Source organism: Triticum aestivum, chromosome 7D, assembly GCF_018294505.1.
Source record: "Triticum aestivum cultivar Chinese Spring chromosome 7D, IWGSC CS RefSeq v2.1, whole genome shotgun sequence".
Taxonomy (NCBI): Eukaryota; Viridiplantae; Streptophyta; class Magnoliopsida; order Poales; family Poaceae; genus Triticum; species Triticum aestivum.
The window spans coordinates 162,428,126-162,490,821 of NC_057814.1; the positions used below are offsets into that span (position 1 = coordinate 162,428,126).

Below are 62,696 nucleotides of genomic sequence, written 5' to 3' on the forward strand. Positions count from 1 at the left end.
CGGCCGCCCCCCTAGTTGGAAACCCTAAGGGGGCCGCTGCCGCCCCCCCTCTAGATGGATCTAGGGGGCCGGCCCCCTCTCCCCTTCCCCCTATAAATAGTGGGGGGTGGGAGGGCAACCGCACCCCTTCTCCTGACACAGCCCTCCCCCTTCCTATACCTTCTCCTCCTCCGTAGCGCTTAGCGAAGCTCTGCTGGAGAACCACGAGCTCCACCGCCACCACGTCGTCGTGCTGCCGGAGCTCTCCCTCAACTTCTCCTCCCCCCTTGCTGGATCAAGAAGGAGGATACGTCCCCGGGCTCTACGTGTGTTGAACGCGGAGGCGCCGTCATTCGGCGATTAGATCGGAATCAACCGCGATCTGAATCGCTACGAGTACGACTCCTTCATCCGCGTTCTTGTAACGCTTCCGCATCGCGATCTTCAAGGGTATGAAGATGCACTCCCCTCTCTCTCGTTGTAGTCTCTCCATAGATTGATCTTGGTGATGCGTCGAAAAAATTTAATTTCCTCAACGATCCCCAACAGTGGCATCATGAGCTAGGTCTATGCGTAGTTTCTATGCACGAGTAGGACACAAGTTGTTGTGGGCGTCGATTTTGTCAATTTACTTGCCGTTACTAGTCTTATCTTGATTCGGCGGCATCGTGGGATGAAGCGGCCCGGACCGACCTTACACGTACACTTACGTGACACAGGTTCCACCGACTGACATGCACTAGTTGCATAAGGTGGCTAGCGGGTGTCTGTCTCTCCCACTTTAGTCGGATCGGATTCGATGAAAAGGGTCCTTATGAAGGGTAAATAGAAACTGGCATATCACGTTGTGGTTTTGGCGTAGGTAAGAAACGTTCTTGCTAAGAAACCCATAGCAGCCACGTAAAAATTTGCAACAACAATTAGAGGACGTCTAACTTGTATTTGCAGCATATGCCTTGTGATGTGATATGGCCAAAAGGATGTGATGAATGATATATGTGATGTATGAGATTGATCATGTTCTTGTAATAGGAATCACGACTTGCATGTCGATCAGTATGACAACCGGCAGGAGCCATAGGAGTTGTCTTAATTTATTTATGACCTGCGTGTCAACATAAACGTCATGTAATTACTTTACTTTATTGCTAAACCGTTAGCCATAGTAGTAGAAGTAATAGTTGACGAGACAACTTCATGAAGACACGATGATGGAGATCATGATGATGGAGATCATGGTGTCATGCCGGTGACGATGATGATCATGGCGCCCCGAATATGGAGATCAAAAGGAGCAAAATGATATTGGCCATATCATGTCACTATTTGATTGCATGTGATGTTTATCATGTTTTTACATCTTATTTTCTTAGAACGACGGTAGCATAAATAAGATGGTCCCTCATTAAAATATCAAGAATTGTGTTCCCCCTAACTGTGCACCGTTGCTAAGGTCCGTTGTTCCGAAGCACCACGTGATGATCGGGTGTGATAGGTTCTAACGTTCGGATACAACGGGTGTAAGCCAGATTTACACACGCAATACACTTAGGTTGACTTGACGAGCCTAGCATGTACAGACATGGCCTCGGAACACGGAAGACCGAAAGGTCAAACATGAGTCGTATAGAAGATACGATCAACATGAAGATGTTCACCGATGATGACTAGTCTGTCTCACGTGATGATCGGACACGGCCTAGTTGACTCGGATCATGTATCACTTAGATGACTAGAGGGATGTCTATCTGAGCGGGAGTTCATTAAATAATTTGATTAGATGAACTTAATTATCATGAACATAGTCTAAAACTTTGCAATATGTCTTGTAGATCAAATGGCCCACGCTAATGTTGCCCTCAACTTCAACGCGTTCCTAGAGAAAACCAAGCTGAAAGATGATGGTAGCAACTACACGGACTGGGTCCGTAACCTGAGGATTATCCTCATAGCTGCCAAGAAAGCATATGTCCTTGAAGCACTGCTAGGTGATGCACCTGTTTTCCCAGCAACTCAAGACGTTATGAACGCCTGGCAATCGCGTAGTGATGATTACTCCCTGGTTCAGTGCGGCATGCTTTACAGCTTAGAACCGGGGCTCCAAAAGCGTTTTGAGCAGCACGGAGCATATGAGATGTTCTAAGAGCTGAAAATGGTTTTCCAAGCTCATGCCCGGGTCGAGAGATATGAAGTCTCCGACAAGTTCTACAGTTGTAAGATGGAGGAGAATAGTTCTGTCAGCGAGCACATACTCAAAATGTCTGGGTTGCACAACCGCTTATCTCAGCTGGGAGTTAATCTCCCGGATGATGCGGTCGTTGACAGAATCCTTCAGTCGCTCCCACCTAGCTACAAGAGCTTTGTGATGAACTTCAATATGCAGGGGATGGAAAAGACCATTCCTGAGGTACATTCAATGCTGAAATCAGCGAAGGTGGAGATCAAAAAGGAGCATCAAGTGTTGATGGTGAATAAAACCACTAAGTTAAAGAAAGGCAAGGGTAATAAGAACTTCAAGAAGGATGGCAAGGGAGTTGCCGCGCCCGGTAAGCCAGTTGCTGGGAAGAAGCCAAAGCATGGACCCAAGCCTGAGACTGAGTAATTTTATTGCAAGGGAAACGGTCACTGGATGCGGAACTGCCCCAAGTACTTAGCGGATAAGAAGGCCGGCAATACCAAAGGTATATGTGATATACATGTTATTGATGTGTACCTAACCAGCGCTCGTAGTAGCTCATGGGTATTTGATACCGGTGCGGTTGCTCATATTTGTAACTCAAAACAGGAGCTGCGGAATAAGCGAAGACTGGCAAAGGACGAGGTGACGATGCGCATCGGGAATGGTTCCAAGGTCGATGTGATCGCCGTCGGCACACTACCTCTACATTTACCTATGGGATTAGTTTTAAACCTCAATAATTGTTATTTAGTACCAGCTTTGAGCATGAACATTGTATCTGGATCTCGTTTAATGCGAGATGGCTACTCATTTAAATCTGAGAATAATGGTTGTTCTATTTATATGAGAGGCATGTTTTATGGTCATGCCCCGCTGGTCAATGGATTATTCTTATTTAATCTCGAATGTGATGTTACACATATTCATAGTGTGAATGCCAAAAGATGTAAGGTTGATAATTATAGTCCCACATACTTGTGGCACTGCCGCCTTGGTCATATTGGTGTCAAACGCATGAAGAAACTCCATGCAGATGGACTTTTGGAGTCTCTTGATTATGAATCATTTGACACGTGTGAACCATGCCTCATGGGCAAAATGACCAAGACTCCGTTCTCCGGAACAATGGAGCGAGCAACCAACTTATTGGAAATCATACATACTGATGTGTGTGGTCCAATGAGCGTTGAGGCTCGCGGTGGTTATTGCTATGTTCTCACCCTCACGGATGACTTAAGTAGATATGGGTATGTCTACTTAATGAAATACAAGTCTGAGACCTTTGAAAAGTTCAAGGAATTTCAGAGTGAGGTTGAGAATCAACGTGACAGGAAAATCAAGTTCTTACGATCAGATCGTGGGGGAGAATATTTGAGTCACGAATTTGGCACGCACTTAAGGAAATCTGGAATTGTTTCACAACTCGCGCCGCCTGGAACACCTCAGCGTAATGGTGTGTCCGAACGTCGTGATCGCACTCTATTGGATATGGTGCGATCTATGATGTCTCTTACTGATCTACCGCTATCATTTTGGGGTTATGCTATAGAGACTGCCGCATTCACTTTAAATACGGCTCCGTCGAAATCCGTTGAGACGACACCATATGAATTGTGGTTTGGGAAGAAACCTAAGCTATCGTTTCTGAAAGTTTGGGGATGCGATGCTTATGTCAAGAAACTTCAACCTGAAAAGCTCGAACCCAAATCGGAAAAATGTGTTTTCATAGGATACCCTAAGGAAACTATAGGGTATACCTTCTACCTCAGGTCCGAAGGCAAGATCTTTGTTGCCAAGAATGGATCCTTTCTAGAGAAAGAGTTTCTCTCGAAAGAAGTAAGTGGGAGGAAAGTAGAACTTGATGAAGTATTGCCTCTTGAACCGGAGAGTAGCGCAGCTCAAGAAAATGTTTCTGTGGTGCCTGCACCGACTAGAGAGGAAGTTAATGATGATGATCATGAAACTTCAGATCAAGTTGCTACTGAACTTCGTAGGTCCACAAGGACACGTTCCGCACCAGAGTGGCACGGCAACCCTGTCCTGGAAATCATGTTGTTAGACAATGGTGAACCTTCAAACTATGAAGAAGCGATGGCGGGCCCGGATTCCGACAAATGGCTTGAAGCCATGAAATCCGAGATAGGATCCATGTATGAAAACGAAGTATGGACTTTGACTGACTTGCCCGATGATCGGCGAGCCATAGAAAATAAATGGATCTTTAAGAAGAAGACAGACGTGGATGGTAATGTAACCATCTATAAGGCTCGGCTTGTCGCTAAGGGTTATCGACAAGTTCAAGGGGTTGACTACGATGAGACCTTCTCACCCGTAGCGAAGCTGAAGTCTGTCCGAATCATGTTAGCAATTGCCGCATTCTATGATTATGAGATATGGCAAATGGACGTCAAAACGGCATTCCTTAATGGTTTCTTTAAGGAAGAATTGTATATGATGCAGCCGGAAGGTTTTGTCGATCCTAAGAATGCTGACAAGGTATGCAAGCTCCAACGCTCGATCTATGGGCTGGTGCAAGCATCTCGGAGTTGGAACATTCGTTTTGATGAGATGATCAAAGCGTTTGGGTTTACGCAGATTTATGGAGAAGCCTGTGTTTACAAGAAAGTGAGTGGGAGCTCTGTAGCATTTCTCATATTATATGTGGATGACATACTATTGATGGGAAATGATATAGAACTCTTGGAAAGCATAAAGGCCTACTTGAATAAGTGTTTTTCAATGAAGGACCTTGGAGAAGCTGCTTACATATTAGGCATCAAGATCTATAGAGATAGATCGAGACGCCTCATTGGTCTTTCACAAAGCACGTACCTTGACAAGATATTGAAGAAGTTCAATGTGGATCAGTCCAAGAAGGGGTTCTTGCCTGTATTGCAAGGTGTGAGATTGAGCACGGCTCAATGCCCGACCACGACAGAATATAGAGAAAAGATGAGTGTCATCCCCTATGCCTCGGCCATAGGGTCTATTATGTATGCCATGCTGTGTACCAGGCCTGATGTAAGCCTTGCCGTAAGTTTGGTAGGAAGGTACCAAAGTAATCCCGGCATGGAACACTGGACAGCGATCAAGAATATCCTGAAGTACCTGAAAAGGACTAAGGATATGTTTCTCGTTTATGGAGGTGACGAAGAGCTCGTTGTAAAGGGTTATGTCGATGCTAGTTTCGACACAAATCTGGATGACTCCAAGTCACAAACCGGATACGTGTATATTTTGAATGGTGGGGCAGTCAGCTGGTGCAGTTGCAAGCAAAGCGTCGTGGCGGGATCTACATGTGAAACGGAGTACATGGCAGCCTCGGAGGCAGCACATGAAGCAATCTGGATGAAGGAGTTCATTACCGACCTAGGAGTTATTCCCAATGCGTCGGGCCCGATGACTCTCTTCTGTGACAACACTGGAGCTATTGCCCTTGCCAAGGAGCCCAGGTTTCACAAGAAGACCAGGCATATCAAGCGTCGCTTCAACTCCATTCGTGAAAATGTTCAAGATGGAGACATAGAGATTTGTAAAGTGCATACGGACCTGAATGTCGCAGATCCGTTGACTAAACCTCTTCCACATGCAAAGCATGATCAACACCAGAACTCTATGGGTGTTCGGTTCATCATAGTGTAACTAGGTTATTGACTCTAGTGCAAGTGGGAGACTGTTGGAAATATGCCCTAGAGGCAATAATAAAATGGTTATTATTATATTTCCTTGTTCATGATAATTGTCTATTGTTCATGCTATAATTGTGTTATCCGGAAATCGTAACACATGTGTGAATACATAGACCACAACATGTCCCTAGTGAGCCTCTAGTTGACTAGCTCGTTGATCAATAGATGGTTACGGTTTCCTGATGTCTACTACGCAACCTTCTTCTTGTAGACATTGTTGGGCCTCCAAGTGCAGAGGTTTGTAGGACAGTAGCAAATTTCCCTCAAGTGGATGACCTAAGGTTTACCAATCCATTGTAGGCGTAGGATGAAGATGGTCTCTCTCAAACAACCCTGCAACCAAATAACAAAGAGTCTCTTGTGTCCCCAACACACCCAATACAATGGTAAATTGTATAGGTGCACTAGTTCGGCGAATAGATGGTGATACAAGTGCAATATAGATGGTAGATATAGGTTTTTGTAATCTGAAAATATAAAAACAGCAAGGTAACTAATGATAAAAGTGAGCGTAAACGGTATTGCAATGCTTCGAAACAAGGCCTAGGGTTCATACTTTCACTAGTGCAAGTTCCCTCAACAATAATAACATAGTGGGATCATATAACTCTCCCTTAACATGCAACAAAGAGTCACTCCAAAGTCACTAATAGCGGAGAACAAACGAAGAGATTATGGTAGGGTACGAAACCACCTCAAAGTTATTCTTTCCAATCAATCCGTTGGGCTATTCCTATAAGTGTCACAAACAGCCCTAGAGTTCGTACTAGAATAACACCTTAAGACACAAATCAACCAAAACCCTAATGTCACCTAGATACTCCAATGTCACCTCAAGTATCCGTGGGTATGATTATACGATATGCATCACACAATCTCAGATTCATCTATTCAACCAACACAAAGAACCTGAAAGAGTGCCCCAAAGTTTCTACCGGAGAGTCACGACGAAAACGTGTGCCAACCCCTATGCATAGGTTCATGGGCGGAGCCCGCAAGTTGATCACCAAAACATACATCAAGTGAATCACGTGATATCCCATTGTCACCACAGATACGCACATGCAAGACATACATCAAGTGTTCTCAAATCCTTAAAGACTCAATCCGATAAGATAACTTCAAAGGGAAAACTCAATCCATTACAAGAGAGTAGAGGGGGAGAAACATCATAAGATCCAACTATAATAGCAAAGCTCGCGATACATCAAGATCGTACCACCTCAAGAACACGAGAGATAGATAGAGAGAGAGAGATCAAACACATTGCTACTGGTACATACCCTCAGCCCCGAGGGTGAACTACTCCCTCCTCGTCATGGAGAGCGCCGAGATGATGAAGATAGCTACCGGTGAAGGTCCCCCCTCCGGCAGGGTGCCGGAACAGGGTCCCGATTTGTTTTTGGTGGCTACGGAGGCTTGCGGCGGCGGAACTCCTGATCTATTCTGTTCCCTGAAGGTTTTAGGGCATATTGGTATATATAGGAGGAAGAAATACGTCGGTGGAGCAACAGGGGGCCCACGAGGGTGGAGGGCGCACCCTAGGGGGTAGGCGCGCCTCCCTACCTCGTGGCTTCCTGGAAGCTTGTCTTACGTAGGGTCCAAGTCTCCTGGATCTTGTTCGTTCCAAAAATCACGTTCCCGAAGGTTTCATTCCGTTTGGACTCCGTTTGATATTCTTTTTCTGCGAAACTCTGAAATAGGCAAAAAAACAGCAGTTCTGGGCTGGCCTCCGGTTAATATGTTAGTCCCAAGAACAATATAAAAGTGAATAATAAAGCCCAATAATGTCCAAAACAGAAGATAATATAGCATGGAGCAATCGAAAATTATAGATACGTTGGAGACGTATCAAGCATCCCCAAGCTTAATTCCTGCTCGTCCTCGAGTAGGTAAATGATAAAAACAGAATTTTTGATGCGGAGTGCTACTAGGCATAATTTCAATGTAATTCTTCTTAATTGTGGCATGAATATTCAGATCCGAAAGATTCAAGATAAAAGTTCATATTGACATAAAAATAATAATACTTCAAGCATACTAACTAAGCAATTATGTCCTCTCAAAATAACATGGCCAAAGAAAGTTCATCCCTACAAAATCATATAGTTTAGTCATGCTCCATTTTCGTCACACAAGAATGCTCTCATCATGCACAACCCCGATGACAAGCCAAGCAATTGTTTCATACTTTAGTAATCTCAAACTTATAAACCCTCACGCAATACATGAGCGCGAGCCATGGACATAGCACTTTGGGTGGAATAGAATATGATGATGGGGGTTATGTGGAGAAGACAAAAAAGGACAAAGTCTCACATCAACGAGGTTAATCAATGGGCTATGGAGATGCCCATCGATTGATGTTAATGCAAGGAGTAGGGATTGCCATGCAACGGATGCACTAGAGCTATAAATATATGAAAGCTCAACAAAAGAAACTAAGTGGGTGTGCATCCAACTTGCTTGCTCACGAAGACCTAGGCACTTGAGGAGGCCCATTGTTGGAATATACAAGCCAAGTTCTATAATGAAAAATTCCCACTAGTATATGAAAGTGACAAAACAAGAGACTCTCTATCATGAAGATTATGGTGCTACTTTGAAGCACAAGTGTGGTAAAGGATAGTAACATTGTCCCTTCTCTCTTTTTCTCTCTTTTTTTGGGCCTTCTCTTTTTTTATGGCCTTTCTCTTTTTTTTATTCCTCACTTGGGACAATGCTCTAGAAAAATGATGATCATCACACTTCTATTTATTTACAACTCAATGATTACAACTCGATACTAGAACAAGGTATGACTCTATATGAATGCCTCCGGCGGTGTACTGAGATATGCAATGAACCAAGAGTGACATGTATGAAAGAATTATGAATGGTGGCTTTGCCTCAAATACTATGTCAACTACATGATCATGCACAGCAATATGACAATGATGAATGTGTCATGATAAACGGAATGGTGGAAAGTTGCATGGCAATATATCTCGGAATGGCTATGGAAATGCCATAATAGGTTGGTATGGTGGTTGTTTTGAGGAAGATATAAGGAGGTTTATGTGTGAAAGAGCGTATCATATCACGGGGTTTGGATGCACCGGCGAAGTTTGCACCAACTCTCAATGTGAGAAAGGGCAATGCATGGTACCGAAGAGGCTAGCAATGGTGGAAAGGTGAGAGTGCGTATAATCCATGGACTCAACATTAGTCATAAAGAACTCACATACTTATTGCAAAACTCTACAAGTCATCAAAAACCAAGCACTACGCGCATGCTCCTAGGGGGATAGATGGGTAGGAAAAGACCATCGCTCGTCCCCGACCGCCACTCATAAGGAGGACAATCAAAGAACACCTCATGTTTCAAATTTGTTACATAACGTTTACCATACGTGCATGCTACGGGACTTGCAAACTTCAACACAAGTATTTCTCAAATTCACAACTACTCAACTAGCACAACTTTAATATCACTACCTCCATATCTTAAAACAATCATCAAGCATCAAACTTCTCTTTGTATTCAACACACTCATAAGAAAGTTTTTACTAGTTTTGAATACCTAGCATATTAGGATTAAGCAAATAACCATGCTATTTAAGACTCTCAAAATAATCTAAGTGAAGCATGAGAGTTCATCTATTTCTTCAAAATAAAACCACCATTGTGCTCTAAAAGGATATAAGTGAAGATCAATGAGTAGTCGAATAATTATGAAACTATGTGAAGACTCTCTAACATTTAAGAATTTCAGATCTTGGTATTTTATTCAAACAGCAAGAAAAACAAAAGAAAATAAAATGACGCTCCAAGCAAAACACATATCATGTGTTGAATAAAAATATAGCTGCAAGTAAAGTTACCGATGAACGAAGACGAAAGAGGGGATGCCTTCCGGGGCATCCCCAAGCTTAGGCTCTTGGTTATCCTTGAATATTACCTTGGGGTGCCTTGGGCATCCCCAAGCTTAGGCTCTTGCCACTCCTTATTCCGTAGTCCATCGAATCTTTACCCAAAACTTGAAAACTTCACAACACAAAACTTAACAGAAAACTCGTAAGCTCCGTTAGCGAAAGAAAACAAAACACCACTTCAAGGTGCTCTAATGAACTCATCATTTATTTATATTGGTGTTAAACCTACTGTATTCCAACTTCTCTATGGTTTATAAACTCTTTTACTAGCCATAGATTCATTAAAATAAGCAAACAACACACGAAAAACAGAATCTGTCAAAAACAGAACAGTCTGTAGTAATCTGTATCTAACGCAAACTTCTGGAACTCCAAAAATTCTGAAAAAATAGGAAGACCTAGAAAATTTGCTTATTGATCTTCTGCAATTGGAATCAGTATTTTATCAGGTTCTGGTGATTTTAAACAATTGTTTTCGTGAGCAGAAAGTTTCTGGAATTTTCAGCAAGATCAAATAACTATCATCCAAGAAGATCCTATAGGTCTTACTTGGCACAAACACTAACTAAAACATAAAACCACATCTAACCAGAGGCTAGATGGATTATTTATTACTAAATAGAACCAAAAAGCAAGAGACTAAAATAAAATTGGGTTGCCTCCCAACAAGCGCTATCGTTTAATGCCCCTAGCTAGGCATGATGATTTCAATGATGCTCACATAAAAGATAAGAATTGAAACATAAAGAGAGCATCATGAAGAATATGACTAGCACATTTAAGTCTAACCCACTTCCTATGCATAGGGATTTTGTGAGCAAACAACTTATGGGAACAATAATCAACTTGCATAGGAAGGTAAAACAAGCATAGCTTCAAGATTTTCAACACATAGAGAGGAAACATGATATTATTGCAATATGTAGAAGCATATATTCCTCCCTCATAATAATTTTCAGTAGCATCATGAATGAATTCAACCATATAACCATCACATAAAACATTCTTTTCATGATCTACTTGCATATAAATTTTACTACTCTCCACATAAGCAAATTTATTCTCATCAATAGTAGTGGGAGCAAACTCAACAAAATAACTATCATGTGAAGCATAATCCAATTGAAAACTAAAATCATGATGAAAAGTTTCATGGTTATAATTATTCTTTATAGCATACATGTCATCACAATAATCATCATAGATAGCAACTTTATTCTCATAATCAATTGGAACCTCTTCCGAAATAGTGGATTCATCACTACATAAAGTCATGACCTCTCCAAATCCACTTTCATAATTATCACAATATGATTCAACACCCTCCAAAATAGTGGGATCATTACTTCCTAAAGTTGACACTCTTCCAAACCCACTTTCATCAATATAATCATCATAAATAGGAGGCATGCTATCATCAAAATAAATTTGCTCATCCAAACTTGGGGGACTAAAAATATCATCTTCATCAAACATAGCATCCCCAAGCTTGTGGCTTTGCATATCATTAGCATCATGGATATTCAAGGAATTCATACTAAGAACATTGCAATCATGCTCATCATACAAAGATTTAGTGCCAAACATTTTATAGATTTCTTCTTCTAGCACTTGAGCACAATTTTCCTTTCCATCATACTCACGAAAGATATTAAAAAGATGAAGCATATGAGGCAAACTTAATTCCATTTTTTTGTAGTTTTCTTTTATAAACTAAACTAGTGATAAAACAAGAAACTAAAAGATTCGATTGCAAGATCTAAAGATATACCTTCAAGCACTCACCTCCCCGGCAACGGCGCCAGAAAAGAGCTTGATGTCTACAACGCAACCTTCTTCTTGTTGACGTTGTTGGGCCTCCAAGTGCAGAGGTTCGTAGGACAGTAGCAAATTTCCCTCAAGTGGATGACCTAAGGTTTATCAATCCGTGGGAGGCGTAGGATGAAGATGGTCTCTCTCAAACAACCCTGCAACCAAATAACAAAGAGTCTCTTGTGTCCCCAACACACCCAATACAATGGTAAATTATATAGGTGCACTAGTTCGGCGAAGAGATGGTGATACAAGTGCAATATACATGGTAGATATAGGTTCTTGTAATCTGAAAATATAAAAACAGCAAGGTAACTAATGATAAAAGTGAGCGTAAACGGTATTGCAATGCTTTGAAACAAGGCCTAGGGTTCATACTTTCACTAGTGCAAGTTCCCTCAACAATAATAACATAGTGGGATCATATAACTATCCCTCAACATGCAACAAAGAGTCACTCCAAAGTCACTAATAGCGGAGAATAAACGAAATGATTATGGTAGGGTACGAAACCACCTCAAAGTTATTCTTTCCAATCAATTCGTTGGGCTATTCCTATAAGTGTCACAAACAGCCCTAGAGTTCGTACTAGAATAACACCTTAGGACACAAATCAACCAAAACCCTAATGTCACCTAGATACTCCAATGTCACCTCAAGTATCTGTGGGTATGATTATACGATATGCATCACACAATCTCAGATTCATCTATTCAACCAACACAAAGAACCTCAAAGAGTGCCCCAAAGTTTCTACCGGAGAGTCAAGACGAAAACGTGTGCCAAGCCCTATGCATAGGTTCATGGGCGGAACCCGCAAGTTGATCACCAAAACATACATCAAGTGAATCATGTGATATCCCATTGTCACCACAGATATGCACATGCAGGACATACATCAAGTGTTCTCAAATCCTTAAAGACTCAATCCGATAAGATAACTTCAAAGGGAAAACTCAATCCATTACAAGAGAGTAGAGGGGGAGAAACATCATAAGATCCAACTATAATAGCAAAGCTCGCGATACATCAAGATCGTACCACCTCAAGAACACAAGAGAGAGAGAGAGATAGAGAGAGAGAAAGAGAGATCAAACACATAGCTACCGGTACATACCCTCAGCCCCGAGGGTGAACTACTCCCTCCTCGTCATGGAGAGCGCCGGGATGATGAAGATGGCCACCGGTGAGGGTTCCCCCCTTCGGCAGGGTGCCAGAACAGGGTCCCGATTGGTTTTTGGTGGCTACAGAGGCTTGCGGCGGCGGAACTCCCGATCTATTCTGTTCCCCGAAGGTTTTAGGGTATATTGGTATATATAGGAGGAAGAAATACGTCGGTGGAGCAACAGGGGGCCCACGAGGGCGGACGGCGCGCCCCCCAACCTTGTGGCTTCCTGGAAGCTTCTCTTACGTAGGGTCCAAGTCTCCTGGATCTTTGTTCGTTCCAAAAATCACGTTCCCGAAGGTTTCATTCCGTTTGGACTCCGTTTGATATTCTTTTTCTGTGAAACTCTGAAATAGGCAAAAAACAGCAATTCTGGGTTGGGCCTCCGGTTAATAGGTTAGTCCCAAAAATAATATAGAAGTGAATAATAAAGCCCAATAATGTCCAAAACAGAAGATAATATAGCATGGAGCAATCAAAAATTATAGATACGTTGGAGACGTATCATTTCCTAACCATGGACATAGGATGTCATTGATAACGGGATCCCACCATTAGGATAATGATGTGATGGACAAGAGCCAATCCTAAGCATAACACAAGATCGTGTAGTTCGTCTGCTAAAGCTTTTCTAATGTCAAGTATATTTTCCTTAGACCATGAGATTGTGCAACTCCCGGATACCGTAAGGGTACTTTGTGTGTACCAAACATCACAACGTAACTGGGTGGCTATATAGGTACACTACGGGTATCTCCGAAAGTATCTGTTGGGTTGGCACGAATCGAGACTGGGATTTGTCACTCCGTATGATGGAGAGGTATCTCTGGGCCCACTCGGTAAGACATCATCGTAATGAGCTCAATGTGACTAAGGGGTTGGTCACGGGATGATGTGTTACAGAACGAGTAAAGAGACTTGCCGTAACGAGATTGAACAAGGTATCAGTATACCGACGATCGAATCTCGGGCAAGTGCTATACTGGTAGACAAAGGGAATCGTATACGGGATTGATTGAATCCTTGACATCGTGGTTCGTTCGATGAGATCATCGTGGAACATGTGGGAGCCAACATGGGTATCCAGATCCCGTTGTTGGTTATTGGCCGGAGAGATGTCTCGGTCATGTCTGCATAGTTCCCGAACCCGTAGGGTCTACACACTTAAGGTTCGGTGACGCTAGAGTTGTAATGGGAATTGTATGTGGTTACCGAAAGTTGTTCGGAGTCCCGGATGAGATCCCGGACGTCATGAGGAGTTCCAGAATGGTCCGGAGGTGAAGATTTATATATGGCAAGTCCAGTTTCAGTCACCGAAAAGGTTTCGGGGTTTATCGGTATTGTACCGGGACCACTGAAGGGGTTCCGGGGGTCCACCGGGAGGGTCCACCTGGCCCGAAGGACCTAATGGGCTGTAGTTGGGTGGGAACCAGCCCCTTAGTGGGCTAGTGCGCCCCCCCCCCAAGGGCCCAAGGCGCCTAGGGTTGGAAACCCTAGGGGGGCGCTGCCCCCCGGGGGCGGGCGCCCCCCTAGTTGGAAACCCTAAGGGGGCGCTGCCCCCCGAGGGGCCGCCGCCCCCCCCCCCTCTAGATGGATCTAGGGGGGCGGCCCCCTCTCCCCTTCCCCCTATAAATAGTGGGGGTGGGAGGGCAACCGCACCCCTTCTCCTGGCGCAGCCCTCCCCCTTCCTACACCTTCTCCTCCTCAGTAGCGCTTAGCGAAGCTCTGCCGGAGAACCACGAGCTCCACCGCCACCACGCCGTCGTGCTGCCGGAGCTCTCCCTCGACTTCTCCTCCCCCCTTGCTGGATCAAGAAGGAGGAGACGTCCCTGGGCTATACATGTGTTGAACGCGGAGGCGCCGTCGTTCGGCGCTTAGATCGAAATCAACCGCGATCTGAACCGCTACGAGTACGACTCCTTCATCCGCGTTCTTGTAACGCTTCCGCATCGCGATCTTCAAGGGTATGAATATGCACTCCCTTCTCTCTCGTTGCTAGTCTCTCCATAGATTGATCTTGGTGATGCGTAGAAAATTTTTAATTTCTGCAACGATCCCCAACACGGATATCCTATGAAGCTCGGCCCATTGGGACATCTGTTCATTTAGCAACAGAGGGCGCTTTGATGCGCCAAACTGTGACCAGAAAAGCTTCTCCGTTGCATACCTCTCTTGCGCTTGGTAAAATTGTGCCGCATCAGAAGAACTCTTTGGTTTAGCTGAGCATAGTCCGGATCGCCAAACTTAGTCTGAAGCAAAAAGGGCTTACGGTCGCTATCTCCTTAGCCTGCCGAATTTCTTCACGAGCTGCCCTAGATTCAGACCGAGCTTCACTCGCCTCTCGTACGGCCTTATCGAGTTCAGCCATTTTGGCTTTATTCTCCTTCTCAAGGAATTCACAGCAGCTGGTAGTATTCTTCAATTCAAGCGCCATGTGCGGATATTTTCTCCTCACTTCGGCGCCGAGATGCCTGTTCGGCTCTTAGATCAGCCGATGCCTTCTTGGCAGCTGCATCACTACACCGGGCCTACTCCTTGGCCCGGGCTAGCTCCGCCCGAAGAGCTTCAACAGCTGCAGCACCATCTGCAATCATGCACATTTCATATAAGACCCTTTTTCGGCGTCAGGCCTACATTACAAGAACATTGGTGTAAGGAATGACCGAATTATATACCTTGCGAGTCGTCAAGACGCCTGTTGATCAATGCAATGTCATCTTCTGCAATATCCAGCTTTCGCTACAGTTCGGCCACTTCCCTATTTCGGGTAGCCGCAGGAGGGGAGGCAGCCTGTATTCCAAGTTAAATCAAGGTTAGTAACTGAGTATATCTTTTTGATCCTCCGATTGCTTCCTTCGGAAGGCAATCCGAGTCTCAGGGGCTACTGCATATACAACAGGTGCATTCTGTCAATATTATTCAATTGGCAAAACTACATCACAAACCTCAAAACCTCTTAGAAGGCTCGCGAAGGCCTCGTTCAATCGGCTTTTCGTGGATAGAACCTTTTCGACCACCGTAACCATCAAGGCACGGTGCTTCTCTGAAATGGACGCTCGCCGCAGCATGTGCGTCAGCATTTCCGGCGCTCCGGGGTCTTCGGAAACCGCCGCCGGAGTACGGCATTCCTTTGAAGGAATCTGCTTACTCTCCCCCAGAATCGTCTCCGGCTGTAAACCGGACGGTTCGGGGCCGTCATTCTTGATTCCCGAGCCCTGGGTGACAAAGGCATCACCTTCGGGTAACGCCTTCTTTGTTTCCTGCACCGCTTGACGATGGGGAGGAGCCCTTCGGGACGATACCTCGGTATCATCCCCCCTGTTGGGCGAAGAAGCCGAAGATGGCGTGTCACTCTCCATCATCTCCGGAAGAAGGTCTCCCGAGGAGGAGGACGATTGAGAAACACCAGGCATTAACCTGTGTGGATGTGCATATGTCGGATGATTACTTCACTAATAGGAAAAGAATGAGGTACGTTTAAAGTGCCCCAGCCTCACTTACGGTTTGGCCAGAGGATCGTCCTCGCCAGAAAGCCTTACTGCAGCATCGCTCGCTCGGCCCAAACTGCCCGACGATGGCATTGTTCCTCTCTTGGAAGGCTTCCCCTCCTGATCTTCGGAAGCAGCCCTCTTTTTGCCATGGAGAGCTTCCTCCGCACCTTTTCCCTTGGGCAAAAGAGTTTCGGTTTCCCCGAACACAGCGTCTAATTCGTCCTCAGGGTGGGTATCACCTTCGGTCTCCCCGCTCTCGCCCCCCTCTGCAGACACCTGGTACGGTGTGGGAATCGGCATTCTCGTCAGCAGGGCGGTCGCAGAGTCTTCGGGAAGGGGCACCGGACACTAGATTAACACCGCTTTCTTTATCCAGTCCTGTATAGGGATGGATTGTTCAGTATCTTGTCAAGAGATGCTTGAATGGAAGGTGTTCGGAGTTTGAATACTTACCGCAGTGTCCGGATGATTGCAGTCAAGGCCGACGTCTTCGGTGGCGTCCGGCCATTGCTCTCGTTCCCCGAAATATAATTTCCACATTCCTTTGTGCGTGGTGCCGAAGAAGTGCTGAAGAGGCCGCCGCCCTTCCAGATTAAACTTCCACATACAGAGAGGCCGCCGCTGACATGGCAGGGTCCGGCGGACTAGCATTACTTGAACGACGTTCACAAGACCGATGCCTTTCTCGGTAAGGCTTCGGATGCGACCTTGCAGAGTCTGCACTTCATGGACGGATCCCCAGTCCAGTCCCTTATTGATCCATGAAGCAAGCTGAATTGGAGGGCCGGGTCGGAACGCAGGCATAGCCGCCCACTTGGAGCCCCGCGGCTCGTTGATATAAAACCACCCCTGCTGCCATAGGTCGGAAGACTTGGCAAAAGCTCCTTCAAACCAAACCGCGCTGGCAAGCTTGCCTATTGTGACGCTGCCGCACTCTGCCTGCTCCTCCTCCGTCACCTGCGGCCTCACGTCAAAGGTCTTGAGCCACAAACCAAAGTGCGGAGGAGTCCGGAGGAAGGCCTCACACGTGACGATAAATGTCGAGATGAGGAGAATAGAGTCTGGGGCCAGATCGTGAAAGTCTAGCCCATAGTAGAACATGAGCCCCTAGACGAAGGGGTTAAGCACGAACCCTAACCCATGGAGGAAGTGGGACACAAACACTACCCTCTCGCCAGATTTGGGGGTAGGAACGACCTGCCCCTGTGCAGGAAGCTGATGAAGGATTTCCGGGGTCAGATACCTCGCTGCGCGGAGCTTCGCAATATCCTCCTCTGTGACAGAAGAAGCCACCCACCAGCCTTGACGGCTGGATCCGGACATGATTAGGGCTGGTGGCGATGGGAACCCGAGGGTTGGAACTTGGGGTGGCTAGGGTTGAGGAAGAAGCAAGCGCAAAGGAATAAGACGAGTCTGGGACCCTATATAAAGACCCCAAATACTAAGCGTATCCACCTGGGTCTCGAAACTTACCTTTCCCCAAAGAGTTGTACCCAGGGGACAGTTGGGTTACCCACACTTGCATTAATGAAAATCCCGTGAATAAGGGAACACGATCTCTGCCTTGGCAAGACGTGCCAGTAAAACCACGTCCCGAGACGTGGGGCGACGTGCCAGCCAACGGCTGGAAATAGTAACCGGGCAGGCGTGATGCGATTTCATAAACAGTTATCAACAAATTAGACTCGTGGAATATTGTATTTTCTGCAATTATATACACAGGTCCGAATATATCTACTACATCTGAAGACTATTCCGGAATTCGGAAGGAGGGAACCCGCCTTGCAATGCCGAAGACAATCTACGCGCCGGACTCCTCGTCATTGAAGCCAGGTTCAGGGGCTACTGAGGGAGTCCTGGACTAAGGGGTCCTCGGGCGTCCGGCCTGTTATTCATTGGGCCGGACTGATGGGCTGTGAAGATACGAAGGCCGAAGACTATACCCGTGTCCGGATTGGACTTTCATTGGCGTGGAAGCCAAGCTAGGCGACCAACCATGAAGATTCCTTCTTATGTAACCGACCCCATGTACCCCTAGATCTCTCCGGTGTCTATATAAACTGGAGAGCATAGTCCGGATAGGGGACATTCATTATCATATTCATATAGGCTAGGCTCCTAGGGTTTAGCCATTACGATCTCGTGGTAGATCAACTCTTGTAACACTCATATTCATCAAGATCAATCAAGCAGGAAGTAGGGTATTACCTCCATAGAGAGGGCCCGAACCTGGGTAAACATCGTGTCCCCCGTCTCATGTTACCATCAATCCTATACGCACAGTTCGGGACCCCCTACCCGAGATCCACCGGTTTTGACACCGACACACGGCGACTCCTCTGGGCGCGGCCAGCACTCCCAGCCGATGTTCTCCCCCTTCACTGGCTACTTCGCTCCATATGGCATGGCCTTGCCGTCGCCTCGCTCCGGCTGGGTTCCTCCCAATGCTGCTGGTGTCTGGGGACCCCGCCCGAACGCCCACGCTCAGGCGCACCCCATGTACCCGTCGACGCCAACGACTCCGTACTACCCACCCACGCCGCCGTCGTGGGATCATCTTGCCATGCTCAACGCCGCCTACAGCAACTCCGGCTTCCCCAACCAACCAGCCCCCGAGTGGTACTTGGACAGTGGCGCCTCTTCGCACATGACCGGCAGCCAAGGTATCTTAACATCGTCTAGTCATTCATTAACACATGTTCCTTCAAGCATACTTGTTGGTAATGGGCAGTATCTCCTTGTCACGGCCACTGGCTCCACCACACTCCACCCTCACAAATTTCGCCTCACGGACATTCTTGTCTCTCCACATGTAGTTACTAGCCTTATTTCCATACGCAAATTTACCAAAGATAACTCATGTTCTGTTGAATTTTTTCCGTGTGGTTTTCTTGTGAAGGATCTTCGCACTCGACAAGTTCTCATGATCTCCGCTAGCACTGGCGACCTCTACCCCTTCGTTGGCAATAAACCAGCACGAGCGTCCGCACTCCTCACCACCACCTCGGATTTGTGGCATCGTCGTCTCGGGCACCCTGGCGCTCATACCCTTTCTACTATTTCTCATGATTTTCTTAGTGATTGTAATAAGGCTCCCCATTTCCCTTTTAACGCTTCCCAACTAGGGTGCCAACCACGCCTCCCATTTTCTTCTTCACATAGCAAAACTTTCGCTCCCTTCGATTTAATTCATTGTGATTTGTGGACCTCCCCCATTGTAAGTTTTTCCGGGTTCCATATTGCCTAGCTGAAACGCACTATCAACATCGAGCTTCAGATTTCCTTATTCAGGTGGTTGCCACTTCATCTGTTCATATCTTGCCTGTTTCTGTCGTTGTGATGCTTGATTTTTTTTATGAACTCCAGTGAAGTGCATACTGCCCATTGAGTCATGAGTTATCTCACTCCCCTCTTCTCTTGTATTGTTTCTATTATCAAAGATTTCCAACTACTTCAACACAGGACATTGCCAAATTATATTGAGTGCTGCTTGGTCATTAGAGCTAGTTTAGGCCCTGTTCGGAACTTCACCGCTCCGCGGAGTTGGGGAGTTGGGTTTTGGCAGCTCCGTTAAATTTAGCTAAAGTCTAGTCTGCTCCTGGAGCGGAGTTCAAGGAGCCGAGAGAAACCGAACGCAGCCTTAGTGCGAACCAGCTCTAAATTCATAAAATGCCAGGCCTCCTTTACTTCCTTTCTTCCTTCAGGCCGTTTTGATTTTTTGCTGTGTTTTTCAGTAGCTATGTGAGAAATGGATTGATTATTAAAGCTTATCTAGCATAGTGATCCTCCCAAGTACGTACAAATTAAGGCAAAAAGGAGGTAAACATGACCATGTTACTCTTTCTTTTACCAACGGTACGGTAATGTACATACATGCAGCCATCAGGCAGCAGCCATCCTAGTATTGTATTGAGTCCAAACAAAAGCTGGTTAGCCGCCGGGTAACGTGTGAGAATTGAAGTTGTGCTGATTGACCCAATTCATCTAGCATGCCATCAGGCACCAGCCATCCTAGTATTGTATTGAGTCCAAACAAAAGCTGGTTAGCCGCCGGGTAACGTGTGAGAATTGAAGTTGTGCTGATTGACCCAATTCATTTAGCATGATCGTGTAATCACTTTATTATTGAATTGTGATGGCCCACTAGATGGCTTTATCCTGTGAACCAACCTGTGGTTGGATGGTTAGAGAGATAGTGGTGCCCACAATCCATCAAGGTTAAAATTCTGGTGCTTGCATTATTTCTGGATTTATTTTAGGATTTCCGGCGACACGCTTTCAATGGGAGGAGACGTTTCCGTCGAAGACGAGGCGCCTACGGTGACTGCGTAAATCTCAAGATGATATGTCGGCTCAGTCTCTCGAAGGTGCTTATAAGGTGGGTGTGCGTGTGTGCGTTTATAGGTGTGAGTGTATGCGCGTATGTATGAGCGATTGCGTCTGTACTGTGTTCAGAAAAAAAAGATGGCCTTATCCTGATCTGCATCCGGTGCCAACACTCGATCTCAACCATGGCTTATTGGATTCTTCTTTTGAAAATATGGTCTGCAAAATTTGAAATTAGGCATGGTCTCATGATATGGTTGTCCTATTTTCTGTAGCCAACTTGAGAAATCTTATACGCATTAACTGTCCTCTTAAGCATTTTCAATATTACACATGATTAGCCCTTTGTAACCGTGTCACGGTTTCATGGCCATGGTGCGAAGGATCGTTCACACTGGTAGAAAACGGGCCTTTACTTCTGGTTTGTAAGGGTCTTTAGTCCTGGTTTTCCATCCGGGACAAAACGATCGAGACTAATGCCCACCATTTTTAGTCCCGATTGTGTTACGTACCGGGACTAAAGGGGTTTCACGTGGTTGTTGTCTAGAGCGGGGCTGGAGGACCTTTAGTCCCTGTTGGTGTTACCAACCGGGACTTAAGCGTTTTTTTGAAAATAATTTGTTTTTTATTTTTTTATTTTTCCAATTTTCAAATTCCTGAATTATTTGACAATTTAATCTCTAATCACCCCTCCTCACTGCTCCAGCATGGAGCACTCATTCCAAATCGCCTAACTTCCCGACCCATCCTCTCACTACTCCAGCCTAAGCACGCTTAACTTCCGAGTTCTATTTTTCCTAATTTCAAGTCTGCACTTGTTGATTTCTGGACAATAGTAAGCTATCAATCCTATTTACCCTTAGGTCTTGATGTCACATGATTAAATATTTTGATTTCCAAATAATTATTAAAATAAAATAAGTAATAATAATATTGAATTTCAATGAAATTAAAATAAGTAATAATATTATTTTATTCATTTTTTTCCATTTATTCATTTAATGTGGCATAATTAATATCTTTAAATCTGTAAATCAAAATTCAACAAATAATATATCCATTATTATCAAAAAATGTGAGGAATCCAAATATAACATCATTAATTTTTAAAATTATTTCTCATATGCTGGAATCAATTTCTTCTTGGTGATGTGATTAGGATGAGAATTAATGAGCTTTCTATGTTTGGCTAAGCATAAGTGCCTGATCTGGATTCATTGATAAAATGGTTATAATTTTTTGATCTGGTACTAGCTTATGTATAAAATGGTGAATCCCTGAATCACTATATACAATGTCGGTCCAGTTGCAGCAACTGCTGTTATTTGATTTTAGGAGTTGAACTTAAGCACATGAAGCCACACTTTCACCGTTTGAGTTTGAAACTATTATTCTCAAAAACAATAATTATTTTAGTCACACTAATATTTACTGAATAAGTAGTTTGACCATAGTTTGATCAGAGTTTGACAAAAAATTCGAAAAAACTTAAATTTGACGATAACTTTTTTTTTCTTTCAGAATTTGAGGATTCTAAAAATTTGCAAAACGGCCTACGACTTCTCGTGCTGAACATTTTGATATATTATACATCTTTTCCGATATCGTATGCAAAAATTATAGCCGTTTTACTTTTTCATAACACTTTTTTGCAAAACATCTCGAAATTTATGTTTTTTTAATTTTCCTAACTAGTAGATGTAGTAACATAACTACATCTCGAAGGATTTTAATTTTTGAAGTTTTTATCATTTTTTTTGTTTTTTCAAAACTGAAATGGCGATAAGGGGGGTGGTGGTGGGTGTAGAGTTTGAAAATTGCATAACCCCTTTATTTCGGGTTGGTGTCCATTCAATCCTACCGTCGACTACATCTGCTAGCACTTTCCCAGCCAAAGTCATTAAAAACAATAATTAAGTGACTAAAACAACTATATAAGCAAAACAATATTGTTTTAATTAAAATCCTAATTTAAATTATTCTAAAAATAACCAAATAAATCCTACCGTGTCACCAATCTAACATGTGACTAGGGAGCAAAAAGAATTAAATTAAAAACTATTTTTAAACTCAAGTTATTCACAATCTAGGGTTTGAAGCAAACTTGAACAATTTCAAATTTGAACCATTTAAATTTGAAAACTAATGGCACAAAATGAAAATAGACAAAATTTTGAATGCAATGCAAAAAGAATCACTCAAAAACATCAAATATCCTAAAAGATATAAGCAATTTAAAACAGAAACGAAAAACAAATGAAAAAACAGAAAAGAAACTTTCAAAACAACCTTTAGTCCCGGTTGGAGACACCAACCAGGACTAAAGCCTCAACCCCTAACCTTTAGTCCCTGTTGAAGACACCAACCGGGAATAAAAGGGTTCGCACCGGCCGCATACTGCCGCAGCCCCTTTAGTCCCAGTTGGTGTCTCCAACCGGGGCTAAATGTTGCATTTGACCCGGGGCTAAAGCTAGCCGAGCCTCGTCCGGTGTCCTAGCCGCTCGAACCGGGACTAATGCTCACATTAGTCCTGGTTCGTAACACGACCGGGACTAATGCTCTGATCTGCTCAAAACCAAAGCCCTGTTTTCTACTAGTGTCACCGCACATGATTTTCTTTCTTGAACCATGTGCGACAATATGTCGCACACAATTTGCATTTTATAATAGCCAGTATAATAGTAGGCTATAAATCCGCTTACATGGCATTTTTGTCTATGTGAAAAGAAGAGACAAAGAAAAAAGGAAGGGAGTGGGCTCTCAAGTAAGAGCTAACCCCTACACGTGCTTCTAGGTAAAATGAGTAAATGAGAGGAAAGAGAAAAAGAGAAACTGAAATAAATTACTAAGCTAAAAGCCGACCTTATAGCCAACCCTATTGTATGAGTAGATAATATTGTTAGCTCTTCATGACATGGCAGTTTTATATAGCCAGCTGCCCGCTATATTATTAACCATGCTCTAATAATGTGCTAGTATTTAATGAGCGAGTTGACACAAATCACAAAGCTTGACTGACAATATTCATCCATGAACTTTCCATGTCCACAAGCATATATTTCAGAAGGTAATTGCAATCGTCCATACCAAAAGGAAAAATAAGATAAAGACTAGCCATCTGCGATGGCAATTGGCTAATTTTGAATGCAACTTATCATCCTCAAAAGTCGATTATAGTTCATCCGTTCACTAATTTATACTATCTAGATGAACTAGACAAAATAATCATTAACATAATAATGCATGCATACAAATGTCATGCCTCATCCCGGCCTCATGAGGAAGAGGCAAAGGAGCTCGACAAGCCGATGACAACAACCGTTGGGCTGTCTCAGCCACCACGTTTGCCGCCTTTGCCAGGGCTGCGTCTGTCGTCATCGCACTCTTGCCAAGGCTGCCGCAAGTCATGGCTATTTACATGACAACAGATGATTATGTGGTAGTGTCTCCATGAAATTTTTACCATAGAGATATGCTACGGTTCCGTACAACACATAGCTTACATTATTTTGAGATCTAACAACACATTACAATGTGCGATGTCTAGTGGTTTTACTATTTTTGAAAGAAACAATATAAAGTAAAACTTGCATTTTTCTCGTTAAAAATGCTTTTATTGACTCATAATGTCACATCAAAAAAATACAAATATCATCAATACACATGCGATCTATGCATAACATACACACAATCAACACAAACACACAGATGAAAAAGAAAATGTGAGCTCGATAAGCCGCAACCACCAACCGGTAAGCCACAGTAGGCAGTAGAGACAGAGACGCAAGCATATTTTGCCGCTTGCCCCAGCCGCCCAAGTGGATGTACGGTTTTCAACTTCGCCGCCCAATGAGGTTATGATCTAGTTCTAGATTAAAGCAAACCCAACTGCCCAAACTAATCGACCAATGTACGTCGGGATTGCGTGGAATCACTTGTTGTCAGATGTATGCGTATGTAGTGGAAATAAAATGAAACTGTACCACATGTAAGCTAGCAAGTCATGAACTCATGATACATGTATATAATTATTATTTTCCCCGCATCTTCTTGCAAGCATCCTTGAAATAGATACCCATGCAGTTCAAAAAATAAAGATAGCCATAGACTCTTTCCACATCCCCCCAGGCTACAAATACCGGTCAAATTCCAGCACTCTTCATCCATCTCGAGCCACCTACTAGCTAGTCATGGCATCCTCCAAGAGCAGCCTTGCAATGTTCGCACTGGTCATAGTCATGGCCGTGGTGGCCGGCGTCTCGGCGCAGAACACCCCGCAGGACTTCGTCAACCTGCACAACCGCGCCCGCGCGGCGGACGGCGTCGGCCCTGTGACGTGGGACAACAGCGTGGCCAGGTTCGCGCAGGACTACGCGAACAAGCGCGCCGCCGACTGCCGGCTGCAGCACTCCGGCGGGCCGTTCGGCGAGAACATCTTCTGGGGGTCCGGGCAGTCGTGGACGGCCGCGAACGCCGTGAAGTCGTGGGTGGACGAGAAGCGGAACTACCACCTCAACAGCAACACCTGCGATGCCGGCAAGGTGTGCGGGCACTACACGCAGGTGGTGTGGCGCAAGTCGACCCGCATCGGCTGCGCGCGCGTGGTCTGCGCCGGGAACCGGGGCGTCTTCATCACCTGCAACTACAACCCTCCGGGCAACTTCAACGGCGAGCGCCCGTTCCTCACCCTTGACGCCGAAGCCAAGTAGTACATACGTGCGTGTGTGTTTTTTTTGCGGGTGACGTGCGTGTGTTTATCTGTGTGTATTTTGAATATTTACGTCTATTCTTATGTTACGTACAGTACGTACGTAAATAAGCCCACATTCCGGCCTGCATGTATCCATGCGGCTCTGTGGAGCGTGTAAATGTAACCATATATACCTCCACATGCAAATGTCTTTCCTTTTGTTTTCTTGTTCAAATCTGGGAGCTAGCCAAATAAATGACGATAACAATAATATTGTGAACCCCTGAAAAAAGAAATAATTTGATATACTTACTGGACGATACTTTCAAACGAAATTTGAATTTGTTTTTAAGGATATCCCCTACAGTAAGCGATAAGGTTGTATTTGATTCTGAGAATAAGAAAAGCATAGGAAAAAAATGTTTTCAAAGATAATAAACCCAGTGCACCCTTATATTTATTAAGTAAGATTGGGTTTGATTACGAAAATGTCAAGGTATAACGAAGACAAAGATCTGGGGACTTGAACACGTTACTAGCAGAGAAATGGCACTCTCTTGTGCACCATTACGCCAAGACCTCGCCAATGAAACAAACAGAAAGGCACAAGTTTGTATACGTTAATGACTTAAATTCTAAATATATTTGTTATCAATGACTTAAATTCTGATTAATCAGGAAAAATAATGGGCTGGTGTGCTTCATAGTTTGGCATGGGTTCTTACTGCGGCTTTGCTAGAGTACAAACTATATTGCAGACATTAAGATCCACATGGGGATTGGAGTGCATCTAGGCTGCATAGTGTTCCCTCTCAGTCAGCTTGTTGTTCGTCACAGGGAGGAGCGGTGACACGACATGGGTAGGTCTATGGTGCAGAACGTGGTCTGTATATTTTGCAGGGAATATATTTATTTCATGTTCATGTTGTTTTCCTTGGTGTACTCCATATATTAAATGCTCTTTGAATTTTCCACAGCTCACTTAAAAGCTTATCCATGCAACATGATGTTCACTGAAAGTTCGTTTTCTGTGTCGGGGGAAGGAAGAAACTCGAATACGCTGTCATGCACATGAATCATTTGATCCTCCAGCAGGCAGCAGCCTTCGTTGTCTTGACTCCAAACAAAAGCTGATTAGCCGCCGGGACAACATGTCAGAATTTGAATAACTTGTGTATTGACCCGGCTCCTCTATCATAGCTGTCAAATGACTATTATTGAAGCATGATGATCCGATCGGTTGCCTTTAGCTAGTCAGATGTCCTTATCCTAGTTGTATGATAATTCCTCCGTTCCGAATTATTTGTCGCATAAATAGATAGAAATGGATATATCCAGAATTAAAAATAGGTCTATATACATCTATTACTGCGACAAATAATTGCGGATGGCGGGAGTATATGTGAAAGTTTTGGTTGCGCCACCATACCAGTGTGTCCTTTATCCTCTCCTCACCGTCCATTCTTTCATCAAATTCGTGAAAGAAAACTTCTCTTTTTTGGTTCTTCCAAATAAAGAACATGTAAATTTGAAACTTTGCAGATCAACATCACACAAGTACTGCCATGTGGAGAATAGTTTTCGGATTTTTTGACGCAAGATAAATTTTTTAAAATGATACAATTCATTCTAAAATTTGAAATTTGACAAATTTATGTTTCATCCAACAAAATCGGAAACATTTCATACAGTGAGTGACACTTGTATATAGTTGATCCGCAAAGTTTCAAGGTCAAACAGTCTCTTGTTTGGAAGAAACAAAAAATAGAAACTTCTATATAAGGATAGCACGAATCTTGATGCAAACTGACTGGTCTAGATAGAGTACATTGGCTGAACTAATTTCTTTTAGATTTCTATATTTTACACATCTTAGAATTATTAGCCTATTTTATTTCTTGAATTGACATGTATTTATGTGTATTAGGGCCTGATAATTCCTTGAAATTTTTGTTTGTATGTAGGAATACACCCTCAAAAAACTTCCTTTTGCCTAAAGAAAATTTACGCATGGGTGATTTTTCCCATTTTTTCTTTACAGAGTATTCATGTTTGGTTTGGGGCGGTGAGGTGAGGGAGTGTGGGAATAATGTTCTCCCAACCCTTTTCCTGTTCCGTTGGCATGCTTATCATCACCGGTGGAAGGCGTGCAGAGCCGTGTCTCTAGCGCGTCTTCCGGAATCCTATTGGTTCGGGTTTTTGGTGGTTCTGTCTGGATACAGCCGGTATTGGTAGTCTAGGGAGTTCCTACATGCCCTTATCTAGTGAAAGTATGCAAAATTGAACCTATGAACCCTAGGTTTTGTTTTCAATCATTAAAACTTCATTTTACTCACTTTTGCATACTTTTACTTTGTTCATTTTATTTATTTTGAAAGCACATAAACACTTATATCATCGAAATTATTAATCTCTTCATCAAACTAGTGCACTTGCTATAAGGGAACAAACTACACAATAAATTTTTATCGCTACAATCATGACCAAGATCACTATGACGATGACAGGATGAATCCAATCTCACCAGCAAAAACACAACAAAGAGGAAGAAGATGTGGGCAATGACTCGCCAATTCCGATAGCTAGGTCGTACCTCCTAGCTGTGAGAATATCTTCATCGATCGAGATTCGGTGTAGATGACCCCTCAGCGGTATCGATGCGTACCAAATTAGAGGTTTGGCAACACTTCGTTGTCCAGGAAAAGATGGTCAAGAGGACTAGAGGGAGGAGCAGCCTAGCGGCTTATCGGTCACACAGTGGGAAAGAGAAATTTTGCGCAGAAGGGTGCAGTTGTCATGACTTCACTAGTAGAAAATAGGCCTTTCGTCTGGTCCATTAGTCCCAGTCAGGTTTTGGCCCTGGACTAATGGTACAATTAGTCTCGGTTCCAACGGCTAGGATTTAGTCCCGGTTCATTTTTTACCTATAGTCCCGGGACTAAAGGGGTGGTGGCAGGCTGGCGTCAGGCTGGGTCCACCACGAGCCCCTTTAGTCCCGGTTTGTATCACAAACCGGGACTAGAGGTAGACCTCTAGTCCTGGTTTTTATAACCAACCGGGACTAAAGATGTCCCTGTATAAACCCTTCGTCCAGCCCAAGCCCATTATCTGCTTTCTCCTTTCCCCTCTCTGCTATTCCCCTTAGCTCGAGCTCATCCTCCATTTTTGCCAAGATTTGTCAATATTTGAGGCACCCCATCTCTCCAAGTGTTCACAAAGGTTAGCAACTTTGTCCTTTCATCTCTCATTGCTAGATTAGCTCGTGCAATGCTCTATAAGTATAGTGATTTGTGGGTTTTAGTTTGGGAGTAATTATGTGGGAGTTTATTTGATTTATATGCAATTTGAGCTCAAATTAACTTCTTAGTTTGCATATGTGTAGGTGTGGTTTACTTAGTGCCTTCCCGTCCCCGTCCTAACCACCGTTGATCGCGCACACCGTCCCGTCGCCGGCACCACCTTGGTGAGCCTCTTGTTCTTATCCTTTTTATAAAAAAAATCTTATTTGTATGATTTAGATAGTTACTTGTATAATTTTCTTACTTGTATGATTGTTTGTTATACATAGTGACATGGTCTTGATATCCGTCCCTGTCGGCCCTCGTCCGGTTTATGATTTGGATGTGGTATTCTCTTTTATAACTATTTGTTGCATTTCGCGTTTATGACAATGATGCCCATCAAGTTGACATAGATATTTTTATCTAGGAGGTATGTGAACCGGAAATTGCAACCGACCCTCCTGTTGAGAAGTTAAACTTAGTTGAAAAAGAAAAAGTGTATTTGAAACAAAAATTGAAAAGAATTGAAGAAGAGAAGATGAAATTGGAGTTGTATGTTGCCGATGTCATCGATGATCACAAGATCAAGATGGATGCAAATGCGCTTGAAGATTAGAAAGATTAGAAAATATGCCTTTAATAAAGAGGCTTGGTATCACTATGATGTTGGATCAATTGTTACCTTAGTTGCAATCTTGATCGCATTTGTTGTTGCATTTAGATGCTTTAGCTTTGTTTTATGGGAATAAGTGTGTATGAACTTGTATTTTTCGGTGTTGTGTAATGAAGATGAGCCGGCAATGGATGTACGATGACTGACGCTCTCCCCAGTTCATTGATGGCGTGTATAGTTTTCTATGTGCAGCTGAGGCAAACAAGCGGGATGGTTTTATGTGTTGTCCATGTGTTGTCTGTAAGAATGATAACAATTACTCTAGCTCAAGAGTCATTCACATCCACTTGTTTACGTCCGGCTATAATTGTTGGACCAAGCACGGAGAAAGAGGGATTCTAATGGAAGAGAATGAAGAAGAAGAGGATGATGACAGCTATCCTGGGTTCCCTAAATACGATGGTAATACAATGGGGAAAGAAGCTGAAGAAGAGGCATCAGATGAGCCCGCTGATGATCTTGGTCGGGCCATTGCTGATGCAAAGAGAATCTGCGCAAGTGAAAAGGAGAGTTGAAGTTGCAGCGCATGTTAGAGGATCACAAGAAATTGTTGTACCCAAATTGCGAAGATGACAAGAAAAAACTGGGTACCACACTGGAATTACTGCAATGGAAGGCAGAGAATGGTGTATCTGATAAGGGATTTGAAAAGTTGCTGAAAATGTTAAAGAATATGCTTCCAAAGGACAACGAATTGCCCGACAGTACGTATGAAGCAAAGAAGGTTGTCTGCCCTCTAGGATTAGAGGTACAAAAGATACATGCATGTCCTAATGACTGCATCCTCTATCGCGGTGAGGAGTACGAGAATTTGAATGCATGCTCGGTATGCGGTGCATTGCGCTATAAGATCAGCTGCGATGACCCTGGTGATGTTGAGGGCGAGCGCCCCAGGAAGAGGATTCCTGCCAAGGTGATGTGGTATGCTCCAATAATACCATGGTTGAAACATTTATTCCAAAACAAAGAGCATCCCAAGTTGATGCGATGGCACAAAAAAGACCGTAAGAAAGACGGGAAGTTGAGAGTACCCGTTGATGGGTCGCAATGGAGAAAAATCGAGAGAAAGTAGCCGGACTTTGCAGGTGGTGCAAGGAACTTTTGGTTTGATTTAAGTGCATATGGCATTAATCCTTTTGGGGAGCAGAGCAACAATCATAGCACCTGGCCTGTGACTCTATGTATCTATAACCTTCCTCAATCGTTGTGCATGAAGCGGAAGTTCATTATCATACCAGTGCTCATCCAAGGCCCCAAGCAACCCGGCAACGACATTGATGTGTACCTAAGGCCATTAGTTGAAGAACTTTTACAGTTGTGGGATAAAAATGGTGTATGTGTGTGGGGTGAGCACAAACGGCGCGCAGGAATTTGACCTACGAGCGTTGCTGTTTGTAACCATCAATGATTGGCCTGCTCTCAGTAACCTTTGAGGACAAACAAACAAGGGATACCACGCATGCATGCACTATTTAGATGATACCCAAAGTATATATTCGGGTAAATGTAAGAAGAATGTGTACCTGGGACATCGTCGATTTCTTCCGATCAAGTTTCTCTTAAGAAAGAAAGGCAAGCATTTCAAAGGTGAGGCAGATCACGGGAAGAAGCTTGAGCACCGTACTGGTGATCATATACTTGATATGGTCAAGGATTTAAAAGTAATCTTTGGAAAGGGTCCTGGCGGACAATCTATTCCGAATGACGCTGACGGACACGCACTCATGTGGAAGAAGAAATCTATATTTTGGGACCTACCCTATTGGAGAGTCCTAGAGGCCCACTCTGCAATCGACGTGATGCACGTGACGAAGAATCTTTGCGTGAAGCTGCTAAGCTTCTTGGGCATGTATGGGAAGACAAAAGATACACCGGAGGCACGGGAGGACCAGCAACGTATGCATGGAAAAGACGGCATGCATCCAAAGCAGTATCAAGGTCCTGCCAGCTACGCTCTTACCAAAGTAGAGAAGGAAATCTTCTTTGAATGCCTGCTCAGTATGAAGGTCCTGTCTGGCTACTCGTCGAATATAAAGGGTGTCGGTGGAAAACGACACCTATGGGATCACTGGAATCCCTTCTACGGTTGGCGGGCATGGGGTTGTGCAAAGAGCAGGTCTAGAAGCCAGCACAAAGATCGTTTACCCAGGTTCAGGCCGCGAGGATGCGTAATACCCTAGTCCTGCTTTGGTGTATATTTCAGTGTTCTTGAGCTCTCGAACTAGCTGTGGTGCGTGCGTAGTCCAAAAGATCTGAATCCTTCTCCCGTACGCCTCGAGCCTCCTTTTATAGTCAAAAGGGGTTGCCAAAGTGACACACAGGAGGTGGAAAGGTATACAGTGGTTAAGTCTATCCTCTGGCACCATTGGAAAAACACATTTAATGCGCTGCCAACGTGCCCTTCTTGCTTTATCGGGGATGGCTGGCAGCTCGTCCCAGCTGTCGCCGCCTCGCCTGGCTCCGACGCGCGTCCGAGCTGATGAGGCGTTGTAGTGCCACATTGGCTGGCTGCTGGGCTGGCGCGGTGGCAGAGTCTTCACGAAGATCTGTATGCCACCACATAGGTGCTTGCTGAGTTGGCCTGGAGGCCGCGCGTCGCCACGCAGGTGCCTGCCCAGCTGTTTGGGCTGGCAGCTGTATGGGAACATCGGTGGAGTCTTGGCAGACGTGGGCCTGGCTGTGGCCCCGCAGGTGTCCTCGGCAAGGGTCTTGCCGGGGCCCCAGCAAGGGCCTTGCCGTGGCATCGCGGTCGTCCCCGGCAAGGATCTTGCCGGGGGTCTCGTGGTTTCCTCGGCAAGGATCTTGCCGAGGATCGTCGTCTTCTGGTCCTCATCTGATCTTGTGTGCTTATGATCTTCACAAAGATCCGCATGCCACCATGGAGGTGCCTCCCGAGCCTTGGTTCCAATGAGGTTGATGGTGTTGGAACCCTTGGGCTCAAGGGTGGCGCGCTCTGCTGGCGTTGGGCAAGTTGCTCCGGCAAGGCTCTTGCCGGGGCTGTTGAGGCCGTCCCGGCAAAGGGCTTGCCGGGGGAGTCCACCTCGCCCTTCTGCTCTTTGTGTTTCCGTCTTGGCGTTGATCTAGTCATCTTGTGCCTTTGCTTCTTCTGCCCCGCCAAGCGTGGTCAGGGGCGTGGGGTTGCGACTACCCGCGCACAAGTAAAGGGGTGCAAAAAAAGAACCCCTACTTTTGTACACCGACAGGAGCCCCCGGGCCTGGGCCACATATAAGCGCGGAGCGTTATTGGGCCAGGCCCAGAACGGTGCGCGGGCGCGCGGGCGGTGGAGTTTTTACCGCAGTAACTCCCTTGCTTGCTTGCGCTTCCCCACGACCCGCATTGAATGCGTGACGTGGAGGGTCGTGTGTGACGTTGGGGTCATGCGTGGGGCGGTTCCTACCCTCATGCGTCACATCGCGGTAAAGAGGCGGCTCGCGCCTTCCCCATAAAAAGAGGAAAACGCAGGGGCGCGGCTCATTTACTGAGTGGACTCGAGTCGTGGCCTTCAAGGCGCCCGTGCCCTACGATCACGGGGTGGAAAACGGTCACCTCACTCATCCCCTCGATTTCTTCTTGCTCGCCACATGTCCCCCATGCCTCGAAGATGGTAGGCGGCAGACGCGGGTGGCACGGGCCTTAAATGGCGAGGCGGGAAACCGGGTCGCCGCTGATTGGAGCAGCGGGTCGGTCTCGATTCCCTGCGCCCCTGATGGCAGCGTTGGTTGAGTGGGGCGGCCGAGCCCCGACCCCACCCCTTTATAAGAAGGGGAGGGGATGGTACCCCTCAATCTTTCATCATTAATCTCCTTCCACCTTGGCTCCTTTATTTCTTCTGGTATGGCGAGAGGGCGCGCCGGCACTTCGACGGTGGCGACGAGGGTCTCCGCTCGACAGCGCGCCCCTCCTTCCCAAGAGCTCGTGGCGACGGAACCGGCCACGAGAGGAAGGGGGAGGGGGCGAGGCCGAGGTCGCCGTGCCACTCGGGGAACAGGAGGATGGGGCGGTGCACCGGCCTCGCCTCCGCCAGCGGTCCCTCCCCTAATGGAGGGCCACGTCGGGGACCAGCCCCGCAACTTCTTCATCAGGCTGCACCGGCCAGTGCGCCGTCGTCTTCGTCTCCCTGCTCCTTTCGCTCGGGAGATGGAGCTCGACTAGCCACAGACTCTGAGGTTGCATATGAGGGGCTGCGGGAATGGCGGCACGCGGGTTGATGTCGACTTTTCCATCCCTCATGTCATGTATCTTCGTCGCGGATGGAAGACCTTCGCTCATGTCCATAGCCTGACGGAGGGGCTCGTTCTCTACTTCAAATTAATGGAGAACGGCCTGCTCTCCGTCAAGGTCTTTGGGGACTTTGGAACTCGCCTAAAGTGTTGCGTGGAGAGCTCCTCCGATGACGAAGACTCCTCCTCAAGCGGAAGTGACGAGGAGGACAGCGACAGCGACGACGAGGGCGTCGAGCGGGGGGACACCGAATCCGACTCCGACTGACCGCGTCGCCCCTCCCTTGGCCACGCGCCCTGCCGAGGGCCTTCCTCGTCAAGCTCTCCATCAGCGCGTTCCCCGTCGCCCCCTTTTTTCCTTCACCTACCGCACCTGGGAGGAAAGGGGCAAGAACGGGGATCATGGGGCACTTATCTTTTTTTAGTTTGTAATCCTACGGGCCTTTGTAAGATTTAAATCTCGTAACCCCCTTGCTCATGTATGGATTCCGTACGAATTGTACTTGTTAGCAACGTATTAATCAGGAGAAGGGTGTTTGTCGGGTTTTGTTTGCGCGTGGGCAAGGGCCACACCAAGGAACGAGTCCTCGTTATCTTAAGATAAACACTGTACCCCGGCAACAGGCCTTGCCGTCTTCCTACTCTATAGCTCGGTTACACTCACGCCCTTGGCGGAGGTAGGGGCCGAGTAGGATTAGGCCCTTCGCTCGTCCCCTCCCCATCGCGCTACAACCAAGTTCCAGCACAAAGTAAGGTTTTCGGACACGGGACAGAGGGAGCAAGATGGTATGAGAGCGAGTGAAGTCTCGTACGTTCAAGTTTCATACGGAGGTACAAAGTGGGGGGAAAAGACTTATCTGATGTCGCAGCCCCTGGCAACCTTGGCTTGCCATGATCAGATCCTTAGACCTACAGCCCCCGGCAACCTTGGCTTGTCGGGGTCGAGGCGTCGGCCTGTTCTCTTCCTTCCAAAATAGCTCAGCGGAAATGTCCACGCACCCTGTGAACCAAAAAGGACGGGAAGGAACAGAGAGATGCATACTCGAACTCTATGCTAAGGGTTAGTCGCCGCCAAGCAATATCAACCCTAACACACAGAGAGACTCAACCTAGCATGCATGCTAAAACTTAGGGCGCCAGCGCTTCATTTATTTATGCTCAGGGTCTGCGCCTGGCTTTGTACAAAGGGTTACATGCCTTGCCGGCAAGGCTTGCACAAAAGGTGGTTTGCCGGGGAGCTCGGCAACCGCGCCTTATGGGTAAAACTTGCGAAGATGTTCGATGTTCCAGGAGTTGCTCACTGGAATACCATCTTCGGTCTCCAGGCGGACTGCGCCGGGCCTGGTGACTCGTATTACCCGATAAGGGCCTTCCCACTTCGGCATCAACTTGTTGGAATTCTTGGCCGACTGAACATGCTGAAGAACAAGGTCGCCTTCCTCAAAGCTTCGGGCATAAACCTTGCGGCTATGGTAGCGGCGCAAGGCTTGCTGGTAGCGTGCTGCTCGCACAGCCGCCCGAAGACGATCTTCCTCAAGGAGCGTTGCGTCATCTTGCCACAACTGCTCTTGCTCAAGCTCATCATAAGCGAGCACTCGAGGTGACCCGAACGTGAGTTCCGTGGGGAGAACTGCTTCTGCCTCGTAAACGAGGGAGAAAAGTGTCTGGCCGGTGGCTCGATTTGGTGTCGTTCTGATTGACTAAAGAACCGCCGGTAACTCATCAATCCAGCGCCGTCCGCACTTGTGTAGCCTGTCAAAAGTTCTTGTCCGGAGGCCTCACAATACTTCAGCATTCGCCCTCTCACCCTGGCCATTTCTTCGTGGGTGTGCAACAGAAGCAAAACAGACCTTGATGCCGAGGTCCTGGATGTACTGCATGAAGGTGCGACTCGTGAACTGCGTGCCGTTGTCGGTGATGACTCTATTTGGCACACCAAAATGGCAGACTAGTCCCTTGAAGAATTTGGCGGCCGACTGTGCTGTCACCTTTCTCACTGCCTCCACCTCCGACCACTTTGTGAACTTATCGATTGCGACGTACAAGTACTCAAAGCCCCCGACAGCACGGGGAAAGGGGCCCAATATGTCGAGCCCCCAAACCGAGAATGGCCAGGAAAGAGGGATTGTTTGTAGAGCTTGAGCTGGTTGTTGAAGCTTCTTTGAATGGAACTGGCACGCTTCACACTTGGTTACTAGTGTCGTTGCATCCTGGAGGTTTGTGGGCCAGAAGAAACCTTGCCGGCAAGGGCCCTCGACCCTATGTGGGAGCCACATATGCCTCAGTGTATCTCTGCCAACAGCTCCAGTCCTTCCTCCTGGGGAATGCACTTTAATTTCACACCGTTTGGTCTTTTTCTGTACAGAACGTCGTCGACAAACTGATACATGGCAGACTGACGGGCTACTTTCTCCGCTTCTTTCTGCTCCTCAGGGAGTTCCCTTGTTTGGAGGAATCGGACGATATGTTGTGCCCATGCCGGAGCCTGGGGCTCGACGGCAAGGACCAAAGGCATTTCCTCTGCCATGGGAGCGGCTGTCTCTACGGCCAGGGCTTGACGCCCTGCCGGAGCCTGTTGCCCCATGGTCGGCTCAGTGTCCATGGCAACATCCTTGCCGACGGCTCCTGGGAGCTCGGCGGGAAAGTACTTGCCGGGGCCTGATTTCCTCCGCTTGTTCTACTCTGTCGATGGTTCAATGGATGGTTGAGTTAACCAAAGCACAAAAGTACCTGGTTCCACAGGTAGTTTGAGGGCAGCGCGTTTCGACAGGTAGTTGGCGATGTCGTTCTCCACTCGGGGAACATGCTCCGCTTGTATACCGTCAAAACGCTCCTCCAGCTTCCTCACCTCATCTACGTAGGCCTCCATCAACGGGCTTTGATAATCTTTGTTAACTTGCTTGACGACAAGCTGTGAATCACCCCTAACGATGATCTTCTTGATTCTGAGGTCTGCCGCGATCCTGAGACCGGTAAGAAACCCCTCGTATTCAGCAGTGTTGCTTGTTGACATCTCCCTGGGAAAGTGCATCTGGACTACATACTTGAGGTGCTCTCTAGTGGGTGCAACGAGCAGCACACCAGCACCGGCGCCTTGCAGCGAGAAAGCCCCGTCAAAGTACATAATCCAGTCGCGACTTGTTTCCTTGCCGGGAGTGGTCTCCTGAATCTCTTCGTCGGGCGTTGAGGTCCATTCCGCAATGAACTCCACCAAGACTCTACTCTGAATTTTCGAAGTGCTTTCAAACTTCAAACCAAAGCTCGACAGTTCCAAAGCCCATTCCACAATCCTCCCGGTTGTGTCTGGGTTATGCAATATCCTTTGCAACGAGAAGCGGGTGACGACGGTGATTTCGTGTGCTTGGAAGTAATGACGCAGCTTCCTCGAGGCCATAAGAAGGCCGAAGAGCAATTTCTGCACACTGGAGTACCATGACCTAGCCCCCTGCAAGAGGGAGCTGACAAAGTAAACCGGGCGCTGCATCATCTTCTTCTTCCGCACTATTTCATTTGGTTGCGTCGCTTCTGCTTCGCCAGCGTCAGACTCTGCCGGGGGCCTTGCCTTACCGGCACCAGGCCCTGCCGGGGGGAGCTCTGGTTTGCCATCCACCAGCCCTGCCGTTGCCACTGCCTCTTCGTCGACCTCCCTCTGTGCCACTAGCGCGGCGCTGACCACTTGGTTCATTGTCGTAGATATAGCAACAACGGTTCTTGTGGTTCAGGCGCAACCAGTATTGGCGTAGAGGAGAGGTACTTCTTCAAATCCTGCAGGGCTGCCTCGGCCTCTGGGGTCCATTCCATTGGGCCCGCCTTTTTCAAGATTTTGAAAACGGGAAGGGCACGTTCGGCAGACTTGGAGATGAATCTGCTCATGGCGGCAACGCAGCCAATGAGCCGACGTACATCCTTGATCCGCCTAGGTGCCTTGATCTGCTCAATGGCCTTGATCTTGTCTGGATTCGCCTCGATCCCACACTGTGACACAAAGAACCCGAGAAGTTTGCCGGACGAAACGCCGAAGACAAACTTCCCAGGGTTCAGCTTGAGGTTGATCTTGCGCAAATTTGCAAACGTCTCTTCTAAATCTTGTACGAGTGTTGCCCTGTCCTTGGTTTTGACCACTATGTCATCCATATAAGCTTCCATATTTGTATGTAGCTGGGGCTCAAAATGAATTTGGACCGCTCTTGCAAATGTTGAGCCAGCACTCTTCAACCCGAAAGGCATTCGTAAAAAACAATACGTACCACATGGGGTGATGAATGTTGTCTTCTCTTCATCTTCTCTCGTCATGAAGATCTGGTGGTATCCTGAGTAGGCGTCAAGGAACGATAACAAGTCGCACCCGGTCGTGGAGTCAACAATCTGGTCAATGCGCGGCAATGGGAAAGGGTCCTTCGGACAAGCCTTATTGATATCTGTGTAATCAATACACAGCCTCCACTTCCCATTTGCCTTGCGCACCACCACCGGATTGGCCAACCACGTCAGATGAAGTCCTCCCCTCACCAAGCATGCCGCTTCTAACTTCCTGATCTCCTCCGTGATGAACTCCTGCCGTTCCAAAGCCTGCTTCCTGACCTTCTGTTTGACGGGTCGCGCATGAGGACAGACAGCAAGATGGTGCTCAATCACCTCCCTGGGAACGCCGGGGATGTCGGATGCTTGCCATGAAAACACATCAACATTCACCCGCAGGAAGGTGACGAGCGTGCCTTCCTATTTGCAGTCAAGGGAGGAGCTTATGGTGAAAGCCCCTCCCGTGCCATCCTCCTTGACGGACACCTTCTTGGTCTCTGGTGGTGCAGCTCTGGATTTCTTGCTCTTGCCGGTGGAGCTCTCTGGCACGTCCTCAATGGGAGCACAGCACTCCGAAGAGGTGTGATGTCTACTACGCAACCTTCTTCTTGTAGACGTTGTTGGGCCTCCAATGCAGAGGTTTGTAGGACAGTAGCAAATTTCCCTCAAGTGGATGACCTAAGGTTTATCAATCCGTGGGAGGCGTAGGATGAAGATGGTCTCTCTCAAACAACCCTGCAACCAAATAACAAAGAGTCTCTTGTGTCCCCAACACATCCAATACAATGGTAAATTGTATAGGTGCACTAGTTCGGTGAAGAGATGGTGATACAAGTGCAATATAGATGATAGATATAGGTTTTTGTAATCTGAAAATATAAAAACAGCAAGGTAACTAATGATAAAAGTGAGCACAAACGATATTGCAATGCTAGGAAACAAGGCCTAGGGTTCATACTTTCACTAGTGCAAGTTCTCTCAACAATAATAACATAATTGGATCATATAAGTATCCCTCAACATGCAACGAAGAGTCACTCCAAAGTCACTAATAGCGGAGAACAAACGAAGAGATTATGGTAGGGTACGAAACCACCTCAAAGTTATCCTTTCTGATCGATCTATTCAAGAGTCCGTGGTAAAATAACATGAAGCTATTATTTCCGTTCGATCTATCATAGAGTTCGTACTAGAATAACACCTTAAGACACAAATCAACCAAAACCCTAATGTCACCTAGATACTCCAATGTCACCTCAAGTATCCGTGGGTATGATTATACAATATGCATCACACAATCTCAAATTCATCTATTCAAACCAACACAAAGTACTTCAAAGAGTGCCCCAAAGTTTCTACCGGAGAGTCAAGACGAAAACGTGTGCCAACCCCTATGCATAAGTTCACGAGGTCATGGAACCTGCAAGTTGATCACCAAAACGTACATCAAGTAGACCATGTGATATCCCATTGTCACCACAGATAAGCACATGCAAGACATACATCAAGTGTTCTCAAATCCATAAAGACTCAATCCGATAGATAACTTCAAAGGGAAAACTCAATCCATTACAAGAGAGTAGAGGGGGAGAAACATCATAAGATCCAACTATAATAGCAAAGCTCGCGATACATCAAGATCATACCACCTCAAGAACACGAGAGAGAGACATCAAACACATAGCTACTGGTACATACACTCAGCCCCGAGGGTGAACTACTCCCTCCTCGTCATGGAGAGCGCCGGGATGATGAAGATGGCCACCGGTGAGGGATCCCCCCTCCGGCAGGGTGCCGGAACAGGGTCCCGATTGGTTTTTGGTGGCTACAGAGGCTTGCGGTGGCGGAACTCCTGATGTATTCTGTTCTCCAATGTTTTTAGGGTATATGGATATATATATATAGCCGAAAGAAGTCGGTCAGGGGAGCCACAAGGGGCCCACGAGGGTGGGGGCGCGCCTCCCTGCCTCGTGGCCACCTTGATGCTTCCCTGACGTCTACTCCAAGTCTTCTGGATTGCTTCCGTTCCAAAAATAACTCTCCCGAAGGTTTCATTCCGTTTGGACTCCATTTGATATTCCTTTTCTTCGAAACACTGAAATAGGCAAGAAAACAGCAATTTGGGCTAGGCCTCCGGTTAATAGGTTAGTCCCAAAAATAATATAAAAGTGTATAATAAAGCCCATAAACATCCAAAACAGATAATATAATAGCATGGAACAATCAAAAATTATAGATACGTTGGAGACGTATCAAGGTGCGCTTGTCGGAGTGGGTGCGAGAGGTCTTGCCGGTCTTCTTCCCTCCCGGGGCTTCGGTGGCAGGAGCAAGTGCCTTGGCGGCAGTTGCTGCAACTGCCTCCCGGTAGAGTTGGTCAGCGCAGATCAGCGCATCCTTCTTGTCGGAGGGGACGGTGATGATGGTCATCGGCCCAGGCATCTTCAGCATGTTGTAGGCGTAATGTGAGGCCGCCATGAACTTGGCTAGTGCTGGGCGGCCGAGGATCCCATTGTAGGGCAAGGAGATCTCGGCTACATCGAAAATAATCATCTCTGTCATGTAGTTCAACTCGCCTCCAAACGTCACGGGCAGCGTGACCTTACCCTTCGGCTGACTCCTTCCCGGGTTGACCCCTTGAAATGTGCCCGTCTCTTCGAGGTCTTCATCAGGAATCTGCAGCCTTTTGATCACAACAGGCGAGATCAAGTTCAGACCGGCCCCGGCATCAACCAGCATTTTCGTCACCTTGAGGTTGCGTATTGTTGGTGAAACCAACAGCGGCAAACACCCGACCGCAGTTGTGCGATCAGGGTGGTCCTCGGTGTAAAAATGATAGGCGTGCTGGACCACTTCAGTGGCGTTTGAGCATCGAACGAGGGTTCTGCTACTGTGATCTCACGCGCGCACTGCTTGAGCTGGCGGTGAGAGGTGTGCAGCGAGGCGCCACCGTCGACGCACATGGCCTCTGTAGCTTTCTGGAACTCATGCTCGCCGTACTCGTCGTCCTCGTCATGATCATCGTCTTCTTGCTTCTTGTCGCGGCCCCGAGCAGGCCTCTCTTGCTGATCCTTGCCGCGGCGACCTCCTTGGCCGCCACGCTTCTTGCCGGATCCCTCGGCACCATCCCGACCCTTCTCCTTGTCCCGCCTCTCATACTCAGCTTTTTGCTTCTCAGCAAGCAGCTCAACTTGCCGGCAATTCTGGAGGTCGTGGCCCTTGGTGCGGTGGATCTTGTAGTACTGCTTGTCGGAGCCTCCTTGCTTGTCGGCAGCCGCCAAGGCCCGGCAAGCGGCGCACCCGGCAGTTTCCTTGCCGGGGTCGTCTGCCTTGGCCTTCTTGGCAGCGCCGGTGTCCTCGGATCCCTCGACGACAAGCACGGTCTTGCCCTTGCGCTTCCTGTTGCAGCGCCGACCCTTCTTCGTCGGGGCGGCTGTGTCTTCGTCTGTGGAGTCGGTTTCCGCACCGGCGTCCTCGCCGGGGTACTTCCTCCCCTCTTCAGCTCGAGCGCACCTATCGGCCAGAACATAAAGTTCGGCCACATCTTTGACCTTATTCATCGCCAGCTCTTCACGCATCTTGCGGTTGCGCACATTCTGATGGAATGCGCTGATCACGGCGGCGGGATGAACATCTGGGATGTTGTACTGCACCCGGCTGAACCTCTGTATGTACTTGCGCAGGGTTTCACCTTCCTTCTGGGGGGTGATATGCAAATCGCTTACCTGGCCATGAGCTTGGTGGCCTCCAGTGAAGGCGCCAACGAACTCATGACACAAATCCGACCAAGAAGAAATGGAATCCGCCGGCAAGTGCATCAACCATGACATGACATTGGGTTTAAGTGCCAACGGGAAGTAATTGGCAAGCACCTTGTCGTCGCGAGCTCCAGCAGCTTGCATCGTGATGGTGTAGATGCTGAGGAACTCCGACGAGTGGGTCTTGCCGTTGTACTTCTCGCCAACGTCGGGCTTGAACGTGCGGTGGTAGGGCCACTGGAACTGTCACAGCTCACGGGTAAAGGCTGGGCAACCCACCTCGTAGGGTAGGCCGCCAGAGCCTCCCGGTGCTGGGTGGTCCATAGTGGGCCTCGCCCGCCTATCTGACTGGTGGGGTGCTTCACGCCGGCGCTCGATGGTGGTTCGAGCGTCTTCATGGGCTCGCTCTCGAAGAACTTGGCGCTGATCGCGGTGGGTCCGTGGGTCGGACGATGCTATGGAAATGTTATCACAAGCGTCATCACGACGGATCGACACCCACAGTGGCTGGTCTGGGGGAGGAGAGTGCATCATGGCCGCAGAACCTCCGGTCCTTCCACCACCGGCATGCGGTGGCTCGACGGAGCGCCGTCCCGAGGGCCCCGCTGGTCGTGGCTCATCTTTGTTGGCAACGGCGACGAGGCTCCGGATGGTGGCTCTCCACTCGTCGAGATTTTCCGCAGCAGGAGGAAAGTCGAGGAGCAACTGCGCACGCACCAAAGCTTCTGCTGGCGTGGGTGGCGGCGAAAGCTGCGTGGACCATGACGCTCTCCGACTTCTAACCATGTTAGAAGGAGCTCTATCACGGCCTTGCGGCTGTGCGCCATTTTCGCCCGTGCCTCGGCGTGCTTGTTGGCCTTCTACGTCCTGCGAATGAGGCACATGACTCTTCCCACGGCGGCGCCCGGGCTCACCAGCGTGGTGACGCTGCTCGTCACGCACAACCTGGGAAGAGCGCGTCGTGGGCGCCGGCGTAGGCATCTTGGAAGTCACCGCGCCGCCCATGGGCGGCACGACGCGGCCCTTGGAGGGCCCCGCGCCGCCTGCGGGGGGCCCGGCTCCGTCTTTGCATTTGGCGGCGTGCGGCCCGTCGTCTCGCACACGAACGACGCCGCTCGCCAGGCTTTGACTGCCAGAGCAATGTGGGTGTTCGCGGGCCACGCCTCGGCTTCCATCCGTGACCGCCCCACCACTCGCCCGCACTGGTACGGGTCGTTCGGCTCCCGATGAACTGATCGCCATGATCGTCTTCTTCTTGGGAGCCATGGCGATGAAGAACTGCTAAACTAACTGCTAGACCGGATTTTCACAACCGCGCCCCCTACCTAGTGCGCCAAAGATGTCGGTGGAAAACGACAACTATGGGATCACTGGAATCCCTTCTACAGTTGGCGGGCGCGGGGTTGTGCAAAGAGCTGGTCTAGAAGCCAGCACAAAGATCATTTACCCAGGTTCGGGCTGCGAGGATGTGTAATACCCTAGTCCTGCTTTGGTGTATATTTGAGTGTTCTTGAGCTCTCGAACTAGCTGTGGTGCGTGCGTAGTCCAAAAGATCCGAATCCTTCTCCCGTACGCCTCGGGCCTCCTTTTATAGTCAAAAGGGGTTGCCAAAGTGACACACAGGAGGTGGAAAGGTATACAGTGGTTAAGTCTATCCTCTGGCACCATTGGAAAAACGCATTTAATGCGCTGCCAACGTGCCCTTCTTGCTTTATCGGGGATGGCTGGCAGCTCGTCCCAGCTGTCGCCGCCTCGCCTGGCTCCGACGCGCGTCCGAGCTGATGAGGCGTTGTAGTGCCACATTGGCTGGCTGCTGGGCTGGCGCGGTGGCAGAGTCTTCACGAAGATCTGTATGCCACCACATAGGTGCTTGCTGAGTTGGCCTGGAGGCCGCGCATCGCCACGCAGGTGCCTGCCCAGCTGTTTGGGCTGGCAGCTGTATGGGAACATCGGTGGAGTCTTGGCAGACGTGGGCCTGGCTGTGGCCCCGCAGGTGTCCTCGGCAAGGGTCTTGCCGGGGCCCCAGCAAGGGCCTTGCCGTGGCATCGCGGTCGTCCCCGGCAAGGATCTTGCCGGGGGTCTCGTGGTTTCCTCGGCAAGGATCTTGCCGAGGATCGTCGTCTTCTGGTCCTCATCTGATCTTGTGTGCTTATGATCTTCACAAAGATCCGCATGCCACCATGGAGGTGCCTCCCGAGCCTTGGTTCCAATGAGGTTGATGGTGTTGGAACCCTTGGGCTCAAGGGTGGCGCGCTCTGCTGGCGTTGGGCAAGTTGCTCCGGCAAGGCTCTTGCCGGGGCTGTTGAGGCCGTCCCGGCAAAGGGCTTGCCGGGGGAGTCCACCTCGCCCTTCTGCTCTTTGTGTTTCCGTCTTGGCGTTGATCTAGTCATCTTGTGCCTTTGCTTCTTCTGCCCCGCCAAGCGTGGTCAGGGGCGTGGGGTTGCGACTACCCGCGCACAAGTAAAGGGGTGCAAAAAAAGAACCCCTACTTTTGTACACCGACAAAGGGAATAATAAATATGGTAGAGAAAAAATTCGAAAACCTAAGTCTCATGACTGCCACGTGATTGTGACGCAATTGCTTCTGGTTGCATTGAGGGGGCTTCTACCGGAAAATGTTCGATTAGCCATTGTGAAGCTATGTGCATTCCTTAATGCAATCTCTTAGAAGGTAATCGATCTAGAAATCCTACCAAGGTTACAGAATGATTTGGTGCAATATCTTGTCAGTTTCGAGTTGGTGTTCCCGCCATCCTTCTTCAATATCATGACGCACGTCCTAGTTCACCTAATCAACGAGATTGCCATTCTGGGTCCTATATTTCTACACAATATGTTCCCTTTTGAGAGGTTCATGGGAGTCTTAAAGAAATATGTTCATAACTGTGCTAGGCTAGAAGGAAGCATCTCCAAGGGCTATGAAATAGAGGAGGTCATTGAGTTTTGTGTTGACTTTATTCCTGACCTTAAGCTGGCTGGTGTTCCTGAACTGCGGCATGAGGGCAGACTGGGTGGAAAAGGCACGCTAGGAAAGGATCCAGTAATATGTATAGACGGGCATTCTTGAGCTCAAGCACATTCCACCTTGGTGGCTCCGTATATCGAGGAACACATGGATATTCTATGCTCCAAGAACCCGGAGCAGTCTGTGCCCTGGATCAAATGTACACACATGGCGTCATTCGGCGGTTTGTTGCAAACATGTCTCATGCATGACGACACTGTTGGAGATGAGTTGTACTTGCTGGCAAAGTCACCATCTTCGACTATATTGACTTTCAAAGGGTAAAAGATAAATGGGAATACATTTTACACGATCGCCCAAGATAAAAAGAGCACCAACCAAAACCATGGTGTCTGCTTTGATGCAGCAAACACCAATATGCCAAAGGACACATATTATGGTTACACAAAGGAGATATGGGAACTTGACTATGGACGTGATTTGAAGGTTCCTTTGTTTCGGTGCAAATGGGTCAATCTGATAGGAGGCGGGGTAAAGGAAGACCCGCGGTACAGAATGACAACAGTGGATCTCAACAATCTTGGGTACACAGACGAACCATTCGTCCTAGCCAATGATGTGGCGCAGGTTTTGTATGTGAAGGACATGTCTACCAAGCCGAGATAAAGAAAAGATAAGGAAGCGAATACATCATACGATGAGCCAAAGCGCCACATAGTTCTTTCAGGGAAAAGAAACATCGTGGGAGTGGAGGACAAGACAGACATGTCAGAAGATTATGAAAAGTTTCATGAAATTGCTCCCTTCACAGTGAAGACTGACCTAAGCATCCTGTTAAATGATGAAGATTGTCCATGGATACGGCGCAAAGGGACACACGCATAGAAAAAGTTTTATACCCCAAGATCCCACTCTGGGATGTGACCAACTTCACCATCATCACTTTCTTCTCTAGTGAGTTTCCGTACTTGTCTGGAAAGTCCCACTTTGGACAAACCGGAGGGAATCTTTGTAATAGTTGGGGTATATATGTGTTTTGGCATTTGAAACGCGAAGAAACATTATGTAGGAGTTTTTTTTACTATGAACATTATGTAGGAGTTAATCAATCCAATTATGTCCAAAGAAGATATTTCACTACGTATTTTGCAAGGTTGATCATACGCGGTTAGCCACGTCATCAATTTTCAACCCTTTCTGACTTTATTTGCTATTTTTTGAGCTAAATGACCCTGAAATTGAAAAGCACTACAAATGAATTCTGAAAAGGTTGAAACTTGGCATGGTATCACCATTTCACCCACATAGCATGTGCTAAAAAGTTGAGAGGGTTGCGGCAAAAACTGGATGAACTTCGTGTAAAAAATGGACAATCTCTTTCGAAGTATCAGGGTTTCAGATGAAAACTCATCTGTTACAAAGGCATGTCATTTTCCTAAACTTATTTTAACTCCAGACTTTTTGTGCATTCAATATGCACCATTCAAAGCCACGTCATCAATTTTCAACCCTTTCTGACTTCATTTGCTATTTTTCATGAATTTATTGATTTTTTTGAGCTATAAACCTAAAAGAGCTAAACAGAATCTGTTTTTGATTAAAACACCTATTTAAAATAACCTAAAATTTACCAAATTGAACATACTGATAAAACACACTAATATTAAATAGCAGGAAGAAGAATCACTCAAAAATCTATGTTTAAAGTAAAGTTATTCACAAACTAGTGATTCACACAAATTTCAAAGAATTGAAATTTAAACTATTCAAATTTGTGAACTACTGGCACTAGCAGAAAGTTTATAATTTTTGTGACCTAAAGCAAAAATATACACTCAAAAACTCTAAATATTTGGCTGTAAGTAGAAACAAAAGCAAAAAAAGCTGGAAAAAGACTTTAGTCCCGGTTGCCACCACCAGCCGGGACTAAAGGGCCCCCTCCCGCGCTGAATTTGGGCCGCCCCAAAACAGCCCTTTAGTCCCGGCCCGTGGCTGAAACCGGGACTAAAGGTTGTACCTTTAGTCCAGGTTCCAGCCACGCACCAGGACTAAAGGTCCTTTAGTCCCGGTGCGTAGTCCCGGTGCGTGGCTGGAACCGGGACTAAAGGTCCATTCTATATAACCTGACACTTAGCATTTTCAGCCTTGATACGTCTCCAATGTATCTATAATTTTTGCTTGTTCCATGCTGTTATATTATCATTCTTGGATGTTTTACAATAATTTTATAGCAACTTTATATCATTTTTTGGTACTAACCTATTGGCATAGTGCCCAGTGCCAGTTGCAGTTTTTTTGCTTGTTTTTTATTTCACAGAATAACAGTACCAAACGCAGCGAAACTTTTTGGTGATTTTGTTTGGACCAAAAGACATCCAGTGGGCCAAAGAAGTACTAGAGGGGAGGCCCGAGGTGAGCACAAGACACCTGGGCGCGCCAGGAGGCCCATGCGTGCCCAGGTGGGTTGTGCCCCACCTCGGTGACCTCCCGCACCGCCTCTTCGCCCTATAAATACCCCCAATATTCCAGGAACCCTAGGTAAGTCGACAAAACACAATTCCAGCTGCCGCAAGTTCCAGAACCACGAGATTCAATCTAGACACCATCACGAAGGGGTTCATCATCCTCATTGGTGCCTTTCCGATGATGCGTGAGTAGTTCACTGTAGACCTACGGGTCCGTAGGCAGTAGCTAGATGGGTTCCTCTCTCTTTTTCATTCTCAATACAATGGTCTCTTGGAGATCTATTTTATGTAACTCTTTTTTGCGGTGTGTTTGTTGGGATCCGATGAAGTTTGAGTTTATGATCAGATCTATATCCATGAAAGTTATTTGAGTTTTCTTTGATCTCTTATATGCATGATTACTTATAGCCTCGTATTTATTCTTCGAATCTTTGGTTTAGTTAGGCCAACTAGATCGATTTTTATTGCCATGGGAAGATGTGCTTTGTGATGGGTTCGGTCGTGCGGTGTTCTTTCCCAGTGACAGAAGGGACAGCAAGACACACATGTATCGTTGCTATTAAGGATAACAAGATGGGGGCTATTCCTACATGAATAGATCTCGTCTACATCATGTCATCGTTCTTATTTCATTACTCTGTTTCTCCATGAACTTAATACACTAGATGCATACTGGATAGCGGTCGATGTGTGGAGTAATAGTAGTAGATGCAGGCAGGAGTCGGTCTAGTAATCTTGGACGTGATGCCTATATAATGATCATTGCCTGGATGTCATAATTATTCGACCTTCTATCAATTGCCCAGCAGTAATTTGTTTACCCACCATGTGCTATTTTCTCGAGAGAAGCCACTAGTGAAATCTACGGCCCCCAGGTCTATTCTTTATCATATTTGCTTTGAGATCTATTTTTATTTTCTTTTATTTTCAGATATATTATTCCAAAAACCCAAAAATACCTTGCTGCATTTTTTTATTACTTATTCTATTTCACGTTTTATTGAGAGCTATTTATCCAATCTACCATAAATTTATCTATCTTTTTCCGTGGAGGGATTGACAACTACTCTTACGCGTCGGGTTGCAAGTATTTGTTCTTTGTGTGCAGGTACCGTTTACATAGTGTTGCTTGGTTCTCCTACTGGATTGATACCTTGGTTTCATAACTGAGGGAAATACCTACCATAGCTGTGCTGCATCATCCCTTCCTCTCTGGGGAAATACCGACGTAGTTCAGGCGGCATCAAAAGGAATTTCTGGCGCCGTTGCCGGGGAGACATCATCAACATCTATCAGGTTCCTAATCACAAATCTCATCTCCTTGCAATTTAAATTATTTGCCATTTGCCTCCCGTTTTCATCTCCCCCACATCACAAAAATTTGTCGTTTTATTCGCCTTGTTTTTCTTTCGCCGTTTTGTCGTCAGATCTATCTTTTTGTTTGCAATCTTGTTTGCGTTGTCACGATGTCTCAAGTAAACACCAAGTTGTGTGATTTTCCCAATACCAATAATAATGATTTTATTAGTACTCTGATTGCTCCTCCCGCCATTAGTGTGAAATCTTGTGATATTAATGCCGCTTTGTTGAATCTTCTTGCGAAAGATCAATTTTTCGGTACTCCTAATGAGGATGACGCGTCCCATCTAAACACATTCATAGAATTGTGTGATATGCAAAAGAAAAAAGATATGGACAATGATATTGTGAAGTTGAAATTATTTCCTTTCTCTTTAAGGGATCGTGCAAAAATTTGGTTTTCTTCTTTGCCTCACAATTGTATCGATTCTTGGGATAAGTGCAAAGATGCATGTATTACTAGTATTTTCCGCCCACGGAAAATATTTCCCTTAGAACTCAAATCATGAATTTTAAGCAACTTGAGCATGAACATGTTGCACAATCTTGGGAAAGAATGAAATTGATGATAAGAAATTGTCCTACTCATGGTTTAAATCTTTGGATGATCATACAAAAAATTTAGGGTTAATTGGATAAATGTCACTCCAATTTTGGCCATTCCGAAAAATACCACTCCAATTTGCAAACTTCAGAAAATGTCACTCCAATTCTCGCATACTTCTGTCGATGCCACTCCAGCCACTTGAGCTTGTTTTTGTACAAAAACACTCACGTATACGTTCTGTACTTTCTCTTGGATAGAAATGCCCCTACATCCATCTGGTTAGCACGCACCGTGCCTATCTTCTTCCTCCTGTTCATTGTTCCTCTCCTCGTTCCCCTCCTCTCTCGCCAAGAACCCTAGCTGCCACCGTGCTGCTCCTCCACATCCCCAGCCTTCGCCCTGCTACTCCACACCATCACCCCCCTGTTGTTGCTCCACATCCCGTCCCGCCACCCTGTTGCTTCCCATCGCCGAGCAGGAGTCTCAGCCAGCGCGCCGCGCCCCAAGCGCCTTTCCACTCTGGCCCCATTCCCCCTGCCCCCCTTCACTATCTCCCATGTCCTTCCGCCGAAGCTCGCCGCCAGCCTCTTCTGTCCTCACTCCCCCTTGCCCCAGCTTCCTCTGCTCCATCTTCCATGGCAAGGAGAGTTGTCGGGGCCATTGGAGGTGGAGGATGGAGCTCGTCTGTCGTTATTTAGATGATCTAAAGAGCAAGGAGATGGAGAAGATCGCAGGTCGCCTTGCTGAATCTAAGAGGAAGAAAAATGATGCAGGTGGCTTGTTTTTGGATGAACTAAAGATTGTTGAAATGAACTTTGCACAATGGCAGATGGAAGAACTAAAGATTGAGAATGCAAAAATATGTGCCATTTGTATGAATTACTGGTGGTTGTACTGAAAAAGATGTAACTAGTGGCCGTACAGAGAAATGAGTAATGAAGAATGTGTTATTTTCCTATGCAGAAGAAGCATGAATGTATTGTGCAGAGGAAGCATAAATGTACTGTCACAATATTTGTCCATGAACAAAGCATGAACTTAGTGGAAAAAATGGACATGACCTCTGGCAAAATACATATAATTTTGCATCAGATGACAAGTCATAATATTTTGCATCAATAAAAGATGAAACAAAATAGTCTTAAAGCTCCTATTTGAGCATCCCACACACAAGCTCTAGTTTGAGCCTCACACACAAGTTCAAGCTCCAGTTTGAGCATCACACACACACATAGGTTGAAGCTCCAGTTTGAGCATCACACACACATACATGGTCCAGTTCAAGCAAATTCGACCCCCAAGCCAATAAAGCAGATTTTTCTTGGTTCCTAGAGTTGGCTTTAGAACAGCATCACTAGTAGATGGTGTAACGAACTGCAGTTTTTGCTCTTCTTCCCTGTAGTTTTGTCCTTTCCGGTACCTTCACTTTGCTTGCCTTTCCCCTTGACCGGAGTTCTTCTTGACCGACGTCTTCTTCTTCTTAACCCGTGTCTTCTTCTTAACCGGCGTCTTTTTCTTCTTGACCGGTGTCTTCTTCTTAGCCGGCGTCGTTTTCTTCTTGACCGGTGTCGTCTTCTTGACCGGCGTCGTCTTGACCAGCGTGTTCTTCAGCATATGTCAAAAATAAGTATTGTGTGTGTTCATAAATATAATTTGTGGTAAAAGAATGAACATAAGTTAGTATGATACCTTTTATAATTTGCGATAGGTTCGTCATCTTCCACAACTTCCTCCTCGGTTGCAGTAGCATCTCTCTTTTTGCATGATAGAAAAAGGTGAAATGGTTTAGCAACATTAACCCAATTGACATAATCAAATTTAGGTAAGTACAATGGCACCTTTTACTAGGAGTGTGCTCCATTGGTGGTGGTTCTACAATAACTAAAGGAGGGAGATTGCAAGTTTTCGCAAAGTGGCCATTTCGACCGCATTTTTTCCATTTGACTACTTTCCTGCCTGGGTCTTCAAGAAATCCTCTAATTCTTTGAACCCTAGACCTTCCAGGTGGCCTTTTCTCTTGTACAGGTGGGTAAACCATGAATCCAAGGTCAACTTGCTCCCATTGTGTCCTATCTGTCATGGTTGGCAGTGCCCCAGCATAAGCAGCCTTAAATTTTGCCACACTGTAATACTCATCAACAAAGGACTCAATCTTTGTGCCCCTCATTGAACAAATGAAATCAATGCATGAATGCAAGGCTGCCCAGAAACTTGAAATTTCTGACATGAGCATGTTCTCTGTTTTAGATCAACCGTGTGCCTCTGGTCATATGCTTTCTCATCATATAGTGTAATCTCTGCCTCATGTTCTGTATTCCACGCCACTTTATGGGGCCCAATTGTTTTACTGAGTGCATTGAGCCTCTTGAGAACCTCGGGAAAAATTATGTCGGCCAAATGCCTACCAACATGCCTCCTCACATTGAACTTCACCATTATTAGCTCTCTAATCCTATCCAGTAGCTCACACAAATTTAACCCTTTCAAATCTTTGATTTGCTTGTTGAAACTTTCAGAAATATTGTTAGTGAGATAATCAACCTTGCTATCCACACCAAAGGCGCACCTATACCAAATCCTATTATGGTGTTTCTCAAGGTACTCAATAGCACTTGGATCTGCCTCAAATATCTTCTGCATATGCCATCTAAATTTGTGCACTTTTCTACGTCTACGGTCTATATCAGAGTCCTTCCCTTCACATAATTCTGTTGCAAATATGCCCTAGAGGCAATAATAAATGGTTATTATTATATTTCTTTGTTCATGGTAATTGTCTATTATTCATGCTATAATTGTATTGTCCGGAAACCGTAATACATGTGTGAATACATAGACCACAACCTGTCCCTAGTAAGCCTCTAGTTGACTAGCTCGTTGATCAACAGATAGTCATGGTTTCCTGACTATGGACATTGGATGTCATTGATAACGGGATCACATCATTAGGAGAATGATGTGATGGACAAGACCCAATCCTAAGCATAGCATAAAAGATCGTGTAGTTTCGTTTGCTAGAGCTTTTCCAATGTCAAGTATCTTTTCCTTAGACCATGAGATCGTGCAACTCCCGGATACCGTAGGAGTGCTTTGGGTGTGCCAAACGTCACAACGTAACTGGGTGACTATAAAGGTGCACTACGGGTATCTCCGAAAGTGTCTGTTGGGTTGGCACGGATCGAGACTGGGATTTGTCACTCCGTGTGACGGAGAGGTATCTCTGGGCCCACTCGGTAATGCATCATCATAATGAGCTCAATATGACTAAGGCGTTAGTCACGGGATCATGCATTGCGGTACGAGTAAAGAGACTTGCCGGTAACGAGATTGAACAAGGTATTGGGATACCGACGATCGAATCTCGGGCAAGTAACATACCGATTGACAAAGGGAATTGCATACGGATTGATTGAATCCTCGACACCGTGGTTCATCCGATGATATCATCGTGGAACATGTGGGAGCCAACATGGGTATCCAGATCCCGCTGTTGGTTATTGACCGGAGAGGCGTCTCGGTCATGTCTGCATGTCTCCCGAACCCGTAGGGTCTACACACTTAAGGTCCGGTGACGCTAGGGTTGTAGAGATATTGTTGGGAATCGTAGCATAATTTAAAATTTTCCTACGCTCACCAAGATGCATCTATGGAGTCTACTAGCAACGAGGGGAAAGGAGTGGATCTACATACCCTTGTAGATCGCGAGCGGAAGCGTTCCAATGAACGTGGATGACGGAGTCGTACTCGCCGTGATCCAAATCACCGATGACCGAGTGCCGAACGGACGGCACCTCCGCGTTCAACACACGTACGGTGCAGCGACGTCTCCTCCTTCTTGATCCAGCAAGGGGGAAGGAGAGGTTGATGGAGATCCAACAGCACGACGGCGTGGTGGTGGATGTAGCGGGTCTCCGGCAGGGCTTCGCCGAGCTTCTGCGAGAGAGAGAGAGAGGTGTTGCAGGGGAGGAGGGAGGCGCCCAAGGCTTAGATTTTGCTGCCCTCCCTTCCCCCCACTATATATAGGGCCAAGGGAGAGGGGGGGCGCAGCCTTGCCCCTTCCTTCAAGGAAGGGTGCGGCCAGGGGGGAGTCCTTCCCCCCCAAGGCACCTCGGAGGTGCCTTCCCCCTTTAGGACTCTCCCTTCTTTCTTATCTCTTGCGCATGGGCCTCTTGGGGCTGGTGCCCTTGGCCCATATAGGCCAAGGCGCACCCCTTACAGCCCATGTGGCCCCCCGGGGCTGGTGGACCCCTTTGGTGGACCCCCGGACCCCTTTTGGCACTCCCGGTACAATACCGATAAAGCGCGAAACTTTTCCGGCGACCAAAATAAGACTTCCCATATATAAATCTTTACCTCCGGACCATTCCGGAACCTCTCGTGACGTCCGGGATCTCATCCGGGACTCCGAACAACTTTCGGGTTTCCGCATACATATATCTCTACAACCCTAGCGTCACCGGACCTTAAGTGTGTAGACCCTACGGGTTCGGGAGACATGCAGACATGACCGAGACGCCTCTCCGGTCAATAACCAACAGCGGGATCTGGATACCCATGTTGGCTCCCACATGTTCCACGATGATATCATCGGATGAACCACGGTGTCGAGGATTCAATCAATCCGTATGCAATTCCCTTTGTCAATCGGTATGTTACTTGCCCGAGATTCGATCGTCGGTATCCCAATACCTAGTTCAATCTCGTTACCGGCAAGTCTCTTTACTCGTACCGCAATGCATGATCCTGTGACTAACGCCTTAGTCACATTGAGCTCATTATGATGATGCATTACCGAGTGGGCCCAGAGATACCTCTCCGTTTACACGGAGTGACAAATCCCAGTCTCGATCCGTGCCAACCCAACAGACACTTTCGGAGATACCCGTAATGCACCTTTATAGTCACCCAGTTACGTTGTGACGTTTGGCACACCCAAAGCACTCATACGGTATCCGGGAGTTGCACGATCTCATGGTCTAAGGAAAAGATACTTGACATTGGAAAAGCTCTAGCAAACGAAACTACACGATCTTTTATGCTATGCTTAAGTTGGGTCTTGTCCATCACATCATTCTCCTAATGATGTGATCCCGTTATCAATGACATCCAATGTCCATAGTCAGGAAACCATGACTATCTGTTGATCAACGAGCTAGTCAACTAGAGGCTTACTAGGGACAGGTTGTGGTCTATGTATTCACACATGTATTATGATTTCCGGACAATACAATTATAGCACGAATAATAGACTATTATCATGAACACAGAAATATAATAATAACCATTTATTATTGCCTCTAGGGCATATTTCCAACAATTGCCCTTGCGAAGGAGCCCAGGTTTCACAGGAAGACCAGGCATATCAAGCGTCGCTTCAACTCCATTCGTGAAAGTGTTCAAAATGGAGACATAGATATTTGTAAAGTACATACGGACCTGAATGTAGCAGATCCGTTGACTAAACCTCTCCCTAGGGCAAAACATGATCAACACCAGGACGCAATGGGTGTTCGATTCATCACAATGTAACTAGATTATTGACTCTAGTGCAAGTGGGAGACTGTTGGAAATATGCCCTAGAGGCAATAATAAATGGTTATTATTATATTTCTTTGTTCATGATAATCGTCTATTGTTCATGCTATAATTGTATTGTCCGGAAATCGTAATACATGTGTGAACACATAGACCACAACGTGTCCCTAGTAAGCCTCTAGTTGACTAGCTCGTTGATCAACAGATAGTCATGGTTTCCTGACTATGGACATTGGATGTCATTGATAACGGGATCACATCATTAGGAGAATGATGTGATGGACAAGACCCAATCCTAAGCATAGCATAAAAGATCGTGTAGTTTCGTTTGCTAGAGCTTTTCCAGTGTCAAGTATCTTTTCCTTAGACCATGAGATCGTGCAACTCCCGGATACCGTAGGAGTGCTTTGGGTGTGCCAAACGTCACAACGTAACTGGGTGACTATAAAGGTGCACTACGGGTATCTCCGAAAGTGTCTGTTGGGTTGGCACGGATCGAGACTGGGATTTGTCACTCCGTATGACGGAGAGGTATCTCTGGGCCCACTCGGTAATGCATCATCATAATGAGCTCAATGTGACTAAGGCGTTAGTCACGGGATCATGCATTGCGGTACGAGTAAAGAGACTTGCCGGTAACGAGATTGAACAAGGTATTGGGATACCGACGATCGAATCTCGGGCAAGTAACATACCGATTGACAAAGGGAATTGCATACGGATTGATTGAATCCTCGACACCGTGGTTCATCCGATGAGATCATCGTGGAGCATGTGGGAGCCAACATGGGTATCCAGATCCCGCTGTTGGTTATTGACCGGAGAGGCGTCTCGGTCATGTCTGCATGTCTCCCGAACCCGTAGGGTCTACACACTTAAGGTCCGGTAACGCTAGGGTTGTAGAGATATATGTATGCGGAAACCTGAAAGTTGTTCGGAGTCCCGGATGAGATCCCGGACGTCACGAGAGGTTCCGGAATGGTCCGGAGGTGAAGAATTATATATAGGAAGTCCAGTTTCGGCCACCGGGGAAGTTTCGGGGGTTATCGGTATTGTACCGGGACCACCGGAAGGGTCCCGGGGGTCCATCGGGTCGGGCCACCTGTCCCGGAGGGCCCCGTGGCTGAAAGTGGAAGGGAACCAGCCCCTAGTGGGCTGGGGCGCCCCCCTTGGGCCTCCCCCCCTGCGCCTAGGGTTGGGAACCCTAAGGGGAGGGGAGTTCCCCCTTGCCTTGGGGGGCAAGGCAACCCCTTCCCCCCTTGTGGCCGCCGCCCGCCCTTGAGATCTCATCTCTTGGGGCCGGCGCCCCCCCCCCAGGGGGCCTATATAAAGGGGGGGAGGGAGGGCAGCACAGAACAGCCTTGGGCGCCTCCCTCCTCCCCTGCAACACCTCTCTCTCTCTCGTAGAAGGTCGCGAAGCCCTGCACGAGACCCGCTACATCCACCACCACGCCATCGTGCTGCTGGATCTCCATCAACCTCTCCTTCCCCCTTGCTGGATCAAGAAGGAGGATACGTCGCTGCACCGTACGTGTGTTGAACGCGGAGGTGCCGTCCGTTCGGCACTCGGTCATCGGTGATTTGGATCACGGCGAGTACGACTCCGTCATCCACGTTCATTGGAACGCTTCCGCTCGCGATCTACAAGGGTATGTAGATGCACTCCCTTCCCCTCGTTGCTAGTACACTCCATAGATGCATCTTGGTGAACGTAGGAAAATTTTAAAATTATGCTACGATTCCCAACAGTGGCATCATGAGCCAGGTCTATGCGTAGTTACTATGCACGAGTAGAACACAAAGCAGTTGTGGGCGTTGAGTTTGCCAATTCTTCTTGCCGCTACTAGTCGTTTCTTGTTTCGGCGGCATTGTAGGATGAAGCGGCCCGGACCGACCTTACACGTACGCTTACGTGAGACTGGTTCCACCGACTGACATGCACAAGTTGCATAAGGTGGCTAGCGGGTGTCTGTCTCTCCTACTTTAGTCGGAACGGATTCGATGAAAAGGGTCCTTATGAAGGGTAAATAGAAATTGGCAAATCACGTTGTGGTCATACGTAGGTAAGAAAACGTTCTTGCTAGAAACCTACAAACCACGTAAAAACTTGCAACAACAATTAGAGGACGTCTAACTTGTTTTTGCAGCAAGTGCTATGTGATGTGATATGGCCAGAAGATGTGATGAATGATATATGTGATGTATGAGATTGATCATATTCTTGTAATAGGAATCACGACTTGCATGTCGATGAGTATGACAACCGGCAGGAGCCATAGGAGTTGTCTTTATTATTTTGTATGACCTGCGTGTCATTAAATAAATGCCATGTAAATTACTTTACTTTATTGCTAAAAGCGTTAGCCATAGAAGTAGAAGTAATCGTTGGCGTGACGACTTCTTGAAGACACAATGATGGAGATCATGATGATGGAGATCATGGTGTCATGCCGGTGACAAAGATGATCATGGTGCCCTGAAGATGGAGATCAAAGGAGCATGATGATATTGGCCATATCATGTCACTATTTGATTGCATGTGATGTTTATCATGTTTTTGCATCTTATTTGCTTAGAACAACGGTAGCAAGTAGGATGTTCCCTTATAATAATTTCAAGAAAGTGTTCACCCTAACTGTGCACCGTTGCGAAGGTTCGTTGTTTCGAAGCACCACGTGATGATCGGGTGTGATAGATTCTAACGTTCGAATACAACGGGTGTTGACGAGCCTAGCATGTATAGACATGGCCTCGGAACACACGCAATACACTTAGGTTCACTTGACGAGCCTAGCATGTACAGACATGGCCTCGGAACACGGAGGACCGAAAGGTCGAGCATGAGTCGTATAGAAGATACGATCAACATGGAGATGTTCACCGATCTTGACTAGTCCGTCTCACGTGATGATCGGACACGGCCTAGTCGAATTCGGATCATGTTTCACTTAGATGACTAGAGGGATGTCTATCTGAGTGGGAGTTCATTAAATAATTTGATTATATGAACTTAATTATCATGAACTTAGTCTAAATCTTTACACTATGTATTGTAGATCAAATGGCCCACGTTGTCCTCAATTTCAACGCGTTCCTAGAGAAAACCAAGCTAAAAGATGATGGCAGCAACTATACGGACTGGGTCCGGAACCTGAGGATCATCCTCATAGCAGCCAAGAAAGATTATGTCCTAGAAGCACCGCTAGGTGAAGCACCAATCCCTGAGAACCAAGACGTTATGAACGCTTGGCAGCAGCGTGCTGATGATTACTCCCTCATTCAGTGCGGCATGCTTTACAGCTTAGAACCGGGTCTCCAAAAGCGTTTTGAGAAACATGGAGCATATGAGATGTTCGAGGAGCTGAAGCTGGTTTTTCAAGCTCATGCCCGGGTCGAGAGATATGATGTCTCCGACAAGTTCTTCAGCTGTAAAATGGAGGAGAACAGTTCTGTTAGTGAGCACATACTCAGAATGTCTGGGTTGCACAACCGCTTGACTCAGCTGGGAGTTAATCTCCCGGATGACGCGGTCATTGACAGAATCCTCCAGTCGCTTCCACCAAGCTACAAGAGCTTTGTGATGAACTACAATATGCAGGGGATGGAAAAGACCATTCCCGAGGTATATTCAATGCTGAAATCAGCTGAGGTAGAGATCAGAAAAGAACATCAAGTGTTGATGGTGAATAAAACCACTAAGTTCAAGAAGGGCAAGGGTAAGAAGAACTTCAAGAAGGACGGCAAGGGATTTGCCGCGCCCGGTAAGCCAGTTACCGGGAAGAAGTCAAAGAATGGACCCAAGCCCGAGACTGAGTGCTTTTATTGCAAGGGAAGTGGTCACTGGAAGCGGAACTGCCCCAAATATTTAGCGGACAAGAAGAAGGCCGGCAACACCCAAGGTATATGTGATATACAAGTAATCGATGTGTACCTTACCAGTACTCGTAGTAGCTCCTGGGTATTTGATACCGGTGCGGTTGCTCATATTTGTAACTCAAAGCAGGAACTACGGAATAAACGGAGACTGGCAAAGGACGAGGTGACGATGCGCGTCGGGAATGGTTCCAAGGTCGATGTGATCGCCGTTGGCACACTACCTCTGCATCTACCCACGGGATTAGTTTTAAACCTCAATAATTGTTATTTAGTGCCAGCTTTGAGCATGAACATTGTATCTGGATCTCGTTTAATTCGAGATGGCTACTCATTTAAATCTGAGAATAATGGTTGTTCTATTTATTTGAGAGATATGTTTTATGGTCATGCCCCGCTGGTCAATGGTTTATTTTTTGATGAATCCCGAACGTGATGTTACACATGTTCATAGTGTGAATACCAAAAGATGTAAAGTTGATAACGATAGTCCCACATACTTGTGGCACTGCCGCCTTGGTCACATTGGTGTCAAGCGCATGAAGAAGCTCCATGCAGATGGACTTTTGGAGTCTCTTGATTACGAATCATTTGACAGGTGCGAACCATGCCTCATGGGTAAGATGACCAAGACTCCGTTCTCTGGAACAATGGAGCGAGCAACCAACTTATTGGAAATCATACATACCGATGTGTGTGGTCCAATGAGTGTTGAGGCTCGCGGAGGATATCGTTATGTTCTCACTCTCACTGATGATTTAAGTAGATATGGGTATGTCTACCTAATGAAACACAAGTCTGAAACCTTTGAAAAGTTCAAAGAATTTCAGAGTGAGGTTGAGAATCAACGTGACAGGAAAATAAAATTCTTACGATCAGATCGTGGTGGAGAATATTTAAGTCACGAATTTGGTACACACTTAAGGAAATGTGGAATAGTTTCACAACTCACGCCGCCTGGAACACCTCAGAGAAATGGTGTGTCCGAACGTCGTAATCGCACTCTATTGGATATGGTGCGATCTATGATGTCTCTTACCGATTTACCGCTCTCATTTTGGGGTTATGCTTTAGAGACTGCCGCATTCACTTTAAATAGGGCACCGTCTAAATCCGTTGAGACGACACCGTATGAATTATGGTTTGGGAAGAAACCTAAGCTGTCGTTTCTAAAAGTTTGGGGATGCGATGCTTATGTCAAGAAACTTCAACCTGAAAAGCTCGAACCCAAATCGGAAAAATGCGTCTTCATAGGATACCCTAAGGAAACTATTGGGTATACCTTCTACCTCAGATCCGAAGGCAAGATCTTCGTTGCCAAGAACGGGTCCTTTCTAGAGAAGGAGTTTCTCTCGAAAGAATTGAGTGGGAGGAAAGTGGAACTTGATGAGGTGATAGTCACCCCTTCCGAACTGGAAAGTAGCGCAGCGCGGGAAAATGTTCCTGTGGTGCCTACACCGACTGGGGAGGAAGTTAATGATGATGATCATGAAGCTTCAGATCAAGTTGCTGAACTTCGTAGGTCCACAAGGACACGTTCCGCACCAGAGTGGTACGGCAACCCTGTCCTGGAAATCATGTTGTTGGACAACGGTGAACCTTCGAACTATGAAGAAGCGATGGCGGGCCCGGATTCCGACAAATGGCTAGAAGCCATGAAATCCGAGATAGAATCCATGTATGAAAACAAAGTATGGACTTTGACTGACTTGCCCGATGAGCGGCGAGCCATAGAAAAAAAATGGATCTTTAAGAAGAAGACGGACGCAGATGGTAATGTGACCATCTACAAAGCTCGACTTGTCGCTAAGGGTTATCGACAAGTTCAAGGGGTTGACTACGATGAGACTTTCTCACCCGTAGCGAAGCTGAAGTCCGTCCGAATCATGTTAGCAATTGCCGCATACTATGCTTATGAGATATGGCAGATGGACGTCAAAACGGCATTCCTTAATGGCTTCCTTAAGGAAGAGTTGTATATGATGCAGCCGGAAGGTTTTGTCGATCCTAAGAATGCTAACAAAGTATGCAAGCTCCAACGCTCAATCTATGGGCTGGTGCAAGCATCTCGGAGTTGGAACATTCGCTTTGATGAGATGATCAAAGCGTTTGGGTTTACACAGACTTATGGAGAAGCCTGTGTTTACAAGAAAGTGAGTGGGAGCTCTGTAGCATTTCTCATATTATATGTGGATGACATACTATTGATGGGAAATGATATAGAATTCTTGGAAAGTATAAAGACCTATTTGAATAAGTGTTTTTCAATGAAGGACCTTGGAGAAGCTGCTTATATATTAGGCATCAAAATCTATAGAGATAGATCAAGACGCCTCATTGGTCTTTCACAGAGTACATACCTTGACAAGATATTGAAGAAGTTCAGTATGGATCAGTCCAAGAAGGGGTTCTTGCCTGTATTGCAAGGTGTGCAATTGAGCACGGCTCAATGCCCGACCACGGCAGAAGATATAGAACAGATGAGTGTCATCCCCTATGCCTCGGCCATAGGGTCTATTATGTATGCCATGCTGTGTACCAGACCTGATATAAACCTTGCCGTAAGTTTGGTAGGAAGGTACCAAAGTAATCCCGGCAAGGAACACTGGACAGCGGTCAAGAATATCTTGAAGTACCTGAAGAGGACTAAGGATATGTTTCTCGTTTATGGAGGTGACGAAGAGCTCGTCGTAAAGGGTTACGTCGACGCTAGCTTCGACACAGATCTGGATGACTCGAAGTCACAGACCGGATACGTGTATATTTTGAATAGAGGAGCAGTAAGCTGGTGCAGTTGCAAGCAAAGCGTCGTGGCGGGATCTACATGTGAAGCGGAGTACATGGCAGCCTCAGAGGCAGCACAGGAAGCAGTCTGGATGAAGGAGTTCATTATCGACCTAGGGGTGATTCCCAATACGTCGGGCCCAATGACTCTCTTCTGTGACAACACTGGAGCTATTGCCCTTGCGAAGGAGCCCAGGTTTCACAGGAAGACCAGGCATATCAAGCGTCGCTTCAACTCCATTCGTGAAAGTGTTCAAAATGGAGACATAGATATTTGTAAAGTACATACGGACCTGAATGTAGCAGATCCGTTGACTAAACCTCTCCCTAGAGCAAAACATGATCAACACCAGGACGCAATGGGTGTTCGATTCATCACAATGTAACTAGATTATTGACTCTAGTGCAAGTGGGAGACTGTTGGAAATATGCCCTAGAGGCAATAATAAATGGTTATTATTATATTTCTTTGTTCATGGTAATTGTCTATTATTCATGCTATAATTGTATTGTCCGGAAATCGTAATACATGTGTGAATACATAGACCACAACCTGTCCCTAGTAAGCCTCTAGTTGACTAGCTTGTTGATCAACAGATAGTCATGGTTTCCTGACTATGGACATTGGATGTCATTGATAACGGGATCACATCATTAGGAGAATGATGTGATGGACAAGACCCAATCCTAAGCATAGCATAAAAGATCGTGTAGTTTCGTTTGCTAGAGCTTTTCCAATGTCAAGTATCTTTTCCTTAGACCATGAGATCGTGCAACTCCCGGATACCGTAGGAGTGCTTTGGGTGTGCCAAACGTCACAACGTAACTGGGTGACTATAAAGGTGCACTACGGGTATCTCCGAAAGTGTCTGTTGGGTTGGCACGGATCGAGACTGGGATTTGTCACTCCGTATGACGGAGAGGTATCTCTGGGCCCACTCGGTAATGCATCATCATAATGAGCTCAATGTGACTAAGGCGTTAGTCACGGGATCATGCATTGCGGTACGAGTAAAGAGACTTGCCGGTAACGAGATTGAACAAGGTATTGGGATACCGACGATCGAATCTCGGGCAAGTAACATACCGATTGACAAAGGGAATTGCATACGGATTGATTGAATCCTCGACACCGTGGTTCATCCGATGAGATCATCGTGGAGCATGTGGGAGCCAACATGGGTATCCAGATCCCGCTGTTGGTTATTGACCGGAGAGGCGTCTCGGTCATGTCTGCATGTCTCCCGAACCCGTAGGGTCTACACACTTAAGGTCCGGTAACGCTAGGGTTGTAGAGATATATGTATGCGGAAACCCGAAAGTTGTTCGGAGTCCCGGATGAGATCCCGAACGTCACGAGAGGTTCCGGAATGGTCCGGAGGTGAAGAATTATATATAGGAAGTCCAGTTTCGGCCACCGGGAAAGTTTCGGGGGTTATCGGTATTGTACCGGGACCACCGGAAGGGTCCCGGGGGTCCACCGGGTGGGGCCACCTGTCCCGGAGGGCCCCGTGGGCTGAAAGTGGAAGGGAACCAGCCCCTAGTGGGCTGGGGCACCCCCCTTGGGCCTCCCCCCTGCGCCTAGGGTTGGGAACCCTAAGGGGGGGAGTTTTCCCTTGCCTTGGGGGGCAAGGCAACCCCTTCCCCCCTTGTGGCCGCCGCCCCCCCTTGAGATCTCATCTCTTGGGGCCGG

General features: G+C 46.6%; 1 protein-coding gene across 1 annotated transcript; it reads left to right on the plus strand.

The window, feature by feature from the left end:
• Nucleotides 1–24,559: 24,559 nt before the first annotated feature.
• Nucleotides 24,560–25,465, plus strand: LOC123169904 (pathogenesis-related protein PRB1-2). The gene has a single exon (XM_044587758.1). It carries the CDS (start codon nucleotides 24,747–24,749, stop codon nucleotides 25,263–25,265), a length of 519 nt encoding a protein of 172 aa, XP_044443693.1. The 5' UTR covers nucleotides 24,560–24,746; the 3' UTR covers nucleotides 25,266–25,465.
• Nucleotides 25,466–62,696: the final 37,231 nt, after the last annotated feature.

Bases quoted from the DNA above. Each gene is read 5' to 3' on its own strand.
- LOC123169904 (XM_044587758.1), top strand. From the start codon at position 24,747: ATGGCATCCTCCAAGAGCAGCCTTGCAATGTTCGCACTGGTCATAGTC.